At 47.2% G+C, this 71464-nt stretch overlaps 2 protein-coding genes and 1 pseudogene across 4 annotated transcripts; all 3 read right to left on the minus strand.

Moving 5' to 3' along the window:
- Positions 1-1502: 1502 nt before the first annotated feature.
- Positions 1503-2130, minus strand: LOC146346558 (proto-oncogene Mas-like; annotated as a pseudogene).
- Positions 2131-17095: 14965 nt separating this feature from the next.
- LOC146346559 (mas-related G-protein coupled receptor member H-like) lies at positions 17096-37577 on the minus strand. Of its 3 annotated transcripts, XM_084847955.1 has the most exons (4): positions 37469-37577; positions 32951-33057; positions 26748-26829; positions 17096-19796 (listed from the first exon to the last, which is right to left on the minus strand). In XM_084847955.1, the coding sequence occupies exons 2-4, from the start codon at positions 32976-32978 to the stop codon at positions 18815-18817; spliced, it is 1092 nt and encodes a 363-aa protein (XP_084704081.1). In that variant the 5' UTR covers positions 32979-33057; positions 37469-37577; the 3' UTR covers positions 17096-18814. The 3 variants fall into 3 exon arrangements, with proteins under 3 accessions (XP_084704081.1, XP_084704082.1, XP_084704083.1); XM_084847956.1 differs by lacking the exons at positions 32951-33057; positions 37469-37577 and adding an exon at positions 27584-27764; XM_084847957.1 differs by lacking the exons at positions 26748-26829; positions 32951-33057; positions 37469-37577 and adding an exon at positions 25354-25551 and having other exon boundaries at positions 18539-19796.
- A 24137-nt stretch (positions 37578-61714) lies between these two features.
- LOC146346560 (proto-oncogene Mas-like) lies at positions 61715-62908 on the minus strand. Its single transcript, XM_084847958.1, has one exon. It carries the CDS (start codon positions 62708-62710, stop codon positions 61715-61717), a length of 996 nt encoding a protein of 331 aa, XP_084704084.1. The 5' UTR covers positions 62711-62908.
- Positions 62909-71464: the final 8556 nt, after the last annotated feature.

A 71464-nucleotide genomic window follows, 5' to 3' on the forward strand; every position in this document is an offset into this window, starting at 1 on the left:
CTTGACGTACGCCAGAATGGGTGCTCCTACGTGGGCACAGTGTGATATTTTGAGCTGCACGAAGGGCTTTTATGTCAACTTCGGGATTGCAGCTTCTGTCACCCAACATGTTACGATCCAGTGGCTTCGCAGACAGGGCACGTGGTGGGAGACCCCCCTCCTCACCCTGCCCACCAAAGTCTTGTCAGTCTTCCCCGCAGGTCCAGGTGCTGCCCATTGTGAGGAACAACTCTGGCTGTAAGCCAGGCAAGGACCTGATCAACAGGCCTTGGCTGAGGTGCAGGTGGTCCGGCATACCTGGCCAGAAGTAGCCTTATTGAGGCCCTCACTGCTCCCACGGATCCATTGGAAGGCGTGGAATGACATTGCCACTGGCAGGGCATGTTGGAAAGTGATCTGAGAAATGGCTTATGGCCTATGCGAATGGGGTGACAGATGCATGCATCAGGAAAATTCTGTGGACAAGGGGGGAGAGTTACAGGCAGGACAGCATCCTCCTGTCTCACGTAGGGAATAACATATTTCTGTGTGATCTGCAAAGGGGCCTGCGGGAAGTTCTTCTGCGCAGGTGGGGGGAGTTTCACAAGCACTAGGCTTGTGGCTCCTGTGGCGGCTAGGACGGGGAAAAGCAGAAAGAGATTAGGGATGGTGTGCATGCAAAGGCACCTTATGGTGACAGGTGATGCCTGATGCCCCCCGAGTGGGTTGTGCGGCTCGGCGAGGGGATAAGGGTTGCCTGGGAGACCAACCCTCCTCACTCACCCAGGTGTTGTGCGGCACTGGGTTGGGGGTGACAGGGGAAGGTCTACCTCCCCCAGAAGGGGCAGTCTGGAGGGGTGGTGAGCTTGATGCCACCCCTCAGGCTGGGTGTGTTTTCACCCAAGAAGTGCCTGCTAGTCGCTGGCACAGTCAGCTGCCCCTCCTAGGTACCCCTTTGCAGATATCAATAAATGTGGCCCAATTTTCAACCCAGACTTTGTTGTCTGCATCTTCTTTAACCCATCTCCACTCGCAAAGTATATTACACATTTTTTGAAATCTATTGTAAAAAGAATTAAGGACATTAAAGGGCAGATTTTCCATTAAAGCCAGAGTTCCTATTATTAGGATAATGTGAACAGATTGTAAGTAGAGGTCAGCAGTGGCTTATCAGTGATCTGTTAGTTACAGCACACAGTTTAGAGGGAAAGTTTTGGAAAATGCAAGAGCTTGGAAGCCTTTTTCTTTCTTTTTCTTTGATGTACTGGAACAATATAACACCCTCTGAAATGGCCTTGTGTGCAATTTTAAATATTGCATAGAAGTCTCTTTGGAAAGCTCCGTATGCAGTCCCCCCCCCCTTTTCCATTTGGTAATTGACATCAGATTTGGTTCTTGTTTATGAAACTACTTTTTCACACACACACACACATACACACATGCACACGTGTGCACACACAAGAATACTGATGTTGGCCACTTATCTCTTATGTCCAAAAAGGATCTTCAAAAAAGTGTTTCATTTATAATACCCTGATCATCCATACAGTTTTACCCATCCTTGAAAACTCTCTGTGATGGGGAGCATAATAACAGTCAACTGCATACAAGGCATTCATTGGAAAAGCAAAAAGGAGGAAGAACAGAAGTGCAAGCAAGATGGCTGTGACAAGCTTTCCCCGCTGGCGTTGCTTCATTTAACAGCAAATCAGAGCATTCACAATAAGCTGAAACATTTGGGGGGGGGGATATTGAAAGCTCCCAATGATTTCGAGAGTGAAATGAATTCCAGAGAGAAGGAAGGAGTGGATCCATATCAGAGCACACACAATGGCAGATAAATGTGGTGGCCAGTGGCACCGATGCTGCAGTGGGGAGAGGACAGCCACACACCTGTCGATGCTGATGGTGGCTAGTAGAAATTGACCAGTAGAACATGTGAAGAAAAATAGTTCCAGAGATAATAGAAAAGCCAGAGAGAACCTTATTTCTACTATACACAGTTGCTGCAATCCCAAATGCAGCGGTAGTAAGGGTGGAAATGAGGACACCAAAGTCAGCGATGGAGAGGTTCAGGATGTAGGTGGTGAAAGGATTCCTCTTAATGCGTAAGCCAAGAAGCCAAATGACACTTCCATTTCCCATGAGCCCCCAAGGTCAGGTTATGACAACGAAGCTGTTGATAATACTTTTTGATACATTATCCAAATGTGGTTCATCATTTGTGATGTTAATTGGATGGCCAGTGCTCGTACTCCCAGACATGTCTAAATAATCAGATCCACTGGAGTCATTCATAACCTCCCTCCTCCAGCCATCAGAGTTGCTAATCCTGTTTCTCATATGCCTGTTAAGAGAAACAGACAAATATGAATCAATTCCTATTATACTATACATCCAGACAAGTGATAAGAGTACAATGTTGACCGTATGTATATTTTGGTTCCAGTTGCTGGCAGATGATTGTGATAAATATCTGTGATGATAAATATAATTAATTTCTTTACATTTTAAGCAAATGAGCTTGGGAATCCATTTATTCCTGTTTTTCTATTTCAGTTGCATCCTCTGATCCTGTCCAGCTAGGGCAGGGCCCTAGCCTGACAGCTAGTAAATCTGGAATGGTTGTTTTGTGACCATTTGGGGTCTTGATCTTGACATTAAAAAAATAAAGTCGGTGTGGATGCAGACTGCCAATACATGCAGCTGCCACCATAGGTGTCAGTGAAAAGTATTTAAAATGTATTTAAAATCTACCAGAACATGGGGAGAACTGAGAAAGGAGGCCAGGGCAGATGTCAGGGTGTTTCCCCTCTCAGGGTGCTGGGGCCCTGTAATCAGCTCAAGGACAGAAAATGCTGTTGCCGGTCCCGTGGGTTTATTTGAGAGACATTTGTACTTCCACTTCCCCATTTAGTCACCATGCCACAATGCTTAAGGGCTTTGCATTGAATTCAAACCACTTTTCAGTTCCTTCACTGTGGTTAGCTGCATTTTTACTACCACTGTGCACAGTGCTCACATGCAATGAATCACAAGGTTCTGATCCAATTTTAAGACAGGTGTGATACCATCCATAGTAACTGTGTTACAATGCTGCATGTGGAAGACAACTAGGGGTGTTAGAGAATTCTGCCACGGACTCCAGTGAGGCTGGATTCTAAAGATTCTAAAGAATCTGGCCTCCTGGAGTCCGTGGCGGAATGGAGCAATCCCCCCCGCCACCCCGCAAAGCCTCCCCGGGATGGACCCTACCTTGTGTCAGCCATCCGCTGCCCTCGTCTATGGGTGCGAATGGCGGCCCTGGTCTGCGGCCGCCATTTCCCTCTCTACGTTAGCTGTGATAGGCTACGTAAGTATTTACGTAGCCTATCATGGCTAAGAGCAGGGACGTAAATGGCGTAGTGGACGCCATTTGCGTCCCTGCTCTTTTTGTGAATGGCTACGTAAATATTTACATAGCCAATCACGGCAAAAGGCAGGAATGCAAATGTAGCCAATCTTTTTGTGATTGGCTATATAAATATTTATGTAGCCGATCACAGCAAAGGGCAGGGATGCAAATGGTGTCTGCTACGCCATTTGCGTCCCTGCGTTAGCCGTGATAGGCTACGTATATATTTATGTAGCCTATCACGAAAAGAGCAGGGACGCAAATGACGCAGTGGACACCATTTGCATCCCTGCTCATTGCTGTGATAGACTACGTAAATATATACATAACCTATCATGGTAACACAGGGAAGCAAATGGAGGCCGCTATGGCAGCCACCATTTGTGGCCACAGCCCAGCAGTGGATGGAGGTCTGGCTGTGGGCGGCCCAGGCCGGCGGCTCCGTGGACTTGCCGGGGAGCGGAGCTGGCTGGGGAGGATTCCGGGGGGAGGGACAGATTGCCTCCCCCCCTCCCTCCATGGATGCCTCTGAATGGAGCCAGGTAAGGGATTCGTACATCCCTAGGGATGTCAGAGAATTCCACCACGGATCTCGGTGAGGCCGAATGCCAGTGCATTCGGCCCCCCAAACTCCATGGTGGAATGGCCTGCCACCTCCTTGCCCCCCTGCGGATCCCCCCCAGGACGAGACTTACCTGGGGTGGATGTTCCACGTGGCTGCGGTGGCGGCAGCGGTGGCAGCGGTTGCGGTGGCTGGTCTTCCGACCGGCTGCCACCCGCGCCATTTGCAGTCTTGTCTTTTTTTAAAAAGGTTTTTACGTAGTCTATCATGTCTCTGTAAAAAAAAAAAAAGATGAAGAAAAATAAGGAACACAAATGGCGGCGGCCGTAGCAGCCGCCATTTGCGTATGTTTTTTTTTTTTTACCCAGACGTGATAGGCTACGTAATTTTTTACGTAGCCTAAAACATCTGGGTAAAAAAGAAAAAGAAAAAAAAGGCGTAAATATTTACGTAGACTAAGATGAAGGAAAATAAGGAACGCAAATGGCAGCGTTTTTTTTTCTCCCTTACCCAGAGCCCTCCGCGGCTGGAAATCCAGCTGCGGATGGCCCTGGCCTGGGCCTGGCAGGCTGCTCCGCGGAGCCGCCGTGGAGCACAGCCAGCTTTCAAGGATTCTGGGGGGGAGGACAGGATTGCCTCCCCCCCAGCGAGGACTCTGGGGGGAGGGACGGAGCGCCTCCCCCCCAGCGGAACCCGGTGGAGCCAGGTAAGCGGGGATTCGTACATCCCAAAAACATCCTCAGAGGGCTTGCGAACACATCACAGCCCATGAATGGAACTGAGACATTCAAATGAGTCTCCCAGAACAGCATGAATCAAGAGAGGAGTCTGCCCTTCCACATGTTGCAACTGTCTGCTGTTTAAGAAATATGTCATTCCTTTGGCTAAGGCTGCCTCTGATCTCTATATTACATGAAAGAACATGTAGGAAAAGGGGGGAGGGGTCTAGGGATGGACAAATTTGTCGCTTTTACTTTCTCTCAGATTCTGCTTTTTCAGATCATACATTTGGTTTTACCCAAACTTCGAGAATCCAATCTTAAGTTTGGTTCCTCCTGAACTTTGAGAGCTTTCTTTTTAAAGTTCACATGAACATTCATGTGTGCTTCTGTGGCCATCTGGGGAACTCCAGAGGGATGGATTGGGGTCCGGGGTCTGAAGTCCTTCACCCGTTTGGTACAGAGATGTATGAGAATTTAGTAGGGATTAGGGATGTATGAAAATAACTTACCTTTCGGGGATTATGCTGATGGTGCGGGGGGAGGCTTTCCGTCCCTCCCCCCGGAATCCTCGCCGGGGGGGGAGGCGCTCCGTTCCTCCTCCCCCAGAATCCTGGCCAGCCAGCTGTGCTCCGCAGTGATTCTGCGGAGCTGCCGGCCAGCTCCTCCAGCAGCCGGACATCTAGCCGCTGGCTAGCAGGGACGCAAATGGCGGCAGCCGTAGCTGCCGCTGTTTGCGTCCCTGCAGTCAGCCGTGATAGGCTACCTAAATGTTTACATAGCCTATCACGGCTGATTAAAACAAAAACAAAAACACGTGCATACGCAAATATAGGGATGTACGAAAGTCACTTACCTTTTCTCAGGGGTGATTTGCGGTGGGGAGGAAGCGCTTCGCTTCTCCCCCCGAAGTTCAGGTGAGGGGGGGGAGGAGCCCCGCCTCGCCCGGCCGAAATTCAGGCCGGGGGGGGAGGCGCCCCGCCTCGCCCGGCCAAAATTCAGGCCGGGGAGAAGCGCCCCGTCTCCCCGGCCTTGAAAGAAAGAGTGAAAAAAAAAAAACCCATGATAGGCTACGTAATGATTAACATAGCCTATCACGGCTAGATTTCCAAAGTCAGCCGTGATAGGCTACGTTAATCATCACGTAGCCTATCACGGGTGACTTTGGGGAAAAAAAGCGCGTACGCAAATGGCAGCGGCCCATGGGCCACCGCCATTTGAGTATGCGCTTTTTTTTCCCCCAAAGTCACCCGTGATAGGCTACGTGACGATTTACGTAGCCTATCATGGCTGACTTTGGAAATCTAGCCATGATAGACTACGTAAATCGTCACGTAGCCTATCACGGGTGTGTGTGTGTGTTTTTTTTAACTTTTTTATTTTGTAATGGCGGCGGCGGCAGCCGGTCGGGAGACCGGCCGCCGCCCCCACCCCCGACGAAACGCTGCTGAACCGCTGCTGGGACCCGCCACCGAGAGGGACATTCGGCCACGGTAAGTCTCATCCCGGGGGGGGGCGGGGGGCCGGCAGAGAATTTCCCCAACACTTTCGGGGGGCCAAATGCCTCTGTGCTCGGCCTCCCGAAGATTCATGGAGAAATTCTCCGCCATCCCTACACAAATAGCGGCGCCCATGGGTGCCACCATTTGCGTTCCTTATTTTGGCACGTCTTAGTCTACGTAAACATTTATGTAGACTAAGATGGCAAAAATAAGGGGAATGCACGACCACTATGATTAACGTAGCCTATCACGGCTAGATTTGCAAAGTCAGCCGTGATAGGCTACGTAAATCATCACGTAGCCTATCACGGGTGACTTTAAAAAAAAAAAAAGTGCGTACGGATAATGGCGGCCCCCATAGGGAGCCGCCATCCCCGTTCCTTATTTGGTCGCCGTAGTCTACGTAAAGATTTACATAGACTACAGCGACCAAATAAGGAATGCAAATGGCGGCTCCCTATGGGGGCCGCCATTAGCGTACGCACTTTTTTTTTTTTTAAAGTCACCCGTGATAGGCTACGTGATGATTCACGTAGCCTATCATGGCTGACTTTGCAGATCTAGCCATGATAGGCTACGTTAATCGTCAAGTAGCCTATCACGGGGGCGTTTTTTTTTTTTTTTTTAAACTTTGCCAAGCGAGGCAGGAAGCCTCCTCCCCGGCCTGAATTTCGGCCGGGCGAGGCGGGAAGCCTCCCCCCCCGGCCTGAACTTTGTGGGGGGAGCAGCGAAGCGCCTCCCCCCCACCGCAAACAAGCTTCGACGACAGGTAAGTGACATTCGTCCACCCCTAATCACAGGTCGGAATTAAGATTGCTGGGAGAATTATCAACAACCTCCGATATGCAGACGATACCACCCTAATCGCAGAAAGCGAAGAGGATCTAAAGAGCCTCTTGTTGAGGTGAAAGAGGAGAGTGCAAAAGCTGGTTTGAAACTCAACATTAAAAAAACGAAGATCATGGCATCTGGCCCCATCACTTCCTGGCATATAGAAGGGGAAGAAATGGAAGCAGTGACAGATTTTACTTTCTTGGGCTCCAAGATCACCGCAGATGGTGACTGTAGCCATGAAATTAAAAGATGCTTGCTCCTTGGGAGGAAAGCTATGGCAAACCATAGCATAGTCAGAAGCAGAGACATCACCTTGCCGACAAAGGTCCATCTAATCAAAGCTATGGTTTTCCCAGTAGTAATGTATGGCTGTGAGAGCTGGACTATAAGGAAGGCTGAGTGCCAAAGAATTGATGCTTTCGAACTGTGGTGCTGGAGAAGACTCTTACGAGTCCCCTGGACTGCAAGGAGGTCAGATCAGTCTACCCTAAAGGAAATCAACCCTGACTGCTCATTGGAAGGACAGATCCAGAAGCTGAAGCTCAACTATTTTGGCCACCTAATGCAAAGAGAAAACTCTCTGGAAAAGACCCTGATGCTGGGAAAGACTGAAGGCAAAAGGAGAAGGGGATGGCAGAGGATGAGATGGCTAGATAGCATCACCGATGCAATGAATATGAACTTGAGCACACTGCGGGAGAGAGTGGAGGACAGGAAGGCCTGGCGTGCTATGGTCCATGGGGTCACAAAGAGGCGGACACGACTGAACGACTGAACAACAACAACAATAAGAAGGAGTAAAGTTAAACCATGTGTTTTTACCTTTTTTTATTAGAAATATATTGTGCATAAAAGTTTAAAAAAAATGGATCCAAAGATTTCCCCTCTAACTAATTCTTGCTAGTATAAAGCCTAAATTTAACCTGAACTGAAACCATGACTGGTATACCGTTCATTTGAAGTGTCTTACTCAGCTATACATAGAATCATAGAATAGTAGGGTTGGAAGGGGCCTACAAGGCCATCGAGTCCAACCCCCTGCTTAATGCAGGAATCCAAGTCTGAGCATCCCTGACAGGTGGCTGTCCAGCCTTGTCTTGTACGCCTCCAGTGTGGGAGAGCCCACCACCTCCCCAGGTAATTGGTTCCATTGTCGTATTGCTCTTACAGTCAGGAAGTTTTTCCTGATGTTCAGCCGGAATCTGGCTTCCTGTCACTTCAGCCCATTATTTCGTGTCCTGCACTCTGGGATGATCGAGAAGAGATCCTGGCCTTCTTCTCTGTGACAATCTTTCAAATATTTGAAGAGTGCTAACATATCTCCCCTCAGTCTTCTCTTTTCAAGGCTAAACATGCCCAGTCCTTTCAGTCTCTCTTCATAGGGCTTTGTTTCCAGTCCCTTGATCATCTTTGTTGCCCTCCTCTGAACCCTCTCCAGTTTGTCTGCATCCTTCTTAAAGTGTGGTGCCCAAAATTGGACACGGTACTCCAGATGAGGCCTAACCAGTGCTGAGTAGAGGGGAACTAGTACTTCCCGGGATTTGGAAGCGATGCTTCTATTAATGCAGCCCAAAAGAGCATTGGCCTTTTTTGCAGCCACATCACATTGTTGGCTCATATTCAGCTTGTGATCGACAACAATTCCAAGTTCCTTCTCGCTTGTAGTGTGCTTGAGCCACGTATCCCCCATCTTGTAACTGTGCATTTGGTTTCTTTTTCCTAGGTGCAGAACTTGGCATTTATCCCTATTAAATGTCATTCTGTTGTTTTCTGCCCAGCGCTCCAGTCTAACCAGATCACTTTGAATTTTGTTTCTGTCTTCCAAAGTATTAGCTATCCCGCCCAATTTTGTGTCATCTGCAAATTTGATCAGCATTCCCTGCACCTCCTCCTCCAAGTCATTAATAAAAATGTTGAAGAGCACTGGGCCCAGGACTGAGCCCTGTGGTACCCCACTCGTTACCTCTCCCCAGTTTGAGAAGGTCCCATTGATAAGCACTCTTTGAGTCCGATTCTGTAGCCAACTGTGGATCCACCGGATCGTTGTTTCATCTAGCCCACTTGGAGCTAGTTTGTTCATCAGGATATCATGGGGCACTTTGTCGAAAGCTTTGCTGAAGTCGAGGCATCTGATGTCTACAGCATTCCCATGGTCTACAAGGGAGGTGACTTGATCAAAAAATGAGATCAGATTTGTTTGGCAGGACTTGTCCTTGACAAATCCATGTTGGCTTCGAATGATCACGGCATTGTTTTCAAGGTGCTTGCAGATGGATTGCTTTATCATCTGCTCCAGAATTTTCCCAGGGATTGATGTCAGACTGACTGGTCTGTAGTTCCCAGGTTCCTCCTTTTTACCCTTTTTGAAGATAGGGACAACGTTAGCCCTCCTCCAGTCATCTGGCACTTCCCCCGTCCTCCATGATTTCTCAAAGAGAATAGACAGCGGTTCTGAGAGTTCTTCTGCCAGCTCCTTTATTACTCTAGGATGCAGTTCATCTGGCCCTGGAGACTGGAACTTATTCAAAGTAATTAGCTGTTCCTTGACCATATGCCTATCGATCTCAAGCTGCAATCCTGCCCCTTCAGCCTGTACTTCGCCTTTGCCAGGGGGGTCATAGACCCTCTTTTGGAAGAAGACTGAGCCAAAGTAGGAATTCAGCACCTCTGCCTTTTCTTTGTCATCTGTTATCATTTTGCCATCCTTATTTAATAGCTGAACCACCATTTCTTTCCTCTGTCTTTTACTATGCACGTAGCTGAAGAAAGCCTTTTTGTTGTTTTTAGCATCCCTCGCTAACTTCAGCTCATTCTCAGCTTTAGCCTTCCTGATGCCATCCCTGCAATTCTGTGCTATCTGCCTGTACTCTTCCTTTGTTACTTGGCCTTCTTTCCACTTCCTATATGTGTCCTTTTTTGTTTTCAGGTCATCCCTAAGCTTTTTGTGAAGCCACATTGGCTTCTTCTGTTGTCTTCCACCTTTTCTTCTTGTTGGAATTGTTTGTAATTGTGCCTTGAGAATTTCCTTTTTTAAAAGCTCCCACCCATCTTGGACTCCTTTTCCCGTTAGCGTCGCTTGCCATGGGCCATGGGATCATTGTTCTGAGTTTATGAAAATCAGCTTTCCTAAAATCCAGGGTACGCGTTTGACTACACTCAGCTTTTGCTTCTCTTAGAACCAAGAACTCAAGTACAACGTGGTCGCTTTCCCCCAGAGTTCCTGTAACTGCTACTTTATCCACTAAGTCATCTCTGTTCGTTAGGATCAAGTCAAGGATAGCCGATCCTCTAGTTCCTTTCTCTACTTTCTGTAGGAGGAAGTTATCCGCCACACAAGTCAGGAATTTCCTGGAGGGGCCATGTTTTGCAGAATTTGTCTCCCAACAAGTATTGGGGAAATTGAAGTCCCCCATTACTACTACATCATGCTTCCTTGAAACATTGGCTATTTGCTTTTCAAAAGTTTCATCCTCATCTTCTCCTTGGTTGGGTGGCCAGTAGTAGACTCCGACCACTAGGTTCCTTTTATTCTTTGCTCCATTTATTTCAACCCAGATGCTCTCGATGGGGCTACCAATCTCCTCCTCCTGTCTTTCTGTGCAGAGATATGTATTTTTCACATACAGTGCAACCCCACCTCCCTTTCTGTTCCTCCTGTTCTTTTTGAACAAGTTATATCCTTCAATTGCTGTATTCCAGTCATGAGAGTCATCCCACCAAGTCTCAATTATACCTATCAGGTCATAAGTTCCCTCCTGTATTAAGAGTTCAAGTTCGTTCTGTTTGTTTCCCATACTCTGGGCATTAGTATATAGACATCGAAGGCCATGTGCTTCATAGTCTGGCTTTCTTCCTACATGTGTCTGAAGATTATTATTGGGCGCTATCAGAGCTGTTCTCTCCATTGCAGTGCATGCGCCTATGTCCATTGTTACCCCCAACATTACATCTCCCTTCCCCGTAGGATTCAGTTTAACGCCCTCCTGATGAAGTTCTTCATGCTGTGGCCAAACACATTCTTCCCAGCCTTTGTGAGGTGCAACCCATCCCTTGCCAACAGCCCATCTTCCAGAAAGTATAGCCCGTGGTCCCAGAATCCAAATCTCTCTTGTCGGCACCACCTTCGTAGCCAGTCATTCACCCGGAGTATTTTTCGTTCCCTTTCTATCCCTCTTCTAACTACTGGAAGGATGGATGAGAAAACTATCTGGGCCCCAAAGTTCTGGAGTTTCCTTCCCAAAGCTTCAAAGTCTGACGTGATCTCTTCGTAGCTCCGCTTGGCGGTATCATTTGTTCCCACATGGATGAGAAGAAAGGGATACCTGTCAGTGGGCTTTATGAGTGCAGGCAACCTTTCAGTCATGTCTCTAATCTGTCCTCCCGGGAGACAACATACCTGTCAAGTCCATGGGTCTTCGCGACATACTTGGGTCTCGATCCCACACAGCAAGGAGTCTCCCACTACTACCACTCTTCTCTTCTTCTTCTTGTAGGCCTGGCTTTCATCGCCTCTGTTTGACTGACCTTCAGCCTCTTGCTCACTCTCATGCAGGTTCCCCTGTGATTCTTCCTCTGCAGGCTGTCCTCCAGTCCCATCCGCAAGTACTTGGAATCGGTTCCACAGCTCCACTGCTTCCACTGGTGCAGAGTGGCATCTAGTTCTTCTTCTCCTAACTGTCACCCTTTTCCAAGGAGTATCCTCTACTCCATTTTTCTTCACCTCAGCACATCCCACTGCCTCATCTTGCTGTTGCTCTTCAAGCTTCTGGTCTTCCCTTTGCTGCTGTAGTTCCCCCATTCTGTCCAAGAACTCTTCGTGATCTCTTATTCCCCGGAGGGTCGACAGTCGCTGTTCCAGTCCACTTACATTTTCTTCCAGCAGCGTGATCAACTTGCACTTGTTGCAGGTGTAGGCCATGTTGTTCTCAGGCAAGAAAACAAACATTGCACACACCTTGCAGGTCACCACCACTGGAGAGTCTTGTCCTTCCATAGCTTCTTTTCCCTTTTTGTGTCTAGCTTTGTGATTATTCTAGACTAGCCTGTGCCTGCTCCTCTACTCAGTAGAGGTTAAAAGCAGAGTTCCACTGGTGTGAAAGTGTGTGTTAGAAGACAAATAAATGGAAAAAAGTTAGTTAAAAAAATAAAAAAATAAAAAAAATGTTAGGGGCCTCCCCCTTGACCTCCCCTGCCGAACTCCCCTGGCCAACTCCTATTTGCTCCCCCTGTTTGCTCGCTCTGTTCGCTCGCTCTCTGGGAGCTTGCCTGCTTCTGTAGTCCCTGGACCAACTGGAGCAGCTTGCTCTGCTCTGCTCTGCTCAGCTGGGAGGCAGGAAACAGACTGAAGCTTCCTGCCCAGTCAGCTGCTGGGAGTACTCAGGCCAAACCCCTCCAATTCAGTTGGAGCTCTCAGAAGCACCTGGTGAGCTCACAGCCAATCAGAAGGATAAAGGGCAGCCCCCTGGGCTTCCTGCAGCCCACTTACCTCTTAGCCTCTGTCTCCTTTGTCTCCTTTGTCTCTTCAACCACTGCAACTCCCCTGGCCAACTCCTGTTTGCTCCCCCTGTTTGCTCGCTCTGTTCGCTCGCTCTCTGGTTAACAGGCAGCTAAAAGTTGCCTTTCTACTGGAACTATAGTTTGACAACACGCCATGAAGTACCATTCATAAGAAACTTCAATAGCCTGTTACAGCAAAACCACCAAAGAGTCCTGTGTGTCACCTTTGAAACTAACAAATGCTCTTGTGGCAGAAGCCAGAGGCCACTTCATCCGATGCATGAATTGGGTTACCCTCAATTTGCAGGTGTGGATTTGTTCCTGTTCAAGCAAACTTCTTGAAATTTGAAATTCAGCCAGAATTTGTCAAGGGCTTTGCAGCAAAAGAACAAGGGGGTGAAACTGCTTCTCTTTTTTGTCTTTCAGGAGGATGGGAGTAAATGTTGGGGTTTGGGGGACCAACAGTAAACAGCACCCTTGCAACCCACCATTAGTTTTGACAACATCCACCATTAGTTTTCACTTGAATGGCCCAGGACAATGCCACATACTGATTTAGTGTCCTTTTGTGTGGACACTTAGAAGGAAAATAGTGGCCATCAGTTGGGGGTCACCAGTTCCTCTCCTCTCCAGAATGCCGGTTGGAACAACGGAACAATACCAGTTCAGGGACATTGTGAAGAAAGTTTCACCATCAAATTTGACCCTTACTGCAGTCACCAAAATACCCCTCTGACTTTTGTAGCCATCTCAGTCCAATCATAGATAACCCGCCCCCTCTCTCAGTATACACAATGGTAGGGGCAGATGCATGTGTGGAAAAAGAGCTTTTGTTTCCATACAAGAAAGCTTCTTTGTCTCCTCCAATGCACCCCTCTAATTATATATTGCCCAGAAAAGACTGATGGAATCACACCCATAGTTTTCTGAGGAAATGGAAGATTCATTTTACTCTGTCTTACAGAGCAACTGAAGCTTGGCAGTTTTATGAACGCATAAATGAACTGTATAGAAGATGCACATGGGGAAGTGAGAATCTGTCTTGTTCAGCCACTAGAAGTAGGGATGTATGAAATCCCCCTTACCTGGCTCTGCCAGGTTCCGCTGGGGGGGGAGGTGCTCCGTCCCTCCCCCTGGAATCCTGGCCAGCCGGCTCCGCTTAGCGGGGATTCCACAGAGCTGCCAGCCGGCTTCGCCAGCAGCCGGACATCCAGCCGCTGGCTAGCAGGGATGCAAATGGTGGCAGCCATAGCTGCCGCGTTTGCATCCCTGTATTCAGCCGTGATAGGCTACGTTAAGACTTACGTAGCCTATCACGTCTGGGTTAAAAAAAAAAACCCGCGTACGCAAATGGCGGCAGCTACAGCTGCCGCCATTTGTGTTCCCTATTTTTGGCCATCTTAGTCTACATAAATATTTACATAGACCAAGATGGCGAAATTAAGGGGGAATGCAAATAGCATCCACTACGCTATTTGCGTTCTCCCTTAGTGTCGCCATCTTAGTCTACGTAAATATTTACATAGACTAAGACAACCAAAAATAGGGAATGCAAATGGCGGCGGCCATAGCCGCCGCCATTTGCGTATGCGTTTTGTTTTTTAACCCAGACATGATAGGCTACGTAAGTCTTTACATGGCCTATCGCGAATGGGGGGGGGGAGACTGCAAATGGCAGCGGCAGCAGCTGGTCGGAAGACCAGTCGCCACCGCCACCTCCACCGAAGCTGCCGCCATCCGGAACATCCGCCCCAGGTAAGTCTGGTCCCAGGGGGGTTCTGCGGGAGGCGGGGGGGGTGGCAGGCCGTTCTGCCACGGAGTTCGGGGGGGTGAATGCACTGGCATTCAGCCTCACTGAGATCCGTGGTGGAATTCTCTGACATCCCTAACTAGAAGTAGTCAAAAGGAACAAAGGAGCAGGGCTGGCACTAGGGTTATGGGTCCCCTGGGCAAGGTGCTCTCTGTTGGTTCCCCCACAAGGGCAGCAGTGCTGGGGCTCTCAGTTAAGCTTACCAAATGGCAGCAGACAATGGCAGAGGCTCTTTACTCATACTTCATTGAGGAGAGCGAGAAACAGCCAATAGTAGGTCTGATCTAGCATGGCTCTTCTTATGTTCTTATGTTCAGATTAACAGCCTCATGTAGAAAAGCTCTCAATTCCAGACAACAAATGTGATGTCTCACCAAACTTAGAATATATGCATGAGATCCCACCTTTGTCTTTGTTTAATTGCTTTCTCAGCCTCATATGACAAGAAGAAAATGTTCTTCTATTGGTTGTGAATACTCATCAGTGGAATTCAACTAAAAGGAGGAGAATCCCGCCCTGTAAGGCTTAATGTCCCTGATATGCTTGGAAAAGCAGATTTGCAATCGATAAAGGGATACCTTTTGCTCAGTTAGCTTATTAGGTGAAATGACAATGCATCTGAATCCCATGAATCTGTCTTTGCTCAATATGTTGTCATTCAATTAACAAAAACACCTTTTGGTGTAATAGTTTGTGTTAAGAGCTCTCTGTGTTCACTCAAGCTCCAAAATGCTGGGGAATTTTATTATTTCTTTTTATATATTACACAAATGTATATATTGCTTTCCAGTGAACTATTGAAATAACCATCGTCATCATCAACAACAACAAGAATAATACTGCAGAATGCAACAATAAACAAACAATAAAATCATCACAGGTCCAAAGCTTGGTGTGGGTCACTGTTAATTGCAGCTACCCCCTTAACTGACATAGTATTTGGCAATATGGTATGGCAGGTTCAGTAATAGAAAACTGGCAGACATTCTGGCACCTGCCAAGATGCCTGATGGCACCCACCTAGACCTCCTTTCAGTCCCCCCTTGCATGCTTCCCTCACACACCTTCCCCAGCCCCTAACTATGACCCCCTCTCACCTACCTCACCTTGGCCCTGCTGAAGCCCTAAGGAGGAAGGAGGAAGTCAGCATGTCAGGAGAAATCAAAGGGGGCAAGAAGAGAGAGAATCCAGGCAGTGGAAGGGCAGAATCAGTGCCTGGCCTCAGTAGTGGACTGGATGAGGGCCAAACTGAAGCTCAGTGCAGACAAGACAGAGGTACGGTTAGTGGTGGTTCGTGTATGAAACCATCACTAACATTCAGGGGTGATCAACTTGTTCTGGAAGGGGTTGCTCTCTCCTTTGCTTGGAGATTCAGCCAGAATGCTAAAGACCTATGCCTAAAATGGGTTCAGTACCTTGGAAAGCTCCTTTCGAGTTCTAGCTGGTTCTGCCTGAAACCCAGAGTGGATTCTCAGCCCCACTGACATCAGAGCCACCAGCCTCCACTGCTGGAGGCATTGACAAAGTAACTAAGGGGTCACTTTACTTCAATTCTATTTCCCGTCGGACATCTGGAGATCTGGACATCTCTCTTGCCTTGACAAAAGGGACGCTTTATCTTTTGTGTCGTTTTGGAGCTAAATCTGCTGGCGGTGATTTCTCCTCCCAATCTCTGTGCCCCAACATTTTCTCATAGAGAACATCACCAAGACCTCTGTAGATAACTGTCTACTGCTTATTTCTTAGGCATCTTTTCTCAGACCAGTTATCTTCTTCTCTGAAAGTGGTACGATGAACCTCCTGCCATGTCGTGGCTGCTCCTCACTTATCAAAAGTTCACTTGTCAATGGCTGCCAGGGTTACACACAGGCAGTCTCTCCTTGCTTCAGGAAAAGAAGCCATTTTGACCCACGGACACCTTTCCTGGTTTTCCAGAGGTTCCACGGGGTCAGGCTTTCCTTCAGGACTGTCATCCATTAATTCCATTATTGATGGTAATCTAGGACTTGGCCATGGCAGTCATCACATGCAACAGCAACCCTGAAGTGTTAACCGATGCTGAGAAGACTACACGACAACAGTGCAGTCTAGTTCAGTTATACCCCACTTGCAGGGGTATTGCAGGGGAGGGCATGCTGATACGGAGTGGCTTCTGGCACCCTGCAAGGTAGTCTACTGTTAATATTGCAGGGCAGAGGTGAGGCTGTGGCTGCTTTGGATTCTCAGTCAAAAATCCCCTATACCTCTGCTTGAAACACAGGTCAATCTATTCCAGTAGCCCACTCAGACCTCCCCAGATGCCAAATCTAGTGGTCAGATGTGTTGCATTTTGAAATGTTCATTTTTTAAAAATGCACATGGAGTCAGATTCAACTTGGAGCAGTTACAGTCATAGAATCATAGGGTTGGAAGGGGCCTGCAGGACCATCGAGTCCAACCCCCAACTCAGTGCAGGAAGCCTGCCTGATTCCCAGGCAGTCTCCCATCCAAGTACTAACCAGGGCTGACCCTGCTTAGCTTCTGAGATCAGACGAGATCAGGCACATCCAGCACTTTGCTCGATGTCATAGAATCATAGGGTTGGAAGGGCCTACAAGACCATCAAGTCCAACCCCCTGCTCAGTGCAGAAAGCCCGATTCCCAGCCGGTCTCCCATCCAAGTACTAACCAGAGCTGACCCTGCCTAGCTTCCGAGATCAGACGAGATCAGGAGCATCCAGCCCTTTTTGAATACTAACTTTTTTTTTTCACCTCCACTCCTCAACCACAGTATCAAATAACTCACGCAAACTAGGGATTCAGTGCAGCGCTGGATACTCTTACAGACAGTTGGGTACATGGTATAATAAGATGGTATGTAATACATGGTGTATATAACACACACACACAAATAAAAATAGCATTCATACACCCCCAGCTCAGCTAGCCCCCAAAGGATGAAGCATCTGAATTCCCAGTGAGGGCACGAGAAAAGTAGATGGTAATTTTTGCAGTGGTGCGGGGAGATCACAGGAACCACTAATCGCACCTTGGGAGAGCAGGTCATAATCTTGGCTCCATAATCTTAGCATGCATGCTAAGTGGACACTTGTGGGGGAAAAATAAAATGAAACGTTGCTTGTGATGGGCTAAATAAATGAACCAAGTTCACATACATTTACTAAGTTCTGTGAGTCACCCACCATGTATTGTCAGTTACTGAGTACTACTGCATGCCCAAACATATTGCGTATTGATTGTGATATCTCAGTTGTACTTAGTGGCCAAGGCTGCAATGCTATGCACACATCCTTGGGAATAAGTTGCAGTGATCCCAGGGGGACTTAATCCTGAGTAAACATGCATAGGATTCTGCAGTAAATGAAGTAATGATATACATAAAGCCATCATGGAAATATGGGCTATCAACCACACCTAGTAGCTGGTTTATCACAGTGCAGTGATAAACAGTGCAGTGTTCTGTTCCCAATTTAATACTTCAAGAAATAATTCTAATTTTGAAATAAAGGTTAACAAAAAGAAATAAAGACCTTGAGAGAGAATGGAACTACAATCATGAATGCTGCATTCAATTCCAAACTGGAGGAAACAGTTAACCCCTCTCCCCCCCCTTTTTTTTTCAGTACCTACAACTGAGACTGAGTCTTTTTTTTTTCCTTGATCTTTTGGAATCTGTAAGAAGTTTAACTGCATCTGAAAAAAAAATCACCAAAGAAAAAAAAATAAGGCATTCTCAAGGATTTATAAGATTGGCTTGGCCTTCTAGTCTTCTGCTTACACCTATCAGCGGGAGGGGAAGAAAGCATCCTAGTTAAACTTATCCAGAAAACAAGAGCTAAAAAGTCTATGCAGAAAAAACAAATTCTATATAGAAAGAAAGAAAAAAAGTAAGAAGTGGTGTAGATTTGGTGGCATTGGACAGACACCACTACATTGTAGAAAATATATGGGTTTGGCATAAATGTGGGTTTCAACATATTTGATGTCTTGTTAAGTATATCAAACAAATCTGGAAATGTATTGTAAAAATAGTGTAGGAAATTACACAGGTAGGTTTGCCACTGAAATGAGAGATCCTATATTACAATAAAGTGAACAGATTGTGTGAAAAGTGCAGCAGTGTCTTATACATAATCTGTTAATTACAGCATGGAATTTGCTTGCAAAGTTTTGGGAAAAAGCAAGAGTGAATGACTGTTGAAAAAGTTCAGTGAAAACAATAATGATAAAGAGTATGCATTTTAAAAAGTTTACTAGAAAAGACTCAATATATATATAACTAGATAGATGGATATATTGGAACAATATAAACTTTTATGAAATGGTCTAACAAGAAGCTTTAAGATTGCCTCTTTCCACTTTTGAAAACACCCCCCCTTTTTTTTCATTTTGTAATTTAGATCATTTCGGGAAGGTGTTTATGAAATTACTTTTTTTCTTTTACAAAACAAAATCCTAAAAAAAAATAATAATGAAAAAAGAGGAGTACTGATGTTGGCCTCAATTCTCTGGATTTCATCATACCTGGATTTCTCTTGTGATGTTCTGCCCTGCCACACAGTCTTGCTCATCGTTGAAAACTCTCTGGAGCGCAACCTTCATGGACACCCTGGCCTGACCCTTCCTCTGTCTCCTCCCAACTAAGAAATAAATTAGTGGGTTGATGCTACTGTTCAGAGAGGCGCAGGCAAAACCAATTACCATTAGCCTGGGAATAGGGAAATAATAAATATTCATTATATGAAACACATTTAGTGGAAAAGCAAAGACGAGGAAGAAGAGGAGTGCAAGCAAAATGGCTGTGATGAGTTTTCCCCACTGGCGTTGTTTTGGTTTACAGCAGACATGGATGAATAAGGTCAGAGTGGAGATGACCATGACTGGTGTAAAAAGGAGAACATTCACAATAAGCTGGTACTGTAGTGGTGACCCTCCAAAGCTTCCAGTCTTGAGGAGAATAAAATGAATTCCAGAGAGCAGGAAACAGAGGATCCATATTAGAGTACACACAATGGTGGATAAGCGTGGTGGCCGGTGGCATCGATGCCACAGTGGGAAGAGGACAGCCACACACCTGTCAGTGCTGATGGCTGCTAGTAGACACTGACCAGCAGAATATGTGAAGAAGAATAGTTCAAAAAATATTAAAAAAAACAGAGAGAGAACGTAAATTCTACTATACAAACTTACTATAGATACAAATGTAGCTGTGGTAATAAGAGAGATGAGGACACCGAAGTCAGCTATGGAGAGGTTCAGGACGTAGGTGGTGAAAGGATTCCACTTAATGCGGAAGCCAAGAAGCCAAATGACACTTCCATTTCCCACAAGCCCCAAAAGGCAGGTTATGACAATGAAGCTGTTGATTATGTTTTGTGGTAGACTATCAAAGAGTTGATAATTTGGATTTCCAGCGACGTTACTTCCATTCGTGTTTTCTGAATCATTCATAAGCAGTACTGGGCCAGCAGAGACACGAAATATATCTATATACTCAGGGCTGTTAAGAGAAAGAGACAAGGGGGAATCAAATGAGATAGCTACAGTGTATACACATAATATTAATGTCTTTATGTTAATATTACTTTGATATCCATCATGTATCAAACCTAGCGATGTATGAGAAATTTGTTTGTTTATTTTTTATGTCAGCTCACACTGGAGAAAATCCAAAATAACTTAATGGAAAAAAGATACAAAGTACAGAATTTGATATATAATATGTGTGTGGGGTGTGTGTGTGTGTGTGTGTTTGTTGGTGTGTATATACTTTTATTCCATGAAATAGTCTGGCACATTTAGGCCCAGAACCATATATTTAGGCCTTCTTCAGGGGATAAACCACCAGAAGAAAGGGAAGCAAAAGAAGAAGTGGCACACTGTAGACAAAAATAATTGTTGCCAAAAAAACCCCATGATTTCTTTTAAAAGAACAAGGAACATCAAGGACATGAGGAGTGATTTTAGGAGGTATATACAGACAGGCTCCCCTTCATGGATCACTGCCTTGTTGTGGCGAAGGGGCTTGCGTAACTCAGTGAAGCCATAAGCTATGCCGTGCAGGGCCACCCAAGATGGACAGGTCATGGTGGAGAGTTCTGACAAAACGTGGTCCACTGGAGAAGGAAATGGCAACCCACTCCAGTATTCCTGCCAAGAAAACCCCATGGAAAGTATCACAAGGCTAAAAGAGATGAGGCTAGAAGATGAGATCCTCAGGTCGGAAGATGTCCAATATACTCCTGGGGAAGAGCAGAGGGAATTTCCAGGTAGCACCAGAAAGAGTGAAACACAACAAAAAAACAGACAGGCTGCAATATCTTACTAAGAGGTCAGGCTCCCACAGGGCACTACTCCGATGGGCACAGTGCCTACTGTAAATGGACTTGCAAGATGACAGAATATGAAGATCAGGCTGGCCAACCTCAAAATATATGCCCTGAGACAATTCACTACTTGTGCTACAAAACGTGTGATTTATGCCATACAATGTGGGGAAACCATCCACGGCTCTCAAATTATGGATAGGAGAGCATCTATGCAATATTACAAATAAGCAGCTTGGTACTCCTCTGGTAGGACATTTTGTAGAGCAAAAGAACTCCATAAAAGATATGGTTTATGCTAAAAAAATGAGAGACCTTGAATTTAATCAGGTATTAGATGGATACAGCTGAATTATTTCATGATAATTATGGAGAGAATGAGGGTTATGTATGCTGCCTTGGATTCCTTGAGGAGGAAAAAAGGTGGGATATAAATGTAATAAATAAATAAACAAACAAACAAACTGCAAATCAAGATACATCACCAGTCACAGGGATTCATCTTGGAGGCTACAATATGTTACCAATATCTCAGAGACATTTGTCAGAGATCTCTGCAAGCAATTTTTAGAACATTGAAGTATGCACAGAATGAACTTGAACTCTTAATACAGGAGGGAAATTATGACTTGATAGGTGTAACTGAAACTTGGTGGGATGACTCCCATGAGTGGAATACAGCATTTGAAGGATAGAATTTGTTCAAAAAGAACAGGAGGAACAGAAAGGGAGGTGGGGTTGCATTATATGTTAAAAATATACATCTCTGAACAGAAATACAGGAAGATGAGCTTGGTAGCCCCATCGAGAGCATCTGGGTTAAAATAAATGGAGCAAAGAATAAAAGGAACCTGGTGGTTGGACTTGTAGGGATGTACAGATTCCCCACCGTCTGTTCTGGTGGGGAATCCCCCCCCCCCTGGAATCCTCTGGAGCGGCTCTGCTCTGCGAGGATTCAGTGGAGCTGCCCGTCTTGAGGGCCGCTTACCTTCTGAACCCATCCCATTCTCCTCTGCGCAGATAGCCCCCCCTTTTTTAACAAATGGCTATTGGCAGGATGTGCCCATAGACTTATATGCAAGATTCATGGCTCTAGTTTGAGTATAAGTCTATGGGCACATCTTGCCATTCACCTTTAAAAAAAAAAAGATGGCAATCAGCACAGAGATGAATGGGACGGGTCCAGGAGCAAGCAGCCGAAGCCATTCCATGCAGAATCCTCCTGGAGTGGAGGTAAGTGGGGCCAAACCATCACGGATTCCGGAGAATCCGCAGTGGATTTCTATAACATCCCTAGGATGGAGTCTACTACCGGCCACCCAATCAAGAAGAAGACAAGCTGAAACTTTTGAAAAGCAAATAGCCAATGTTTCAAGGCAGCGTGATGTAGTACTAATGGGTGACTTCAATTTCCCTCATAACTGGGGATAGCTAATACACTGGAAAGACAGAAACAGAATTCAAAGTGATTTTGATAGGCTGGAGTGCTAGGCAGAAAACAACACAATGACATTTAATAGAGAGAAATGGCAAGTTCTGCAGCTAGGAAAAAGAAAACAAATGCACAGTTACAAGATGGGCAACACTTGGCTCAACAACACTACAAGCGAGAAGGATCTTGGAATTGTTGTCGATAACAAGCTGAATATGAGCCAACAATGTGATGTGGCTGCAAAAAAGGCAAATGCTATTTTGGGCTGCATTAATAGAAGCATCGCTTCCAAATCCCGGGAAGTACTAGCTTCCCTCCACTCAGCACTGGTTAGGTCTCACCTGGTGTACTGTGTCCAGTTCTGGGCGCCACACTTTAAGAAGGATGCAGACAAACTTTAGAAGGTTCATAGGAGGGCAACGAAGATGATCAGGGGACTGGAAACAAAGCCCTAAGGGGAGAGACTGAAAGAACTGGGCATGTTTAGCCTTGATAAGAGAAGAATGAGGGGCGATATGATAGTGTTCTTCAAGTACTTGAAAGGTTGTCACAGAGAGGAAGGCCAGGATCTCTTCTCGATCATCCCAGAGTGCAGGACACAAAATAATGGGCTGAAGTGACAGGAAGCCAGATTCCGGCTGAACATCAGGAAAGACTTCCTGACTGTTAGAGCAATACGACAATGGAGCCAATTACCCAGGGAGGTGGTGGGCTCTCCCACACTGGAGATATTCAAGATGAGGCTGGACAGCCACCTGTCAGGGATGCTTTGACTTGGATTCCTGCACTGAGCAGGGTGTTGGACTTGATGGTTTTATAGGCCCCTTCCAACCCTACTATCCTAATATTCTATGATTATCAGAGTATGGATAAATAATATTTTTAACCTCAATGTCATGTTTAGAAATGTGTATTCATGTGTCTGATTGTCCCTTTCTTCTCTTGGTTTGGCCCCTGAATAAGGCTTAAATATATGGTTCTGGGCCAAAACACATTGGGTTCCTTTATTTTATATATATATATACACACACACACACAAATATATATATATATATTTATATATATATATGAATATATGTGTGTGTGTGTGTGTGCATACGCACACACGTGTGTATACCCATACACATTCAACATCTAAAGCCCTCTCCTGGATGCCTCCTTTGAGGGAGGCTCTGAAGGCAGCAACAAGGGGTGTCTTGGTGGTGGCCCCCCAATTTTGGAATACTCTCTCCAACAAGGCCCAACATTGTTATATTTTCAGCAGGAGGTTAAGACCTTTCTCTTCTCTCAGGCATTTGGCAGCACATGATGAGTTTTTAATCAGGTCCAGGATTTGTCTTATGGCTGATTGTTTAAAATATTTTTTGTTATATGTTGTCTCTGTGCATGCTGTCTGTCTATATGTGTTTCTGTAAATAGTATTACACTTTGTATAATGTATTTTTAATGGTTTCCAATCTTTGTAAACTGCTCAGAGAGCTTTGGCTATGGGGTGGCATTAAAATGTAATAAACAATAAATGATATATATCTGACGTCTTGAGACTTGTCTCTTTTTCCCATTCAGTTTATTTTTCACCTGGTTCACACCTCCCAGTACTGACCAATGTGCACAACTGATGTGTTAATTTGGTGAAAATGTGGAATTTTAAGAAGCTCAATGAGCTCAAGTTTTGTTGATTCACCCATCCCTAATCTTTGGGGTCCACTTCTTGTCCATTTTGAGAGCAGAAGTGAAAAGAAATACTGCCCCCCCCCACACACGCATGCACATACACCCAAATGGTGAGATAAGACATTGGGCGGCGGGGGGGGGGGGAGCTTAGGATTTATCTTAAGAATTAATGTTATAAGGTGACCACGGGGTGTTGTCAGCAGCCTTCGCAGCTAGTACAGTTCCTGGAAATGCCCATGGGAGGATGCCATTAAATAGCCAATAAAATCATAACCAACTAAAAACAGCAGCAGCCAATTCATAAAGCATGCATCAAATCCTCAGAATTAGTGAAAAGGCTAGGTGACACAAAAAAGGGGTTTGAGGTTTGCTTAAAGGTCACCAATGAGCAGAGGGACATATGTCCCAGTAGAGGGAATCCAAAGATATGGGGCCACAGCTGCTAACACACAACAAATGTATGCAGAGAAGAAGCACATGTTTTGCATTTGTAAGGTAACAGGTTCAGTCCTTGGTATTTTGGCATCTCTAGTTACATGGTTTTAGCTAGCAGAATCTAGGAAAGTCGCCCCTCCACATGTGATGCTGGAGAATTGTTGCAGTCAGTGTAACAGAGCAGTGGTAGGAAACCTAATTCCCTCCAAATGTTTTGGACTACAGCTCCCATAATCCCTGACCATAAACCATGCTGCCTGGGGCTGATCGCAGTCCAAAACATTTGGAGAGTACTACATTGCCTAACTGCGCAACAGAGGCTTAGATGGACCTATAAGCTGGAGGTTCAATATCAGGCACCCGCATATATTCAAATAGGTCCCTGATGGGGTGTTGGGCTAGTGCCATGAAACACCAGAGCCATTTATTCCCACCAAGCTCGGCTTCCTATATGGCACAGCTTCAGAATGATCTGGGGAAAGCTTCAGATGGATCAGGTCAATGCTTGGGATGGCGGAGAAATGTGTTTCGGTTCATTTTTTATAAGAACCTATCAAAATTCTCAAATTTCTTCTTATTCAGGATGGAACAAACTTGAGATCTGAAAAAATCAAATCTGGGAGAAACTGAAACTAACAGATTTGTCCATCTAGCTCCAGGGCTTTTAGTGCTTAGCTCTTAAAAATCAGGGTTTCTGACAGGCTCCTCACAGCAGCCAGGTACATCATGTCCCCACTGTGCCAGGAATAGATGAACTTGTTAAATTTGGCCAGTGCACCACTATTCAGTCGGATGGTGAGAATTTTCAGTTTTTGATAAGAATTTACCAAAAATTCACAAATGTCTTCACATTCAGGATGGAAATAACTTGAGGAATAAAACATCTGAATGTGGGAGAAAACCAAACTGCCAGATTCATCCATTCTTAATGCTTGCTAAAGAGGCCGATTGTCTTTTCCAGGAAAAATCATAATCTTCTGAATCAAACGACATCTCTGTAAAGTCCCAACATTTTAAAGCAAAGGCTCACACCCCAAAAATCAATTTGAAAGGAGTTATAGGGGAACAGGTTGACATGAGAGAGAGGAGTATTTATGCAGAGGAGCATTAATAACTATTTGTTCTTCATTGCAAAACACTTCATTTGCTTCACTTTGGTTAGTGAATAGGGATGTACGAAAATCACTTACCTGTTTGTGGATTATGTTTATGGGGGGGGAGGTGTTCCGTCCCTCCCCCCGGAATCCTGGATGGGGGGGGAGGCGCTCCGTTCCTCCCCTCCGGAATCCTCCATGGCTGGCTGTGCTCCACGGCAGCTCTGCGGAGCAGCCAGCCAGGCCCAGCCAGGACAGAGCCGTCTGCAGCCGGATTTCCGGCCGTGGAGGGCTCTGGGAAAACAAAACAAAACCGCGTATGCAAACCACAAAACCACCGCCATTTGCGTACGCCTTTTTTTTTTTTTTACCCAGACGTTTTAGGCTACGTAAAAACTTACATAGCCTATCACGTGTGTGTAAAACAAAAAACAAAAAACTGCAAATGGCGGCGGTGGCAGCTGGTCAGAAGACCAGCCGTGGCCGCCGCCGGAGCCGCCACTGCCCGGAAGATCCGCCCCAGGTAAGTCTCATCCCGGGGGGATCTGCTGGGGGGGCAGGCCGTTCTGCCACAGATTTCGGGGGGGCCGAATGCACTGGCATTCGGCCTCCCCGAGATCCGTGGTGGAATTCTCTGCCATCCCTATTAGTGAACTTACAAACTTTGTTCAAATCACATGTGTGTAACCAACCACAATGTGAATAGATGTAACCTACTAACTTTGTATGTGCCAATGCAGTCAGATCTCAAGAGGGTTCAATTCTTTGTCCCTCCCCCTGAGCCCAATAGTCCTGATAGGCTGATCTCCAATCAATGCCTCAAGGCATTAATCAAATTCCCTAATTTCCCTTACCACCTTTAGTAGGACTATACTTTACTAGGCCTATAGTTACCTGGTTAACAACAGTGCAACTAGGGGAGCAATCCTATGGCCCCTGGGTGAGCATCCCAGGGACCATGGAATTGTTTGGAGTCCACCTTCCAGAGTCAGAGACAGCACTCTGCCCTTGGAAGGGGGAATCCCCTGCCTCCACACAGCTGGCATGGAATAACCACACTGGCTGCCCTCTGAGATCAGAAAAGCAACCTTGCAGGAGGAGGAAAGGGGGCGTTCTGGTGGGCGTGGAGGGGAGGAGACTAGAGGGGGCAGGATGTGAGTTATTTTGAGCCTCTCCCAGCCTCCTTCCCTCCCTCTCCAAAGCATTCTCACTAGATGGGCTAAAAAGCCCATCTAACGAAATCTGCAGGGTAAGAGGATGGGGAGGCAAATGATTGGATGCTTCTGATCACCAAAGGCACAATTGATAGGACTGCACCTAAATTAAGTTACATCCACCCACTGTGGGTACCACTCCACTAGTACAGCAAGGCAGAGTGGCATATGAAATAAATGTCATATAATTTAATGAAATAAAAGTTAATATTATGAAATTATTGGATATCTTGCTTATACCACTAATGAAATAATTTAACAACATAACATACTTACATAATGCCTACTACATTAATGTATTTTTCACCAGAAGATGTATAGGACATATTGCTTTCCATGTCAAAAAATGGTATGATATCTAAACAAAAGAGAGATACAATTTCAGCCAATTTCACTTAGCAGCCAAGATGCCAACCTTTTTACAGTTTTATCATCTTGTAATCATGGAGATAAGGGATTTTAGTAATTTATATCTAAACGAATGCCAGTGTTTCAAGGAAGCTTGATGTAGTAGTAATGGGGGACATCAATTTCCCCAATATTTGTTGGGAGACTGCAAAACATGCCTCCTCCAAGAGATTCCTGTGTTGCTGATAGCTTCCTTCTACAAAAAGTGGAGGAAGGAACTAGAAGATCAGCTATCCTTGACTTAATCCTAACCAAAATAAATGACTTAGTGGATAAAGTAGCAGTTACTAGGGATATCAGATAATTCCACCACAGATCTTGGTGAGGCCGAATGTCAGTGCATTCGGCCCCCCAAAATCCATGGTGGAACAGCCTGCCACCCGCCCACCCCACACAGATCCCTCCTGGGATGAGACTTACCTGGGGCAGATGTTCCAGACGGCGGCAGCTCCAGTGGCAGCGGCAGCGGCTGGTCTTCCGACCGGCTGCCACCGCCGCCATTTGCAGTCTGGTCACTTCTGTGGGTTCTTTCTTTTTTAAATAGATGTGGCAGGCCATGTAAAGACTTACATAGCCTATCACGTCTGGGTTTTTTTAAAAAATGCATACACAAATGGCGGCGGCTACAGCCGCTGCCATTTGCGTTCCTTATTTTTGGCCATCTTAGTCTATGTAAATATTAGGGACGTACGAAAGTCACTTACCTGTACCGAAATTAGATTCACGGTGGGGGGGAGGCGCTCCATCCCTTCCCCAAAATTCTGGCCATGGGGGGAGACGTCCCGTTCCTCCCCCCCGAAATTCTGGCCGGGGGGGAGGCGCCCCGTCCCTCCCGCAGCGAATCCTGGCCGGCTGGGTCTGCAAATTTGTGTCCCTGCATTCAGCCGTGATAGGCTACGTAAATGTTTACGTAGCCTATCACGGCTGAGGTAAAACATGGCTGAGTTAAAAAACAAAACAAAACTGCGCATACGCAAATGGCAGCGCCCATGGGCGCCGCCATTTGCATTCCTTATTTTGGCACGTCTAGTCTATGTAAACATTTATGTAGACTACAGTGAAAATAAGGGGAACACAAATAGTGTAGCCATTTGCGTATGCACGGTTTTTTTTTTAACTCAGCTGTGATAGGCTACGTAAACATTTACCTAGCCTATCACGGTCCTTTTTTTAAAAATCTAGCCGTGATAGGCTACGTAAATCTTTACATAGCCTATCACGTTTTTGTTTTGTTTTTTTAAACTTGGAAATGGCGGTGGCGGCAGCCGGTCGGAAGACCAGCTACCGCAGCCGCCACCGCCGCACTGCCGCCGCCGCCAGGGAGATTCGCCAAAGGTAAGTCCCGTCCCGGGGGCGGGGGGGGGCAGACTGCTTTGCCGCTGATTTCGGGGGGCCAAATCCGCTGGCATTCGGCCTCCCCGAGATTCGTGGCGAAATTCTCTGACATCCCTAGTAAATAATTTATGTTGACTAAGACGGTGAAAATAAAGGAGAACACAAATAGCGCCCACTAGGCTATTTGCGTTCCCCCTTATTTTCGCCGTCTTAGTCCACGTAAATATTTACATAGACTAAGACAGCCAAAAAGAAGGAATGCAAATGGCAGCGGCCGTAGCCACCACCATTTGCGTACGCATTTTTTTTTTTTTTACACCCAGATGTGATAGGCTATGTAAGTCTTTACGGAGCCTATCATGGCTGAATACAGGGATGCAAACGGCGGTGGCTATGGCAGCCGCCATTTGGGTCCCTGCTAGCCAGCAGCTGGATGTCCAGCTGCTAGCAGAGCCAGCTGGCCGCTCTGCGGAATCCCCGTGGAGCGGAGCTGGTTGTCGAGGATTCATGGGGGGAGGGACGGAGTGCCTCCCCCCCCCTTCGGGAAAGATTCCATGAAACCGTAAGTGACTTTCGTACATCCCTAGCAGTTACGGGAACTCTGGGGGAAACTGACCATGTTATACTCGAACTTTTGGTTCTAAAAGAAGCAAACACCAAGTGTAGCCAAACCCATACCCTGGATTTTAGGGAAGCCAATTTTAATAAATTCAGAACAATGATCAGTAAGGTCCCATGGCAAGTGATGCTAACGAGAAAAGGAGTCCAAGATGGGTGGGAGCTTTTAAAAAGGAAATTCTCAAGGCACAATTACAAACAATTCCAACAAGAAGAAAAGGTGGAAGACAACAGAAGAAGCCAATGTAGCTTCACAAAAAGCTCAGAGATGACCTGAAAACAAAAAAGGACACATATAGGAGGTGGAAGGAAGGCCAAGCTACAAAGGAAGAGTATAGGCAGGTAGCACAGAATTGCAGGGATGGCATCAGGAAGGCTAAAGCTGAGAATGAGCTGAAGTTAGCGAGGGATGCTAAAAACAACAAAAAGGCTTTCTTCAGCTACTTGCATAGTAAAAGGCAGAGGAAAGAAATGGTGGTTCAGCTATTAAATAAGGATGGCAAAACGATAACAGATGACAAGGAAAAGGCAGAGGTGCTCAATTCCTACTTTGGCTCAGTCTTCTCCCAAAAGAGGGTCTATGAGCCCCCTGGCAAAGGCGAAGTACAGGCTGAAGGGGCAGGATTGCAGCTTGAGATCGATAGGCATATGGTCAAGGAACACCTAATTACTTTGAATAAGTTCAAATCTCCAGGGCCAGATGAACTGCATCCTAGAGTAATAAAGGAGCTGGCAGAAGAACTCTCAGAACCGCTGTCTATTCTCTTTGAGAAATCATGGAGGACGGGGGAAGTGCCAGATGACTGGAGGAGGGCTAATGTTGTCCCTATCTTCAAAAAGGGTAAAAAGGAGGAACCTGGGAACTACAGACCAGTCAGTCTGACATCAATCCCTGGGAAAATTCTGGAGCAGATGATAAAGCAATCCATCTGCAAGCACCTTGAAAACAATCCTGTGATTACTCGAAGCCAACATGGATTTGTCAAAAACAAGTCCTGCCAGACAAATCTGTTCTCATCTTTTGATCAAGTAACCTCCCTTGTGGACCGTGGGAATGCTGTAGACATCATATACCTCGACTTCAGCAAAGCTTTCGATAAAGTGCCCCATGATATCCTGATTCACAAACTAGCTCAAAGTGGGCTAAATGAAACAACAATCCGGTGGATCCACAGTTGGCTACAGAATCGGACTCAAAGAGTGCTTGTCAATGGGATCTTCTCAAACCGGGGAGAAGTAACAAGCAGGGTACTGCAGGGCTCAGTCCTGGGCCCAGTGCTCTTCAACATTTTTATGAATGACTTGGAGGAGGAGGTGGAGGGAATGCTGATCAGATTTGCAGATGACACAAAATTGGGCAGGATAGCTAATACCCTGGAAGACAGAAACAGAATTCTAAATGATCTTGGTAGGCTGGAGCACTGGGCAGAAAACAACAGAATGACATTTAACAGGGATAAATGCCAAGTTCTGCACCTAGGAAAAAAGAAAACAAATGCACAGTTACAAGATGGGTAATACTTGGCTCAATAATACTACAGGTGAGAAGAATCTTGGAATTGTTGTCGATTACAAGCTGAATATGAGCGAACAATGTGATGTGGCTGCAAAAAAGGCAAATGCTATCTTGGGCTGCATTAACAGAAGTATAGCTTGCCAATCCTGGGTAGTACTAGTTCCCCTCTACTCAGCACTGGTTAGGCCTCATCTGGAGTACTGTGTCCAGTTCTGGGCACCACACTTTAAGAAGGATGCAGACAAACTGGAGAGCGTTCAGAGGAGGGCAACGGCAACGAAGATGATGAGGGGACTGTAAACAAAGCCCTATGAAGAGAGACTGAAAGAACTGGGCATGTTTAGCTTTGAGAAGAGAAGACCGAGGGGAGATATGATAGCGCTGTTCGAGTACTTGAAAGGTTGTCACAGAGAGGAAGGCCAGGATCTGTTGTCAATCATCCCAGAGTGCAGGACACAGAAGAATGGGCTCAAATGACAGGAAGCCAGATTCCGGCTGAACATCAGGAAAAACTTCCTGATTGTTAGAGCAACATGACAATGGCACCAATTCCCTAGGGAGGTGGTGGGCTCTCCCACACTGGAGGCATTCAAGATGAGGCTGGAGAGCCACCTGTCAGGGATGCTTTGACTTGGATTCCTGCACTGAGCAAGGGGTTGGACTCGATGGTCTTATAGGCCCCTTCCAACCCTACTATTCCATGGTTCTATGAATATCAACATGCAAACAGTGAAAGTCATCTAGTCCTGGAATTTCTACACTGAATGAAGCTCATTTAGGCCATACACATAGACGGCATCATCATATAAATAGGGATGGATGGACTCACTTCCATCCAAAATCATCACTCGCTTGCTGAGCCACCTCCCCCACCTGTCCCCGTAGCATCCTGAGCTGCAATTATGCACAAAATGGCAGGGAAGAGGGGAAAACAGAGGAAGAGGTGCTCCCTTTTCAATGAAGAAGCTAAAATCCACAATTACCCAGTACAGCATCTGAAGCCTTCCTATGTGATCACCCCACCAGCACAATTTTGCCCGTTCCCAGCATACTGTCAGGGAGTTATAGTTCCCACCCCGTTTTTCCTTCTCTGGTCACTTTTCCATGAAGAAGCAAAGTGGCTGGGGGAGGGGTGATACACAGTTGCATTTTTGCAAAAATTCATTCTTGCACAATGCTGCTATAGTGCTAAAGCACTATAGTGAACAGCAGCGGCTCTGCCAGCAATATTTGGGACGGTGAAATGCACAACTCCAAAAGCGCTTTAGCAATTTTGAGAGAATAAAGGGTTTCTGCCAGTAATGGCTATGGGGGGAAATGTGCAATTGAGGGTTTTGTCCCAATCCTGCAAACCCCCAAGGGTGTATTTGTGCCAACCCCTTTTTATTGCACCTGGGATTTTCTGCTCCTCTGGGGTAATTGTGCAGGGTTTTGATGGTGCCTCAGGTGCCTCCCAACTAGGAAATGCTGTGTGTCAAGTTTGGCCCCGATCCTGCAAACCTCCAAGGTTTTATAGCCACCACCCCCTTTTTTGTGCACATGGGATTTGTGTTCCTATGGGGTAATTGTGCAGGTCTTTATGTACTGCATGCCTCTCAACTAGAAGAGGCTGTGTGGGAAGCTTCCCCCCCCCCCCGATCCTGCAAACCTCCAAGGTTTTATAGCTGACACACACTTTGTGGTGCACCTTTCTGCACCTTTGGGATATCTGAACCTTTGGGAGTTAAAGCGCCCACCCCCTTTTCCTCTTTATGTGTACTTTTCAAGCAGTGAAGTAACTCAAGATCAGAGAAGCAGCAAAGTTGCACAAGCATCAGAGAAGCAATAAAGTTACACATGCATCAGAGAAGAGGTGAAGTTACGCTAGCAAAGATGACATGATTGGCTGCTGTTTCCGTAAAAGCAGTGTCACGTAGAATGTGGAACAGCCATCATTTTGCACATAATAGCAGTTCTCTGTCAGGACGGGCAGCCCTGCAAGGCTCACCAGCCACTCGCCCAGCCATCCATCAGCTCACTCAGTGCAGCCAGTGGGGGTGGAGGAGGAGGCAGCTCAGCGAACAAAGTCCGGAGGGGCAAGCAGGGTAGTTCTGTTGGACTCCACCCCCTTCCCAGATGCCCATGCAACCCCTACATATAAATAAACCAATAACCTGTAGGAGAGGTCTGCACAGCTTTTCACAGCTTTAAGTTGCTTTATTTGCAATTTGTTTTATTTATTCCTTCCCCTCGATGTCATCCAAACCACATCTGCACATAGTTAAAAAAAAAACTGACAAAGTCAAACAATGTGAGAGACACATCCAAAAATATTCTAGAGGAACAGGAAGTGGGTTGAACCAGCCTTCTTCAAGATACGCTCAGATATAGCACAGAGTGCAAAAAAAAGCAATCTGACTGTGTTTGAATGGACCCCACTTTCATTTTATGTTACCATCCAGAAAACTCAATTTCTATAACAAATTAAATGCACCAGCAACAACTGAGATCAATCTCTTGGCTTAAGGTCTGTTATGACAAATTGGAATTCCTGACTGTTTCCCTATCAGAATCAGCCCAGAAGCAATTAAATTATGCCACAGAGTTCCCATGTTGATCATACCTATGTAGGAATGAATCTGTTCAGCCATTCTTTGTCTTGTCCTTAGTTGTAAATAGGTTGCTTTTTGTTTGGAGACTTTTCTGTCCAGGAGGTTCAAAATGTCAGGCCTAGAAACCAAAAATTAAGGGTGGGGGAAAGAAATGTAGTTATTATGGGGAGTAGAACTTAACAAAACTCTAATGCTCTTCTTATTGGCTAAGTGGCAGGTATGAAGAGTAAAAAGTGCTCTGCAGAGGATGCAAACTCCAAAGACAGAGAAGGCTGAGCAGAAACGGAAAGACTGGAAGCTGCACTGCCAATGGACTTGGACGAGCTGCTGAAGTCACTTTATTGCTAGGTCTTGCTTTAAGGAGGGAAACAGACTAGACTAGGATCAAATATATGTCTCTTTGTGAGCAGAAATGGGGAATAAAGAGATGGACGCAAGTGCTTGGATTGAAATTGGGCCAGATTTATTGAAATATCTGCAAAGGGGAAAACCTAGGACAGGCACAGTACTGTGCTAGCTGCTAGCTAACACTATAATGGGCAAAAACATACACAGCCTGAGGGGTGATGTGACAGCATCGCCGCCCCCAGGACTACCCCTTATGGAGGAGGTAGACTGTCCCCTGTCACCCCCTCCCAGGCAGCAAAGCTCCTGGGTGAGTGAGGTGAGTCAGTCTCACAGGCAACCCTTATCCCCCCGCCGAAAACACGTTCAGGAGGCCTCAGGCATCACCTGTCACCAGAACAGTGCCTCTGAATGCTAACCAACCCTAATCTCATTCCTCTTTGCCCGTCCTAGCCGCCACTGAAATGTGACCTACACTAAACAAGAATTAGACCAAATTTACCAAAAGGACTCACCCAACCCCATTAACAGTGTGAAGTAGGGGCCAATCGGACTGTGAGCCAAAAATTCCTACATGGCCCCCAAAAGGGCAACCAGTTGGAACCCACACTGCTTAAGGGAGGCAGGAGGGAGAGGCAGTTGGGAGGGGTGTGGAGAGTAAAAAGGCCTCTCCGACCTTCCTCTCTCCTAGGGATGTATGAAACACTTACCTGGTTTCGTCCAGGGACATCTGCGGTGGAGGGGAGACACTCCGTCCCTCCCCCCAAAATTTTTGACGGTGGGTAGGCGCTCCGTTCCTCCCCCCCTAGGAATCCTTGATGGCTGGCTCCGCTCTGCCGCCAGGCCGCGGAGCTTCCGGCCAGGCCAACCCGCAGCAGGGCCTCCAGCCACTGCCGGGCTGCTGCGGATGCAAATGGCGTCCTGAGTAGGGGATGCCATTTGCGTTCCTATGGTAGCCCATGATAGGCTATGCAAATATTTACGTAGCCTATCACGGCTAAAGCGGGGACGCAAATGGCCATCACCGCTGGAGCCACCACCAGAGCTGAAAGCTGCAGCGGGAGCCACAGCCAGGTAGGCTCCATTCTGGGGGGGCTTTCGCGGGGTGGTGGGGCGGGTTGCTCCGTTCCACCATGGATTCCGTGGGCCCGAATTCACTGGAATTCGGCCCCTCTGGGATCCATGGCTGAATTGTCTAACATCCCTACTCCCTCCAGTGGCACCACTGGTGATCTGACAATGGAGGCCTACCACGTCCTCTCACCCCCCTCATAACGCCCCCTCCGCAATGGCCAGGCAAGCTGGATGTGGGTATAGGGCATTTCCCCACATTATTTTCAAATCCAAATTGCTCTTATGGTTAACTGTTAAAACTACTAAAACCTTTTAAAAATACCCCCACATACAATTATCTCCCCCTCCGCATAACAGCTCAATGGCTGCCCATCAGAATGTTTAGTAATCTCTAAATTGCTCACTGGTCCCTTCATTTTCACCCCACACCGAATTGCCTTATGCCACTATCCTGTACAGTCATTTGACTGGGTCAGTAAGTAAGTGACAGTGCTTAATGGTCTGTTTAAGTTACCGCCCTATGGTTACTGAGGCCATACTGAAGAGTTGCCCACCAGGCCTTTGGAGATGTCAGAGTGCTCTGGTGTCAGAGCATGCTGACTGGGATTTTCCTAGGGATGGCGGAGAATTTCTCCCCGAAACTTCGGGGGGCCGAGCGCCAACATGTTCAGCCCCCCGAACAAGTTTCGGGGAGAAATTCTCTGCACCCCCCTGCCCCCCGCACCCCCCGGGGACGGGAATTACCTTTGCCGAATGTCCCTCCCGGCGGCGGGTCCGGCCGGCGGTTCGGCAGGTGTTCGTCCGGGGCAGGAGCGGCAGCCGGTCTTTCGACCGGCTGCCGCCGCCGCCATTGCAATAAAAAAAAAAAACACCCCCGTGATAGGCTACGTGACGATTCACGTAGCCTATCACGGCTAGATCTGCAAAGTCAGCCGTGATAGGCTACGTAAATCGTCACGTAGCCTATCACGGGTGACTTAAAAAAAAAAAAAAGCGCGTATGGCTAATGGTGGCCCCCATAGGGAGCCGCCATTCCCGTTCCTTATTTGGTCGCTGTAGTCTACGTAAATCTTTATGTAGACTACAGCGACCAAATAAGGAACGCGAATGGCGGCTCCCTATGGGGGCCGCCATTCGCGTACGCGCTTTTTTTTTTTTTTAAGTCACCCGTGATAGGCTACGTGACGATTTACGTAGCCTGTCACGGCTGACTTTGCAGATCTAGCCGTGATAGGCTACGTTAATCGTCACGTAGCCTATCACGGGGGCGTTTTTTTTTTAAAAAAAAAACTTTTGAGTTCGCAGCCGGGCGAGGCGAGGCGCCTCCTTCCCGGCCTGAATTTCGGCCGGGCGAGGCAGGAAGCCTCCCCCCCGGCCTGAACTTCGCGGGGGGAGCAGCGAAGCACCTCCCCCCCCACCGCGAACAAGCTTCGAGGACAGGTAAGTGACTTTCGTCCTAGATTTTCCTGTCAGTGGAGGCAGGTAGAAAATAAGGACATGCACTTGATAGCTGTGGTGAGGACTACGGGGTGGGGGCAGTTAGTTGGTTTGCTTGCCTCCACTCCTCCTCACGGTGCGGGCTACAGCCCGTGCCATCACAACACGAATGCAATACCTTGGGGGAGAAAATACAGCACACTCCAGTCATCTATGCCTTTCAGAGGCTTACATTTGATGATTCAAATTCAATTCAATCTAGATCATATGATTTTAATCTCTGCTATTTCTTCCTTTTATTGGTTTTATGGTGACTTATATAGCAATTGTTAAATCTGAAGTGATGAAAACCAGCCTGAAATAACATCTGATGGAATGTCTACCCAAAAGATGCTCTATGGTGCTAATCCTCAAAGAGGACCATCATGTAGACACATAGGGACTATGTTTTCCCCGTTTCCTTAGAATCCCCAAGGAGCATCTGGCAGAAAAAAATCCAGCCATCTCCCCTTCAAGGGGTAACTGCTAGGCTTGATTGCCATTTCTTCAACATCCCCAACCTACTGCAACTCACCTCTTTGCCTAGTACCTTTGTCACTGTCCGTCACCTCCCCCCCCCCCCACACACACACTTTTCATTCTGAGACTCAGCTAGGGATGGACAACTCTGCCTATTTGGGTTTCTCTCAGTTTCTAATTTCTCTAATTTTAAATTTGGTTCATCCCAATTTTGAGAATTTTTGCAGTCTTAAATTCAGTTTATGCTGAACTTTGAATTTTTTAAAGAAAGTTTTCATGGAAATTTGTAGGCATTTTTGTGTACATTTCTCCTTATCAAAGCACTTTTGTACATACACATTTTTTGCTGGTATTTTCCCTTATATAATGCATTTTTGAACTTTTTTTCCAATAACATATGCATTTTAGTGTCTGCATTCCACTAACATGCACATTAATGTAGGCACTGTTTGATCGGAGAACCTCTTTGCAAATCTGGAGAAAGGTGAATTTCAAAGCATAACTGCCTTTTGGTATACATATTGTTTTGATGCTGAAAAAGTGGGCAAATCCACATGAAAATGCAAACCAAATGAATTGCTACCCCATCCCTAGAACCACCTCATAAACATCAGTGGGGTTGAGCTAACTTTGCCTTTTGCCTGGGGAATCTCTACAGCCCTCCTTCTGGAAAGATGCATGCCCTGGCATGCAAACAGACACTTCACCTTCTGTGTCAGATATGCGAGCTACATTAGGATTCCTAAATGTAAAGGACCAGTTAGACGCCCCATTCTGGTAGTTTGAGGTACAGCTCCCTTTTCTCTATTCTCTTTATATTGATTATGGCTTGACATTTGGGGCAGGCTACTACTTTATACTTTCAGAAGCTGCTGTACTCATGAACCTAGCCTACTATCCATGCTCCAAAATGTTAAGGAGGTTCGCTGAAACCATCTTCGCTTGCCCATTATAGTCGCATAGCTCTGAGATCAGACCAGCCTCAAAGCCAGGGCAGGAAAAGGTTGCAGCAGCTGCTATTCTGTTTTTAAGTCTCCCTACCCTAAGTGGAAAATAGCCTTAATGGTGTTCCTTTCCCCCTGCTGAAATACATGACAGAATCCCAGTCACAATGATACAAGCTCAAACGGCACTGCTGACAGCCCCAGATGTACCTGTCGGTTGGTGGAAATGCCAGGTGTGGTCCAGCAGCCTCTTTTCAGATCAAAGGGACTCCAGACACGTTGATGTCCTTCATCAATTTAGTTGGCCTATTTTTGATGTGCCTGAGCTTGATGTGCCTCTTGTCATGAAGCAGAACTTGTTATGCTGGAACTGCCCACATTCATAGTGGGGTGGGGAAGTGGAAGTTGCTTAATATTTCCATTTGAACCCAGAGAGACAAACCATTACTGTAAATGCCAAACAGAGGATGCTACGGAAGAAGGGGGAGGCATGTGGGAGGCAGGGGGCCTTCTGAGAAGCTGCCAGATTTAAAATCAACCGACTTCCTGTTGGAAGAATGACAACAGAAGAATAGCGCTGGAGGGAGGTGTTTTGGTGAGGAGATGCGTATGCATGCAGGGGTTAACTAGACTTTGCACTCTAAGCCTTCAGGGATAAACTGAAACTTAATCCAGACAAGATGAAGGTCCTGTGGGTTGGGAAACCAACTACTTCGGATTAGGGGTGTATGAAACCTACTTACCCATCTGCTGAAGGGGTCTGCGGGCAGGGAGGCGATCCATCCTTCCCCCCGGATAGGCTCTTTGCCTATCACGGCAAAGAGCAGGGACGCAAATGGCGTCTGAAATGCTGGACTCCATTTGCATCTGCAGCCTGGCAGTGGATGGCTGGGGAACGAAGACGAAGGACCCAGACCAGCCGCTGCCAGGTAGGGATGTCAGAGAATTCTGCCACGGATCTCGGGGATGCGCTGGCATTCGGCCCCCCCGAAATCTGTGGTGGAACAGCCTGCCCCCCCCCCCGCAGATCCCCCTGGGATGAGACTTACCTGGGGCGGATCTTCCGGGTGGTGGTGGCTCCGGTGGCGGCTCCAGCAGCGGTTCGGCGGCTGCGGCGGCCGGTCTTCCGACTGGCTGCCGCCGACACCATTTCCCGTGTTAAAAAAAAAAAAAGACATGATAGGCTACGTAAAGATTTATGTAGCCTATCATGGCTAGATTAAAAAAAAAAGTGATAGGCTACGTAAATCTTTACATAGCCTATCACGTCTGACATTAAAAAAAAAAACACGCGTGTACGCAAATGGCGGCAGCTATGGCCGCCGTCATTTGCGTTCTTTATTTTGGCCCGTCTTAGTCTACGTAAATATTTACGTAGACTAAGACAGTGAAAATAAGGGGAATGCAAATAGCGCCCGCTACGCTATTTGCATTCCCCTTATTTTCGCCGTCTTAGTCTACGTAAATATTTACATAGACTAAGACGGGCCAAAATAAGGAACGCAAATGGCGGCGGCCATAGCCGCCGCCATTTGCGTACGTTTGTGTGGTTGTTTTTTTTAAAGTCAGATGTGATAGGCTATGTAAAGATTTACGTAGCCTATCATGGCTGACTACAGGGACGCAAATGGCAGCGGCTACGACCACCGCCATTTGCGTCACTGCTAGCCAGTGGCCAGATGTCTGGCTGCTGGCGGAGCCGGGCAGCGGCTCTGCAGAATTCCTGCGGAGCACAGCTGGCTGGCCAGAATTCTGGGGGGAGGGACGGAGCGCCTCCCCCCCCAGCGGAACCCGGCGGAGCCAGGTAAGGCCAATTTTGTACATCCCTACCGCCAGGTAGCATCCATCCCAACCGGCCTTCATGGGGTGGGGGGGGCAGTCCATTCCACTGTGGACTCAGTGGGGCTGGATTCTAAAGAATCTGGCCTCATTGGAGTCCGTGGCAGATTTCTCTGCCATCCCTACTTTGAATGGAGGTTTACAATTGGTCTTAGCTGGGGATGCACTCCCCCTGAAAGACCAAGTGCTTAGTCTGGGAGTCCTCCTGGACTCTGAGCTAACTGGGGAAACCGAGGTGGCTGTGGTGTCCAGGAGTGCTTTTTGCCAGCTTAGGCTGGTATGCCAACTGTGGCCCAATCTGGACACGATGGACCTAGCCTCAGTTATCCACACACTAGTCACATCCAAGCTGGGCTAGTGTAATGTGCTATACATGGGGCTGCCTTTGAAGACAGTTCAGAAACTCCACCTTGTGAAGAATGCAGCCGATAGGGATGTTGGAGAATTCCGCCACGGATTCCAGGGAGGACGAATTCCAGTGCATTCGGCCCCCCAGAATCCATGGCAGAATGAAGCAACCCTCCCTGCCACACCCTGAAATGGGCCCGGAATGGAGCCTACATGTTTGTGGCCATCCGGTGCTCTGCGAATGGCTGCCGTGTCTGTGGCCGCCATTCGCCTTCCCACGAATTATTGTGATAGGCTACGTAAGTATTTACATAGCCTATCACGGCTAATGCAGGGACGCCATTTGCGTCCCTGCGGAGGCCATGATAGGCTACATAAATATATATGTAGCCTATCATAAATATATACGTAGCCTATATACGTAGGCAGGAATGCAAATGGCGGCCGCTACGCCATTTGCGCCCATGTCTTTTGCTGTGATATACTACATAAATACTTATGTAGACTATCACGGCAAAAGACAGGAACACAAATGGCGGCTATGGTGGCTGCCATTTGTGTCCCTGCACAGCCCAGCAACGGCCGGATGTCTGGCTGCGGGTGGCCCCAGCCAGCAGCTCTGCGGAGTCGCCACGGAGCGGAGCCAGCCGGGGAGGATTTCGGGGGAGGGACAGAGCACTTCCCCCCCCACACGGATGTCCCTGGACGAAAGCAGGTAAGTGTTTCATACATCCCTAGCGGCCGGTCGAGTATTTGTGAAAAAGATGGAAAAAGATGCCATTGGAGGTCTGCCATTGCAGACTTTTAAGGAGGCCTTGAAAACATATTATTTTACTTTGACCTTCTTGTGATATGACTGCTATTGTTGCTGGTACTGCAGTTAAGATTGTTGCTGGTTTTATTTTTGGCTTCTATTGTTATTTTTATTGTTTTTATCACTTTTGATATTTTAACTGCTTTTATGTATTTTATTGCTGTAAGCTGCCTTGGGAGGGCTTCTGCCCTGAAAGGCGGCCAAAAAATATTTTAAATCAATCAATAAAAATAAATAAAGAATTCCCAGAATGAACCGCTCCATCAGTGGCTAAGGTGGAGATAGTAGGCATTGCCTAGTAACAAATGAATAATTGCCCCCTCGCCACCCTTTTGTATTGGTATGTTCCTTTCTTTGCCGAGAAGAAGGCCACACCTTCTCTTTCTTCCCTGCATGATGGAGCTAGGAGAACCTCCACCATGCTTTCTCTCTGTGTAACAAGTGGAAGCCATGATTGTGATAAGCTACGTTCTTTAATTAAACTTCCAGTTAAAAGTATGTCTTCTTCAGACTCAGTCTCGTGTTCCTCTGTCTGACTGGGCTACCACTCCCTTCCCTGCCTATGCCATATTCTCGGCACCCTTTTACAGATGCGGACTACTAATTCCAACATTTCCACATTTTTGATGTGCCTGAGCTTGATGTGCCTCTTGTCACAAAGCAGAACTTATTATGCTGGAACTGCCCACATTCATAGTGAGATGGGAGACCATTCCTGGTCCATCCAACTGCCTGGTTTCTCTTCTTTGAACAGGTGTGTCTGTGACTCACCTGACCAAGAGAGAAAACAGCTGCAATAAGGACAGAGCCCACTCAGCAACAGATGTATGAATCTGTTCTGGGCTTCAAGTATTAATTTATATGGGTGGTGGTCCCTGAAACACCCTTCAAGCCAAACAGCACATTTTGGTACCACAAAATTTATATTTGTTGCTCAAAACAGTATTAGAGAATAACAAAGCTTTGAAATGATAAAACAAGCAAAATACATTACTACATGCAATGCAATTAGGATGATTAGAAGCTTAGTAGAAATCATGGCTAGCATATTCTTAGTAAAATTAAAGTTCTGTTCCTCTCAACCAACAAAGCAGTCATCAATGAGATCTTATAGTTACCTATCTGGCAAGCATCACTGGCAGCGCTTAGGCAATTGTGTTCGGTAGGCTTCTCATTCTCCCAGGATCTCTCTGGGCAATCAGGTCAAATCTTTGCTTCTTATAATCTTTTTGTTGATGACCTCATCCAAATTTTTGGACCTGGTCATCCCACTACTCCTAGTTCTACCACTAACCCTAATAGGGCTCTAGTTCTTTTATCTTAAACACACATCTGTGCATCTTGACTTTTTAGGCGTAGTCATAGCTCCTACTTGTAACCCACAAAATCTCTGCATTAGATAGGAGAAGTGGGCAGGTTCAATCTTTTCTGACAGTGAGATTCCCATCCATATTTGCAATAGCAAAGAAAAGAACAACAGAGATCAAATTTAAATGTATATTGAAATAAAATAAATAATTCTCCTTCATACACAGGATCAGTGCTGTACCCCACTGCTCTTGCCCTGGCCTCCTTGGGACCCTACTTGACCCCGCTGACCAAGCTGGAGTAGACCTTCAAACACTCTGGAAATCCCTGTGAGATAACACACCAAGGCCGATAATATGGGAAATACTGCTTCTGCCATCCTTGCCATAGAATAGCTGAATTAATGTACGCTTTCCTGTGCACAGCCACTAGGGATGGTGTGGGACAATGAAGAGGGGGTGGAACCCAACAGACCCCCCCCTCCAGCCTCCCAGCCCCCGCTCTCTGAGCCATGAGGGGCTGACACTGGAGCTTGGTGAGCAGCTGGGAGTGCTGCCAAGGAGGACTTCTCCTGCCTCTGCTGACTCTCAAGGGAGCCCTTGACAACTGGTGAAGGCAGAAAGAGCCTCAGCAGCACCCCAACACTCCTCCTGAGGAGGCCATGGACAGAGTGCTGGGGGGCGGTCATGCCGGAACCCATCCTGCCTCCACTGGCTGTCAAGGAAGCCCTTGACTGCCGAGGTGGGCAGGAAGGGCCTTTATTGGCACCCCAGCACTCAGGAACCCTTAGTAATAGTTGTGCTGGGCACTTTGAACATAAAACTGGTTGCATCCATCATGACATAGATACAGTGCAGTTGGTTGATCTGTGTAGTGTACCATCTCAGCCTGCTTTGTGAGATGACTTCAAGTTACTGTGGGCTGGAGTTGGGGACAAGCTTTTTGGAGAAATGTGGCCCACCATGTGTTTGTTCGACCCCTGCCCTAAATGGGTAGTAGCAGCACGCAGAGAGCAATGGGCTGGCTGGGTCCCAGGAGGGATTAATGCCTCTGTGTGAGAGAGGGTGGTCTCAGTCATCTTGCAAAATGGGGTGATAGAGCTGCACTTATCTTCCTTTCTTGGGCAAGGTGGGTAAGGAAGCCGTGGTAACGGTACATTCAAGGAGCCTTGAATGAGACCATTTACCTGGACTAGGGATGGGAGAACTCACCAGGCTCTGGGTTGTGTGCTGCTCACCAGTTGGCTGCCGGCTGGCTGCCCATCTTCGCTGTGCCTCCCCAAACAGGGTGGTCTGGCATGCAACATGTACCTGCCCACGGCCTTCCTGGGCCACCATCTTGTGGGAAAACGGCAGCTCATCCTTGTTCATAAATGTCCATCTGTGCAAATTGTGGCTGTAAAGGGGCCGTTTATGCCAGATTAGAGGTGTAATCAGCATGTGCTGAGCCAGGCCGGGGGTGGGGGGTGGGATTCACGGACTGGAACATTATTTCCCTGGAGATGCGTAATTGGAGATGGACACTTGGAGATGCATATGAGAGCTGCTGCCCTACCACCTTCCCTGGTGATACCATACTAGCAACCAGGAGCAGCAGAGGGCAGAGAGCTGCAGTGTGTTTAGGGTGGGGAGTGCTACTGCAGCTGGCTTTCTTGTGGCTTCCCCCACTGGTCTGACATCAGCCTGACAACTGCTGTCCAGCCACTCCTTCTTCCCCAGGTGCAAAAGGGAGGGGCTGCCAGAGGCAGCACCTCTGCACGCACCTCTGCATCATGCTAAGGGCGACGCTAAGGGTGCATTTACCTTCACCCATGAAGACACACACTTGGACACACACATGCAAGACCCGCTGTACTGCCTTTCCAGGGGATACCATACCACCAACTAGCAGTGGCACAGGGCAGCAGCTGGGAAGAATGGAGTAGCAAATGTGGACATTCACCTACTCCTCATTAGCTTTGGGCTGAGGCCCAAGGGTCTCTATTTTATACCCTTTTTAATATACTTTTATATTTTAACATGTGCCTGGGGAATTCATTGGATAATCTGGGAGGGGAAGGGGTGCCCCTCTAGCTGTGGTCATGGGAGGGGGATGTATTGTCACGTTCCTTTGGCCCCTGCCTTCCTCACGCACACACACAGGTAGAGAGGCTTCAGTCTCATGCCTTTAATTCACTATCAACAGGTTCATCACAGATGCAAATCCCTGAAGACTCTCAGGCTATAAAGGAATAACAACAGAAGATCCAAATGGGAGCTACGATGTTGCCAGCAGTTTGAACAAGGGCTTGCTGGCTAGAATAACTTAGAGAGGGAAACCCCTCCCTTCCAGTGATGCTTCCCTATGTCGATCCTCACGCATGGCCAACTGGGTTAACCGTCTGAGCTCCGCAGTCTAGCATCCCTCAGGTCACACCCTGAGCTCTCCTCCTTCTCCTCCTCTTCCTCCTGGGTTCTCACTGGGGATGGAGAAGGGGGACTCCAGGCCCAGTCATCTGGGTGTTAGCATCCTGAGAAGCATGCCTATCCATATCTGGACTTGCTCGGGAAGATGCCTCCCCCGGTTCTGGCTGTTCCCCTTCTGAATCGGAAGTGCTAACTATCTCCATAGTCTCAGAATCAATCCTGACAGGTATGGTGTTGGGGGATTAATGGTCTGGTTGAGAAGAGGGGCTAGACACCTTACAGCTATCACCTCTTCTGGTTCTTCCTCCAACCAGATGGTTCCTGTCTGCCTTATCAGCTTGTCCTTAGGTCTCATGCAGCTGCTGCTGAACTCCAAGTCTGTCCAAAACAAAATCTCCCTCATCCATGATTTGATTGTGGAGGAGAGGACCAACTTGGTATGTATTACTGAGACCTGGGGGGGAGAACTGGGGGGGGGTTACTCTCTCCCAGCTGAGCCCTCCTGTGTAGTCGGTGCAACACCAACACCAACTTGAGGGTTGGGTGGGGGTTTGCTGTAGTCTATAGGAATATGATCTCCCTCTCTCTTGTACATCAACTGCAGATCTTGAGTGTCTGCACCTTGTGTTGGGTATCTGGGACAGATTCTGCTGGTGTACCACCCACCCCCCTACCCAGCAGCCTCCCTGCCTGAGCTGACACAGGTGGCCTTGGATTTGGTGTTGAGGACATCTAGGATGATGGTTCTGGGGGATCGTAACTTCCATATCAAGGCTGCTGTATCCGAGGTGTCTCAGGACTTCATGGACACCATGACAACCACGCGGCTGTCTCGACATGGCATCAGCCCAACACATTTAAAGGACACACGCTTGATCTGGTTTTCTCAACTGGGCAGGATGGTGATCTGAAAGTGGGGGAATTAGTATCTATCCCCGTGTCATGGTCAGATCACTTCCTATTGAGGTTTAGACTCTAGGCAGCCTTTCCCCTCTGCTTTTGGGGTGGGTAGGGATGGCAGAGAATTCCGCCGCAGATCACGGTGAGGCCGAATGCCAGGGCATTCGGCCCCCCGAACTCTGTGGTGGAACGGCCTGCCCCCCCACGGAACCCCCTCGGGACGAGACTCACCTGGGGTGGATCTTCCATTTCCAATCTTGTAAAAGAAAAAAGAAAGAAAGAAAGAAAAAGAAAGACATGATAGGCTACATAAAGATTTACATAGCCTATCATGACTAGGTTTTTTAAAAAAACAAAACGACATGATAGGCTACGTAAATCTTTACGTAGTCTATCATGGCTGGGTGGGTAAAAAACAAAACAAAACCGCATACGCAAATGGCAGCGGCTACGGCCACCGCCATTTGCATTCCTTATTTTTGCCCTTTTAATCTACGTAAATATTTACGTAGATTATGACGGCGAAAATGAAGGGGAATGCAAATAGTGTAGCGAAATCAAACTGTGCTGCTGTGCTGCCTTGTGGTGATGGTGGCCAGCCCTGATATGGTCCAGCAGTCTCTTTTTGGGTCAAAGTGACTCCAGATAATGAGCTTCCCTTCATGAAACTCATCTGCCTGTTTGACTGATCCTGATCTGCCTCTCATCAGGAAGCAGAATTTCTTAAGTTGTGACTACTGACATTCAACAGATATGTAACAGATCTTGCAAGTCCTCAAATATTGTTGATATTTCTCAATCCATTCCTCAAATAATGTTGGTATTTCTTAATCCATAAACTACAGTGGAGCACATCAGCCCTATTTTCTCCTAATTAGATAGGAGGTTCATAACAACTTTGAGTGATGATTGAGCTCTGGCAGACTAGCCCCGGAATCCAGCCCCCCTGCTACTATGCAGAGAGAGCTATTCTTCCAAAACTTCATCCAGATGCTGCTCCTGCCTCCCCTTTTCATTGCAGGGGAGAGATGAAAAGCTGCTAGGGCAACATTGGCTCTGACCGGGCAGCAGTTTCGAGTTCGGGGGATAATTCCAGTGGAGAGGGTAAAACGGGTGCCTATGAGATGAGTAAACAATCCCTGTTCCATTCGGCTAGCTGGCTTCTCTTACTTGACGAGGTGTGTGTGGCTCAGTTGGACAAGACAGAAAACTGCAGCTATATGGATAGACCCCACTTAGCCACAGATGTATGGATTCCAGCTGAGCGTTCTGGGCTGCAAGAAGTAATTCAAGGGTTGTGGTCCCTAAAGCACCCTCAAGCCGAATTACACAAAGTGGTACCACAAAACATATATTATTGCTGAAACAGCATTAGAGAATAAGAAAACATTGCAGTGATAACACAAGCAAGACTCATTAGTACAAACAATACAACCAGATGCTTGGAAGCATATGAGAAGCTCGCATGTTCTTATTGACATTACATTTCTATTCCTCTCAACCAACAAAACAATCATTATAGAGATCTTATCTTTACGTAACTGGCAGGCATGCTTGGCAGAGCTGAAGTAATCACGTTTGATGGGCTTCATGTTTTCCCCGGAACTCTGCTCAACCAGGTCAAAATCCCACCTTTTATAACATCCCACCTAACACTACCTTCAGTTCCTTATCTTAGCATACATCTGCTTTTAACCTCTACTGAGTAGAGGAGCAGGCACAGGCTAGTCTAGAACAATCACAAAGCTAGACACAAAAAGGGAAAAGAGGCAATGGAAGGACAAGACTCTCCAGTGGTGGTGACCTGCAAGGTGTGTGCAATGTTTGTTTTCTTGCCTGAGAACAACATGGCCTACACCTGCAACAAGTGCAAGTTGATCACGCTGCTGGAGGAAAAAGTAAGTGGACTGGAGCGGCGACTGTCGACCCTCCGGGGAATAAGAGAACACGTAGAGTTCTTGGACAGAATGGGGGAACTACAGCAGCAAAGGGCAGACCAGAAGCTTGAAGAGCAACTGCAAGATGAGGCAGTGGGAAATGCTGAGGTGAAGAAAAATGGAGTAGAGGATACTCCTTGGAAAAGGGTGACAGTTAGGAGAAGAAGAACTAGACGCCACTCTGCACCAGTGGAAGCAGTGGAGCTGTGGAACCGATTCCAGGTACTTGCGGATGAGACTGGAGGACAGCCTGCAGAGGAAGAATCACAGGGGAACCTACATGAGAGTGAGCAAGAGGCTAAAGGTCAGTCAAACCGAGGCGATGAAAGCCAGGCCTACAAGAAGAAGAAGAGAAGAGTGGTAGTAGTGGGAGACTCCTTGCTGTGTGGGATCGAGACCCAAGTATGTCGCGAAGACCCATGGACTTGCCGCCAGGTATGTTGTCTCCCTGGAGGACGAATTAGAGACATGACTGAAAGGTTGCCTGCACTCATAAAGCCCACTGACAGGTATCCCTTTCTTCTCATCCATGTGGGAACAAATGATACCGCCAAGCGGAGCTACAAAGAAATCACGTCAGACTTTGAAGCTTTGGGAAGGAAACTCCAGAACTTTGGGGCCCAGATAGTTTTCTCATCCATCCTTCCAGTAATTAGAAGAGGGATAGAAAGGGAACGAAAAATACTCCGGGTGAATGACTGGCTACAAAGGTAGTGCCGACAAGAGAGATTTGGATTCTGGGACCATGAGCTATACTTCCTGGAAGCTTGGCTGTTGGCAAGGGACGGGTTGCACCTCACAAAGGCTGGGAAGAATGTGTTTGGCCACAGCATGAAGAACTTCATCAGGAGGGCTTTAAACTGAATACTACGGGGAAGGGAGATGTGATGTTGGGGGTAACAATGGACGTAGGCGCATGCACTACAACTGAGAGAACAGCTCTGATAGCGCCCAATAATAGTCTTCAGACACATGTAGGAAGAAAGCCAGACTATGAAGCACATGGTCTTCGATGTCTATATACTAATGCCCAGAGTATGGGAAACAAACAGAATGAACTTGAACTCTTAGCACAAGAGGGTAATTATGACTTGAAAGGTATAACTGAGACTTGGTGGAATGACTCTCATGACTGGAATACAGCAATTGAAAGATATAACTTGTTCAAAAAGAACAGGAGGAACAGAAAGGGAGGTGGGGTTGCCCTGTATGTGAAAAATACATCTCTCTGCACAGGAGGATGAGCTTGGTAGCCCCATCGAGAGCATCTGGATCAAAATAAATGGAGCAAAGAATAAAAGGAACCTAGTGGTTGGAGTCTACTACCGGCCACCCAACCAAGGAGAAGATGAGGATGAAACTTTTGAAAAGCAAATAGCCAATGTTTTAAGGAAGCATGATGTAATAGTAATGGGGGACTTAAATTTCCCCGATATTTGTTAGCAGACAAATTCTGCAAAACATGGCCCCTCCAGGAAATTCCTGACTCCTGTGGTGGATAACTTCCTCCTACAGAAAGTAGAGGAAGGAACTAGAGGATTGGCTATCCTAACCAACAGAGATGATTTCATGGATAAAGTAGCAGTTACAGGAAATCTGGGGAAAGCGACCATGTTGTACTTGAATTCTTGGTTCTAAGGGAAGCAAAAGCCGAGTGTAGTCAAACGCATACCCTGGATTTTAGGAAAGCTGATTTTAATAAACTCAGAACAATGATCAGTAAGGTCCCATGGCAAGCGACGCTAATGAGAAAAGGAGTCCAAGATGGGTGGGAGCTTTTAAAAAAGGAAATTCTCAAGGCACAATCACAAACAATTCCAACAAGAAGAAAAGGTGGAAGACAACAGAAGAAGCCAATGTGACTTCAAAAAAGCTTAGCAATAACCTGAAAACAAAAAGGACACATATAGGAAGTGGAAAGAAGGCCAAGTAACAAAGAAAGAGTACAAGTAGGTAGCGCAGAATTGCAGGGATGGCGTCAGGAAGGCTAAAGCTGAGAACGAGCTGAGGTTAGCAAGGGATGATAAAAACAACAAAAAGGCTTTCTTCAGCTACGTGCATAGTAAAAGGCAGAGGAAAGAAATGGTGGTTCAGCTATTAAATAAGGATGGCAAAACGATAACAGATGACAAGGAAAAGGCAGAGGTGCTCAATTCCTACTTTGGCTCAGTCTTCTCGCAAAAGAGGGTCTATGAGCCCCCTGGCAAAGGCGAAGTACAGGCTGAAGGGGCAGGATTGCAGCTTGAGATCGATAGGCATATGGTCAAGGAACAGCTGATTACTTTGAATAAGTTCAAATCTCCAGGGCCAGATGAACTGCATCCTAGAGTAATAAAGGAACTGGCAGAAGAACTCTCAGAACCGCTGTCTATTCTCTTTGAGAAATCATGGAGGACGGGGGAAGTGCCAGATGACTGGAGGAGGGCTAATGTTTTCCCTATCTTCAAAAAGGGTAAAAAGGAGGAACCTGGGAACTACAGACCAGTCAGTCTGACATCAATCCCTGGGAAAATTCTGGAGCAGATCACAAAGCAATCCATCTGCAAGCACCTTGAAAACAATGCCGTGATTACTCGAAGCCAACGTGGATTTGTCAAAAACAAGTCCTGCCAGACAAATCTGATCTCATTTTTTGATCAAGTCACCTCCCTTGTAGACTGTGGGAGTGCTGTAGACATCATATACCTCGACTTCAGCAAAGCTTTCGACAAAGTGCACCATGATATCCTGATGAGCAAACTAGCTCAAAGTGGGCTAAATGAAACAACAATCCAGTGGATTCACAGTTGGCTACAGAATCGGACTCAAAGAGTGCTTATCATTGGGACCTTCTAAAACTGGGGAGAGGTAACGAGTGGGGTACCGCAGGGCTCAGTCCTGGGCCCAGTGCTCTTCAACATTTTTATGAATGACTTGGAGGAGGAGGTGGAGGGAATGCTGATCAAATTTGCAGATGACACAAAATTGGGTGGGATAGCTAATACTTTGGAAGACAGAAACAAAATTCAAAGTGATCTGGATAGACTGGAGTGCTGGGCAGAAAACAACAGAATGATATTTTCATAGGGATAAATGCCAAGTTCAGCACCTCAGAAAAAGAAACCAAATGCACAGTTACAAGATGGGGGATACGTGGCTCAACCACACTACAAGCGAGAAGGAACTTGGAATTGTTGTCGATCACAAGCTGAATATGAGCCAACAATGTGATGTGGCTGCAAAAAAGGCCAATGCTTTTTTGGGCTGCATTCATAGAAGCATAGCTTCCAGATCTCGGGAAGTACTAGTTCCCTTCTACTCAGCACTGGTTAGGCCTCTTCTGGAGTACTGTGTCCAGTTCTGGGCACCACACTTTAAGAAGGATGCAGACAAACTGGAGAGGGTTCAGAGGAGGGCAACAAAGATGATCAGGGGACTGGAAACAAAGCCCTATGAAGAGAGACTGAAAGAACTGGGCATGTTTAGCCTTGAGAAGAGGAAGGAGCCTGGGGACGGAGGACCAGCCAGCAGCTGCACCAGGTGATCCTGAGCCTGAGCCTGCTTCTGCCCCGCCCACAGGTACTTAAGGCGGGGCTGCCAGAGGCTGCTCGGGAAGGAGCACTTAGCGTCGCACTTGGAGTCGCATAGGACCTGAAGATCTACCCACCTGCCTCTCCAGAGACATCAGCAGCCACAATACCAGCAGCAAATAGCAGCAGCAGCAGAGGGCAGCAGCTTTAAAGACAAGGGGAAGGGGCAAACGTGGACTATCTGCTCCTTCTTAGCTGCTGTTCTCTTTTATCTCTTTTATATTCTTTTAAACTGTTGTGTATTTTATATCTTAATATTTTAATATGTGCCTGGGAGGACTATTGGGCAACTCAGGGGGTGGGGGAGGTGCCACCATAACTGTGGTCACGGGCAGGGGGAGGTATGGCGTTGGGGGATTAACAGGCCAGCTGAGGAGAAGAGGGGCTAGACACCTTACAGCTGTCCCCTCTTCTGGTTCTTCCCCCAACCTGATGGTTCCTGGCAGCCTTACCAGTCTGCCCTCGGGTCTGGTGGTGCTGCTGCTGAATGCCAGGTCAGCCCAAAATAAGACCTCCCTTATCCATGATTTGATTGTGGATGAGGGGGCTGACATGGCATGTATTACTGAGACCTGGGTGGGGGAACTGGGAGGGGTCAGTCTCTCCCAGCTGTGCCCTCCTGGGTACTCGGTGCAGCACCAACACCGACTTGAGGGTCTGGGAGGGGGGGTTGCCGTGGTCTATAGGAATTCAATCTCCCTCTCCAGGCTTCCTGCTCATTCGAGTGCAGATCTTGAGTGTTTGTACCTTGTGTTGGGTACCCGGGACAGATTAGGGATTCTGTTGGTGTACCGCCCACCCCGCTGCCCATCAGACTCCCTGCCTGAGCTGACGGAGGTGGTCTCGGACTTGGTGTTGAGGACCCCCAGGATGATGGTCCCAGGTGATCTCAACTTCCATGCCGAGGCCGCTGTATCCGGGGCGGCTCAGGACTTCATGGCTGCCATGACAACCATGGGGCTGTCCCAACATGTCATCGGCCCAATGCATATAAAAGGACACATGCTTGATCTGGTTTTCTCGACTGGGCAGGTGGATGGTGATCTGAAAGTGGAGGAATTAACATCTGTCCCTTTGTCATGGTCAGATCACTTCCTGCTGAGGTTTAGACTTCTGGCAGCCTTTCCCCTCTGCAATGGTGGGGGACCTATTAAAATGGTCCGCCCCCGGAGATTAATGGATTCCGATGGATTCCAGAGGGCTCTGGGGGATTTTCCTACTGGTATGGCTGGTGCTCCTGTCGAAGCCCAGGTCGCTCTGTGGAATGCAGAGATGACTCGTGCGGTTGACATGATCACACCCAAGCGCCCTCTCCCTCTGAGCAGAGCCCGGCCAGCTCTTTGGTATACACCTGTGCTGAGGGCAATGAAGCAAGAGGGGAGATGGCTAGAACGCAGGTGGAGGAAAACCCGTGCTGAGTCTGACCAAACACAGGTAAGAGCCCACTATCGAGCCTACTCTGTGGCGATGAGGGTGGCAAAGAGGCAGTTCTTTTCCACCAGCATTGCATCTTCTCAGTGTCATCCAGCGGAGCTTTCCGAGTGGTTCACGGCCTGTTACATTCTGGGCCAGGGAGAGAGACGGTGGAACCCTCGGTAGCACACTGTGATGAGTTTGCGCGGCACTTTGAGGATAAAGTCGCTCAGATTCGTCATGAATTGGACACCATCATTAATGCAGTTCCATTGGTAGAGGCGTTCAGAGCACCGTCTGGTCCAGTTTTATTGGATGAGTTTCAGTTACTGAGGCCTGAGGATGCGGACAAGGTGCTTGGCCAAGTCCGATCGACCACTTGTGTGCTTGACCCTTGCCCTTCATGGCTTATTAAATCAAACAAGGAGGGGTTGTCCGGCTGGGTCCAGGAGGTTGTAAATTCCTCCTTGAGAGAGGAAGTGGTGCCTGCTGCTTTAAAAGAGGCAGTAATTAGACCACTCCTGAAAAAGCCTAACCTGGACCCAGAGGATGTTAACAATTATAGGCCAGTGGCCAACATTCCCTTCCTGGGCAAGGTGCTTGAGCGGGTGGTTGTAGGACAGCTCCAGGCACTCTTGAATGAAACGGATTATCTAGATCCATTTCAATCGGGCTTCAGGCCTGGTTTTGGAACGGAAACTGCCTTGGTCGCCCTGTGGGATGACCTCTGCCGGGAGAGGGACAGGGGGAGTGCGACCCTGTTGATTCTCCTGGACCTCTCAGCGGCTTTCGATACCATCGACCATGGTATCCTTCTGGATAGGTTGTCTGGGTTGGGAGTTGGAGGCACTGCACTACAGTGGTTCTGCTCCTACTTGGATGGCCGATTCCAGAAGGTGGTGCTGGGAGATTATTGCTCTGTGCCATGGCAATTGTGCCATGGGGTTCCACAGGGCTCTATTTTATCCCCCATGCTGTTTAACATCTACATGAAACTGCTGGGGGAGGTTATCCAGAGGTGTGGGCTGAGGTGCCATCAATATGCGGATGACACCCAGATCTACCTCGCTTTCTTATCAAACCCAGGTGAGGCAGTGGCTGTTCTGAACCAGTGCCTGGGCACGGTAATGGACTGGATGAGGGCTAATAAACTGAAACTCAATCCAGACAAGATGGAGGTACTGTTAGTGGGTGGTTCATCTGCCCGGCTAGGTGATATTCAACCTGTTCTGGAGGGGGTTGCACTCCCCCTAAAGGATCAGGTTCGTAGTTTGGGGGTGCTCTTGGATCCAGAACTGTCACTTCAGGCACAGGTGAACTCAGTGGCACGGAGCACTTTTTATCAGCTTAGGCTGGTATACCAACTACGCCCTTATCTGGACAGAGATAGCCTAAGTACAGTTATCCATGCTCTGATAACTTCTCGTCTGGATTACTGCAATGGGTTATACATGGGGCTGCCTTTGAAAACGGTCCGGAAACTTCAGCTGGTCCAAAATAGGGCAGCAAGATTGTTAACAGGGACTGGCCTGCGAGCTCATATTACGCCAGTACTTTTGCAGCTGCACTGGCTGCCAGTCCATTTCCGGGCCCGATTCAAAGTGCTGGTGTTAACATTCAAAGCCCTTAACGGCTTGGGGCCAGGTTACCTGAAGGATCACCTCCTCCCATATGTGCCTGCCCGGACCTTAAGATCATCATCAGCGGCCCTTCTCCGTGAGCCCCTGCCAAAGGAAGTGAGGCGGGTGGCTACTAGGAGGAGGGCTTTTTCTGTTGTGGCACCCCTGCTCTGGAATGAGCTCCCTAGTGAGGTTCGCCTGGTGCCTACATTGTACTCCTTTCGGCACCAGGTGAAGACCTTTTTATTTTCCCAGGCATTTTAGCTTTCTAAATTTTTATCTTTGCTGTTTTAAATCTGTATTTTAAACTCCTGTACTGCTGCTAGGTTTTATTGTGGTTGTATTGTTATATTGTGGTTTTAATGTTCTATATATTTTAAATTGTTTTATTGTGTGTTGTTTGGTTTTAATTTTTGTGAACCGCCCAGAGAGCTTCGGCTATTGGGCAGTATAGAAATGAAATAAATAAATAAAAAAAAGAAGAAGAGAAGACTGAGGGGAGATATGAAAGCACTCTTCAAGTACTTGAAAGATTGTCATAGAGAAGAAGGCCAGGATCTCTTTTTGATCATCCCAGAGCGCAGGACACGGAATAATGGGCTCAAGTTACAGGAAGCCAGATTCCGGCTGAACATCAGGAAAAACGTCTTGACTGTTAGAGCAATATGACACTAGAACCAATTACCTAGGGAGGTGGTGGGCTCTCCCACACTGGAGGTGTTCAAGACGAGGCTAGACAGCCATCTGTCAGGGATGCTCTCTGGCTTGGATTACTGCACTGAGCAGGGGGTTGAACTCGATGGCCTTGTAGGCCCCTTCCAACCCTACTATTCTATGATTCTATGATCTGTGCAGGTGACTCAAGACAGGCGCTTCAGACCTAGTCATTGCTCCTGCACAGAGCTCTGGCATCTAACCCACGGAAGGCGTCTTCCTAACACAGCCAGGCTACAGCTAACTGGACAGGCATCCCTGTGAAGGCCCCTTTCTTCTTAATCAAGAAGCTTCTTGCTTCTAATGATTAACCAACCCCAGCTTGTTTGCCCCAGTTCCAAAACTCGTTTCTTCACTTAAACCTAGCTTATGGCAGTGACCGCTGTATACGGAACAGGTAGCACACAGACATTATAATATAACACTCATATAAAGTACTTTGAATTTTTATCAACAGAACATGGTACAGTCATATACTTTGCGACAGTTAGCTCTCCCACTGAAATCAATGGGACTTACAAATGCTTGCGTTTGGCTTGCTCGTTCCAGGGGGAATCGGGTGCAAAGGCAGTGGCGGCACAACTGCAGCATCATGCCTTATACTGTTGCACCAGTGCATCAACAGAGTGCCAGTGTGGTGTAGTGGCGAGAGTGCTGGACTGGGAGCTGGGAGATCTGGGTTCTAGTCCCCACTTGGCCACGGAAGGTCCCTGGGTGACTTTGGGCCAGTCACAGGCTCTCAGCCCAAACTACTTCACAGGGTAGTTGTTGTCAGATGGAGAGGAGGAGAATGTAAGCCGCCTTGGGTTCCTTGCAAGAGGGAAAAAGGTGGGATATAAATGCAACAGATAAACAAATAAAATAAATGCTATTGTAGGCATACCCTTCTCAAAAAGTAATGAAATTCAAGGAAGAAAGAAAAAAAGCCCTTTTGGTTGAATCCTTTGTGTTAAAGGATTCCCATGTTAACTCAAGCTCCTAAATGCTGGAAAATTATGGCTGAGACCCACACCCTTAACAGATGTGTGATTTAGGCAATAAGCATATGGTGCTGCTGAAACCTAAGCTGCAGTCAGTCCCTTCTTCACTTTGGAGCTGGATGGCTGTCAGTGGCAGAAAGGTGGACCTAAGTCCCAGATTTCTCTGTTCGCTGGAATAGACAGGGGTATCTAGTCAAACTCCCTGCCACACTCCCTCCCTGTAATGTAGATTGGTAGCTTCAGTTGCATGATAGCTTCAGTTTCATAGACTCCATCGGTCTATTCCAGAGAATGGACAAATCTATGAAGATTACATTTAATAGTGTTTTCCACCAGGTTACTTGGAGCTAACGGACCAGTACATTCTTTCATCCCATCCCTCTGGACCTTGTCTTTCCCCCAGAGAATCTGAAAGTGATCACTCTTTCCCTGTCACTTCTAGCTGCAAGGAAAGAGTGATCTATATAAGGATCACTGGTGTGGGTGTGTGCACATCTGTCTGTATACAGTATGCACATGTGTGCATATGTGTAGGCAGCCCCTGACTCCTGTGCCACCATCACATCTGTCCCGTGGATAGGGGTGGACGAAAGTCTCTTACCTGTCGTCGAAGGATGTTCGCGGTGGGGGGGAGGTGCTTCGCTGCTCCCCCCGCGAAGTTCAGGCTGGGGGGGGAGGCTTCCCGCCTCGCCCCGGCCGAAATTCAGGCCGGGGAGGAGGCTTCCCGCCTCGCACGGCCGCGAACGCAAAAGTTTTGGGGAAAAAAAAACGCCCCCTGATAGGCTATGTGACGATTAACGTAGCCTATCACAGCTAGATCTGCAAAGTCAGCCATGATAGGCTACATCAATCGTCATGTAGCCTATCACGGGTGACTTTTTTTTTTAAAAAAAAAGCGCGTACGCTAATGGCGGCCCCCATAGGGAGCCGCCATTCGCGTTCCTTACTTAGTCGCTGTAGTCTACGTAAATGTTTACGTAGACTACGGCGAAAATAAGGGCAACGCAAATAGCGTTGAACACCCGCCGAACCACTGGCCGGACCCGCCACCGGGAGGGACATTCGGTGAAGGTAAGTCCCATCCCGGGGGGGGCAGGGGGAGTTCAGAGGATTTCTCCCCGAAACTTGTTCGGGGGGCCGAACACGTTGGCGCTCGGCCCCCTGAAGTTTCGGGGAGAAATTCTCCGCCATCCCTACCCATGGAGATGAAATGTTTGTGCACCCTGGCCTAGAATGACATCTCCTAGCAGCTCAGTGCCAGCTCCCCTATCAGTGCACTCAGGTCCTCTTGTTCCCCTCTAGAAAATGTGAGTTAGGGGCAGTGTTTTCCCTTCATCTTCTGTACTGAAGGCAGAGAAAAGGATTTGTGCAGCTTCTGCTAGGGATGTATGAAACGACTTACCTGTTTCGTTTAGTGACATCCACGGTGGGGGGGAGGCGCTCCGTCCCTCCCCCCAAAATCCTTGCCAGCTGGCTCTGCTATGAGGCAACTCCATGGAGCTGCTGGCCGGGGCCGCCCACAGCAACATCCGGCCGCTGCTGGGCTGTGCAGGGATGCAAATGGCGGCGGCCATAGCCGACGCCATATGCATCCCTTTTTTCACCGTGATAGGCTACGTAAATATTTACGTAGCCTATCACAGCCTCCGCAGGGACGCAAATGGTGTCCCTGCATTAGCCGTGATAGGCTACGTAAGTATTTATGTAGCCTATCATGGCGAAAAATCGTGAAGCAGCCGCCATTCGCAAGGCAGCACGAACATCACCAGGTAGGTGCTACGTTTCTCACGCCTTACGTGGGGTGGTGGGGCGGGGGGGGCTTCGTTCCGCCATGGATTTCGGGGGGCCCGAAATGCAGATGCAGAGCCCCAAGCATATACACATGCTGGACAAATGCTCATGGCAGATAAATTTCAGGAAGCTCTTATCTATCAATGTAGAAATCTTGCTCGCCAATCGCCATGCCCATGAGTTAGTGAGGCATTTCCTGTAGATGAATTCTGATAAAGAAGCAGATAGAGCATACCCTATGTCATGAAAATTGACTTTTTCTTAGAAGTGCCCATTTGGTGCAGTCGGGGGGGGGGAGCAGACATTCCCCTTATTTCTCTCAGGACCATTGCTCATGGGGAGGTGGGCTAACCCTTCTGCTCATATGCCATGGTCCCAAAGAAAAGACCCCCACACACACTTCAACTTGCTGAAGCTACTATTCGACCCAGGAAGGAAGTTTCCTCTTGTGCTAATAGCAGCTTCTGCCCTGTGTTTTCATGAGGGGGAAGTGTATTTTTTTAATCAGACCAAAAGAGTGGCAGGGGCAAGAGATCAGCACCCATCCCCAGGTACCACTTTCCCAGATTCGATCATGTCCAGTTGCTCTTGTTTGTTTCTTTTAAAGATACCTGAATTGCATTCATGAATTGTATATATGATCAGATTGATTGTGTCCTTTGCAGCCAAAGATGGAGAAGCTCTATACAGTCAGTAAAAACAAGACCTGGAGCTGACTGTGGCTCAGATCATGAGCTTCTTGTTGAAAAATTTTGGCACATCTTAGTCTATGTAAACGTTTACGTAGACTAAGACAGCGAAAATAAGGGGAATGCAAATAGCATATGCGCATTTTTGTTTTTTTTAAGTCAGCCGTGATAGGCTACGTAAACATTTATGTAGCCTATTACGGTGTTTTTTAAAAATCTAGCTATGATAGGCTATGTAAATCTTTACGTAGCCTATCTAGGGGTGGACGAAAGTGACTTACCTGTCCTCGAAGCTTGTTCGCGGTGGGGGAGAGGCGCTTCGCTGCTCCCCCCGCGAAGTCCAGGCCAGGTTGGGGAGGCTTCCCGCCTCGCCCCGGCTGAAATTCAGGCCGGGGGGTTGGCTTCCCGCCTCGCCCGGCTGAAATTCAGGCTGGGAAGGAGGCTTCCCGCCTTGCCCGGCTGCGAACTGGAAAGTTTTTTTTTTTTTAAAAAAAACACCCCCGTGATAGGCTACGTGACGATTAACGTAGCCTATCACGGCTAGATCTGCAAAGTCAGCCATGATAGGCTACGTCAATCGTCACGTAGCCTATCACAGGTGACTTTAAAAAAAAAGCAAATCTTTACGTAGACTACAGCAACCAAATAAGGAACGCGAATGGCGGCTCCGTATGGGGGCCGCCATTATCCGTACGTGCTTTTTTTTTTTTTTAAGTCACCCGTGATAGGCTACGTGACGATTGACGTAGCCTATCACGGCTGACTTTGCAGATCTAGCCGTGATAGGCTACGTTAATCATCACGTAGCCTATCACGGGGGTGTTTTTTTTTTCTTTTATTGCAATGGCGGCGGCGGCAGCCGGTCGAAAGATTGGCTGCCACCTCCGGCCAGGATGAACACCCCCCGAACCGCCAGCCGGACCCGCCGCCGGGAGGGACATTTGGCAAAGGTAAGTCCCGTCCCGGGGGGGGGGGCAGGGGGTGCGGAGAATTCCTCCCCAAAACTTGTTCGGGGGGCCGAACACATTGGCGCTCGGCCCCCCGAAGTTTCGGGGAGAAATTCTCCGCCATCCCTAAGCCTATCACATTTTTGTGTTTGTTTGTTTTTTTTAACTGGAAATGGCGGCGGCGGCAGCTTGTCGGAAGACCGGCCGCCACAGCCGCTGCCGCCTTACTGCCGCCGGAGCCACCGCTGGAGCCGCCGCCGCCAGGAAGATCTGCCCAAGGTAAGTCCCGTCCCGGGGGAGGGCGGGGGGGCAGACTGTTCCGCCACCGATTTCGGGGGGCCGAATGCGCTGGCATTTGGCCTCCCCGAGATCCGTGGCGGAATTCTCTGACATCCCTAAAAAGGATTAAAGCCTTGAAAAGAATCCTTTGGTCTGTGTCTTGAGTTGGCTATTGGAGTAGACTGTAAGAGGCAGCTAGGGTGCTCCTGACAATGATGATTCTTCTGTTCAGAAAGCGCAGGCAGCCTGGGAGGCTGCAGAGCAAAGGGAAGAGGCATAATTTGGGATAGGCGAACTCCCCTGCGTCCTGCTTACAGGCTGCTAGCAGACTCCCGCTGGCTGCCCAACCCAGGCGGGTGTGAGGGCTGAACCACCAGATGGTCTGCAAGTGCCCAACAAGTGCTTGCAAGTTTTTTTCCTTGCGAGCCACCATTTTGCGCAAGAAACACAGATATAAATATTATGGAAATTGCAATTTACACAAAATTGCAGCTGCAAATAGGCCATTTCTGACTAATTTGGAGCAAATGGTGATTCCCCGTTGTCACCCACCAACCCTTCCTTCTCTCCTTCCCAGGAGAGGGTGAGGGGTTGACAGGCTGCAGGGACGGGAATCCCTGTCACCGCCTGCCAGCCCCTCATGCTTGAGGACAAAGTGTTGGTTGGTGGCACAGGACCCCTGCCCTCACCACTTGTCAACTTGTCACTCTCTCCTTGCAAGGGGACTCCTGCCACTGCCACCCACCAACCCCCTGTGTGCTCTCCTTCTCCTTCCCAATGCATCAGCAAGGAGGCACAAGGGTTTGGAGGTGGCGGAGATCCTCAAGCTGGACCTACTCACACTGGTTGAGTTGGGCCAGAGAGCGGATGAGTGAGCCAGAATCCGGGGCTGCCGTGCCAGGGAAAACTTGCTGAGCATTACCCACAAACCAGATGCCTCTGACATCCCTATGTGTAATAGGGGGAAAAATCCAAACCACAGGCACAGCAGCCTTGACCACCTCACAGTGCTTAGGTAAGGTCAAAAAGACCACAAAAGTAAATTTGAGAATGAAGCAGGACAATGGAAGCCTTTGTCAGGGCTGGAGGAAAACTTTCAAGGAATTGGGGGTAGATGGTGCTGCAATACTAGCTCCACCTCCTCCATGGAGCTGAACGCAACGCTGCCCCTCTCACACCTGCATTGTGGAAGATGCAAAATAGGGCCTCGGCTGATGACACCACGGATGCTGTTGCCACTCGCAGTGCTGGTGCAAAGAAGAAATAAGCAATAAACCCATAGGTAAAAACCAAGGCAAACCCCCCAAAACCCATAGGAAAAAATAAGAAGCCGTCCTACCCCCCTGGGCAATGGTGAGCCCTACCTATGAGAAACTGTTGGAAAAAGTATCCTTCCTCTGGAGAAGAATTCAGCTAAATGGTCAATATTTCTGCCCACAAATAGGGTGGGCAATTTTGAGAGGCTCTACTGGGAATACACAGGATACAAGAGTATGCCTAAACATGGCCATAATCCCTCTGTTCGAGAAGTGAAGTATGCACCTTACTTTGCATAAATTCAGTGGTAAACCTGCAGCCATTCAATAGGCTTGTTAAGTATGTTAGACTGAAACATCTGAAGGATTCTGCATCATCACACCTACATCTAGAAAGCATGGAGGTTTCCACTCTTGGGAAGGCCTTATAACTAGATATGTCAGAGAATTCCATGATGGATCTCGGTGAGGCCGAATGCCAGTGCTTTTGGGCCCCCAAAATCCATCGCAGAATGGCCTGCCACCCCCCACCCCCCACAGATCCCCCCCAGGATGAGACTTACCTGGGGCTGATGTGTCAAGGGCTCCTTGGAGGGCTCTCAGTCTAATCCAGTAGCCAAGTCCAGACACAGACAAAGGGATTCTTTTCAAAGCTTTATTCTTCTTTTACAACTTAACAGCTCTACAGGTAGCAACTAGATCTGAGCAGCAGCATCCCTATGCCCTAAATTAGAACAGTTGGTCCCCGTTTGAAAGACAATTACTGGCAGACCCCTGAATATAAGGACTAGGGAGATTCCCTCCCTTTTTCCCTTGGCTCCTCTGGGCGCAACCGTTCTTTGAGCGCCAACCGGGCACTACGCCTCCTTTCCATGCCCTCCATTTGGCGCCGCTCTCTGAGTCTGCGCCACGCATCCACTAAGTCTGCTATCTCTGCTCTGTCACTCCCTGGACTGCTTTCAAGTCTAGGAATGCTGGTGGGAGGAATCTCCGCCAGCTGTAGGCCCTGGGAAAGCGGAGCACGCTCCTCTTCCAGGAGCGACTGCTCTTCCTCAGAATCAGAACTACTCTGGGATTCTATGGGCTCAGTGTCCACCCTGACATGATGTTCCGGACGGCGGCGGCTCCAGCAGTGGCTTCGGCGGTGGTGGCGGCAGGTGGCTTTCCAACCAGCTGCTGCCGCCACCATTTGCAGTCTGTGGGTTTTTTTTATCATAGATGTGATAAGCTACGTAAAGACTTATGTAGCCTATCACGTCCAGGTTAAAAAAAACAAACGCGTAAGCAAATGTCGGCAGCTATGGCCGCCGCCATTTGCATTCCTTATTTTTTGCCATCCTGGTCTACGTTAATATTTATGTAGACTAAGATGAAGAAAAGAAAGGGGAACGCAAATAGCACCCACCCAAATAGACCAATTACACCTTTAATTTTGCATAAATGGTGTTATTTACAGCTGTCATTTTGTGCAAAATGGCCATTGACGTAAAATGCTTCCCTGTGGTTTCCTGGAAGATGATGGCTCAAGGGTAAGCAGGGATCTCCACGCTTGCCCAACTTGGTGTGTGTGTGGACTGGCATCTCAGGGGCTGAGTGAGAGGATGTCTGCTGATTCCACCCCCTTCCCAGACTTCTGGGACATCCCTAATTATAAATGGCTTTGAACCCTGAGTTCCAGTTGCTCCCTACTCTCTTCCTCCTCCTTGAAGACCCTCTGGAATACGACCTTCATGCTCTCCCTAGCCTGAGCCCTCTTGTTCCTCCCCACAAGGAAATAAATCAGTGGGTTAACGCTGCTGTTTAGGGAGGCACATAAGAACCCAATACCTAACATGAGATTATTTATAAAGAAGGGAAACTGCATAGAAGAAGATGAAATAATAAGGTAAATGGCAATCTGTGGAAAAGCCAAGAGCAGGAAGAAGAGGAGTGTGAGCAAGATGGCTGTTAAGAGCTTCTCCCGCCTTTGTTGTTGGGATCTACAGCAGATTTTGATGAACAGGGTCAGACTGGAGGCAGTCATGAGTGGGAGGCAAAAAAGGGAAAGTATAATAATGTGGTACTTTAGGATCTCATGTCTCTTCCTATGCTCAGTACAGACAATCATTCCAATTCCAATTCCACAGAGGAGGAAAGAGAGGACCCATATGAGGGCACAGAGAGCGATGGACAAGTGTGGCGGGCGACGGCACCGATGCCAAATGGGGAAGAGGACAGATACACACCTGTCTATGCTGATGGCTGTCAGAAGAAGCTGACCAGTGCCATAGGTGAAAACAAAGAGCTCATGAAGGATATCATGGGCAGTATAATGTATAAATTTATAGTTTAACATCCTTGCAAATAGGACTATAAGGACTCCAAAGTCAGCAACAGCCAAATTCAGGATATAGGTGGTGAAAGAGTTCCTCTTAATGGAGAAGCCAAGAAGACAGATGACATTTCCATTTGCCAAAAGCCCCAAAGTGCAGATAACAACCATTAAGAAATTGACAGAAAGTACTACATGTCGATGTAGTGAAAAATAAGAATCTGGCCAGAGGTTATGGATGTCGTTGTATTCAGGATAATTGTGTGTATTATTTTCCAGGCTAACATCGAATGATCTTTGGAACTGAGATGTCAGATTGAAATTGGTCCTCATATTTAAAGTGTGCTTTGTGGGCTCTTGTTTCTGCTTCTGGTATGGCTCTTCTTCTGCTCCCCTTAGTATTTCCCATGAATCTAGTACTCTTAGCTAAGAGCCATTCCTGATATAGTTAGTGAAGATCAAAGGTGTGTTATTGTTGCTTCAGGTTTTCCAACATAGATTGGTGGAGCTGTGTGAAATTTCACATAAAGGCTTTGTTCTATATGCTTACATTTAAATTATTTTTTGCGCCTGTCTCATGGATTCCTCCTCAAGAAGAAGAAGATTTCTGTGGAACAACAAAGTCAGTGTGTCTCCAAAATTACTTTCTCAGACCCATTTGAAGCAGCACAGGTTGTGGTATATCCCAATAACTGCATACTGGATCAATATCAGTCAGCTCTTTTCCATTCTCCAGATGTGTTTGCTCTGTCACACAATGCAGTCAAAGGCAATGGATTCCATCAGTTCTATTCTGTTACCAAGCTGCAGTTCTGCTAGGTTATGGATTCTGCTCCAGTAGTCTCCTGTTAAGAAAGCATAATTTCAGAATATTGGAACTGGATTAATTCCTTTGAGAGCTACAACTCTTATAATTTAAGGAGTAATTAATAATTGACTTTCCCAAAGTAAAGTATGTGTGTGGTTTTATTGTCATTCCAGAAGTACTGACCAGCGCTCCAGCATGCAATGTATGCCTGTATATATCAGGTGAATTCCCAAACCATAAGATTATATATGAACACAATTCAGCAATTCAGAAAACAGTTCAGCTCACACCAATTCAGAGGCTGCCTGATATAACTTCGGTCTACATCTGAAAATTAATTCAGAAATCCAAATATGTGTGTCTCACATTGACTATCACTAGGGATGGTGGAGAATGGACCACTCACCTGTGCCACCCCGCGAAGTTCACGCCGGCCGGATCCTACCTGCCGCCAGCAGGGTCCAAGTCTGTCCACTGCCACCCAGTGCTGGTCTGCAGACGCAAATGGCGTCCGGAGTAGCGGATGCCATTTGTGTCCGTGCTCTTTGCCGTGATAAGCTACGTAAAGATTTATGGAGGGGAGGATTCCAGGGGAAGGAACAGATCACCTCCCCCTCCCGCGGATCCCACAGCAGACCCATGTGAGTGGGGTTCATACACCCCTAACTATCACTGGTAATCAAGAAAAGGCTATACCATTTTTTTTCCTGATTGTTAGACGTGGATGAAATTTGCTGGCATATTACCATAGAAAATAGTAGTAGGTAGGGATGTCAGAGAATACCTCCACAGATCTCAGTGAAGCCGAATGCCAGTGCATTACATAGCCTATCACGGCCAAAAACATGAACGCAAATGGCGGCAATGGAGTTGCTGTGGAGCAGAGCTGGCTGGTTGGGATTTCTGGGGGAGGTGCAGAGCTCCTCCCCCCCACCGCAAATCACCCCTGCGAAAAGGTGACTTTCGTACATCCCTAGTAGTAGGAGCTTTTGAGCTAGGTGCCTTTAATCTTTAATCATTATTGTTTTAAAGGAACTGCTGATAAAATTTTCATTTCTTCGCTGAATTGAATGAGATTTGCAGGGACAGTTTCTGGGGGGATCAAAATTCCAATGTTTCAGAAGAGTAGGTGCAGAGAGTTTTGTGCAATGTCAGCAATTAAAGTTTGGGGGATCCATAAAGAAGGATGTGGTTATCTCCCTATGTTTTTGTGGGCAATTGACTTGAAAATGACATAGATCAGAGATGTGGCCCTAGCTAAGACATCTACAAAATTTCAGAAGAATATGGGAAGCATTTTTGAACTTTGAATTCATTTATTACAGTCACAGAACAGCAAAATCTGTATAAAACATATAAAACACAGTTAAAACTAGCACAGTTACAAAATGCCATTCCTGAGGTTCCTTCTTTCTAGGAGTGTCAGAGACATCCACTGCAGATTCAGATGAGGCCAGATTCTTGGGAATCTGGCCTCAGGAATCCACAGAGAATCGGGACCGCTTACCTCCGCTCCAGGAGGACTGGAGGTGGAACGGCACTTGGCTGCTTCCTGCCAGCCAGAGCCGTTCGCCTCCTCCCTGTCCCTGCCGATCTCCATGTCTTTTCTTTTTTTAAAAAAAAGGCAAATAGACTTATATGCAAAATAGAGCCGTTAATATTGCATATAAGCCTAGGGACACATAGACTTATATGCAAGATTCATGACTATTTGCGTCTATTTGCTTTGATCCCCTCCGCTCCTTCTCATGCCACAAGCCACAGCCGTGGCCATCACAACACTGTGGCATTTCTTGGGATAAAGACTACAGCATTTGCAAGTTGGCTATATTTTTAGGGGACATTTTTTCTCTTGCTAAATTAATTGGATCTAGATAATTTGAGTTCATCTCTGCTCTATGTTCATGTTATTGGTTTAGGGCAAAATACGGAGTATACTTCTTCAATCAGAAATACTGTACACCGCCCTGGATTTAAAGTTGATGAAGAGTGGCTGTAACAGAATCCCTCCCTTGTCTACCCAGAAGGTTCTCAACAACCACAATCCCCAAAGGACAGGAGCATGTAGACACTGTATTTTTTCTCCAGACTCCTTGAATCCAAAAGGAGCATCTGATGGGGGAAATGCACCCATCTTCCCTTGTATCTCACCTTCAAGGACTAATGGCATGCTTTTCTCAATGTCCCATGCTGACTCACTCCCTAAAGGTAAGGGGCTTGGGCTTACTTTGTCTTTTGCCTGAGGAACATCTGCAGACCTCCCTTTTGGGCATACAGATTCCATGCCTTGGCATACAGACTACAGATGGACATCACCAAATATGTAAGTTCTGAGTTCTGAGATTCCTATGACATCCCTAGCCAACATTCATAGGGGGCTGGGAAAGAGGAAATTGCTTAATATTTTCCTCTGAACTGATGCAGACAAACACTACTGTAAATGCAACACAGAGAAGGCTACAGCAGAACTAGTTGTTGTATCTGGTAAACAGGGGTGTGATGGGAGACGATGCCTGATCCATCCAACTGGCTGGTTTCTCTTCTTTGAACAGGTGTGTCGTCTGTGACTCACCTGACCAAGAGAGATAACAGCAGCAATAAGGACAGAGCCCACTTAGCAACAGATGTATGTATCTGTTCTGGGCTTCAAGTGTCAATTTTTACGGGTTGTGGTCCCTGAAACACCCTTCAAGCCAAACAGTATTAGAGAATAACAAATCTTTGAAATGATAGAACAAGCAAAACACATTACTATATGCAATGCAATTAGGATTATTAGAAGCTTAGTAGAAATCATGACTTGCATATTCTTAGTAAAATTAAAGTTTTACTCCTCACAACCAGCATCATTAAGATCTAACAGTTACCTATCCATCAAGCATGGTTGGCAGAGCTTAGGCAATCGTGTTCGGCAGGCTTGTCATTCTCCCAGGATCTCTCTGGGCAATCGGCTCAAATCTTTGCTTCTTATAAGCCTTTTGTTGATGACCTCATCGTAATTCTCAGAACTGGTCATACCACTGCTTCTGGTTTTACCACTAACCCTAATAGGGCTTTAGTTGTTTTGTCTGAAATACACATCTGTGAATCTTGACTTTTGGGGCTCACAGCTCATGACTTCAGGATGGCCCTTAATGCTGCCAGGTTTACTACTGCCTTTAGAAACACCCTGGTGAAGGTTTATCTGACCAATGGATAACAAACTTCTTACTTCCAAGAATTAACCAACCCACTTCTGGCAAGCTTCTTCTTCTTTCTTTCTTTTTTGGCCTCATTTTTTGGCCTCATTTCCAAGGATACTTTCTAATACTCACAGTTATCTCACACCACAAACAGAACTAATCACATCTATTAGTAATCGCTTACAGTTGGCATCCACAGTTCTTTATGAATAGCACAGTTATGAAATACAATGAATTCTGATCAACAAGACACGTTACATTCATAGTCTGGAGCAGGGGTGGCTGCTGAAAAACTCCCAAAGCTCCACCACCAACTAAGAGTCAGTGGTTGAGGCCTACATCTACCACCGAATTCTGGATTGCAGAGCCAATGACTTGTGATGAAAGATCCATACTTGTGGATCACATACTTTTCTTGACTCCAAACCCCCCCCCCATTATTGTATTGCTTAGAGGCATAATTTTAAAGTGTTTATTCATTTGAATATGCCTTTTGCTTCCTTCCCCAATTCTCCCTCCTCTTAAATAAATTACATCCTACTTCTTGTTCTTTTAGAGCACAATAAGGTGCTTACTAGGCTGTCTCCCTACACTCTTTCAAGGCAGAGTGTAGTCCAGTCCTCGTGGGCTGGAGGCACTGTTTGGTTTGTTGGGACCAGCATTTTCATAGAATCATAGAATCATAGAATAGTAGGGTTGGAAGGGGCCTACAAGGCCATCGAGTCCAACCCCCTGCTCAATGCAGGAATCCAAGTCAGAGCATCCCTGACAAATGGCTGTCCAGCCTCGCCTTAAAGGCCTCCAGTGTGGGAGAGCCCACCACCTCCCCAGGTAATTGGTTCCATTGCCGTATTGCTCTGACACTCAGGAAGTTTTTCCTGATGTTCAGCCGGAATCTGGCTTCCTGTAACTTGAGCCCATTATTCCGTGTCCTGCACTCTGGGATGATCAAGAAGAGATCCTGGCCTTCTTCTCTGTGACAACCTTTCAAGTACTTGAAGAGTGCTATCATATCTCCCCTCAGTCTTCTCTTCTCAAGGCTAAACATGCCCATTTCTTTCAGTCTCTCTTCATAGGGCTTTGTTTCCAGTCCCCTGATCATCTTTGTTGCCCTCCTTTGAACCCTCTCCAGCTTGTCTGCATCCTTCTTAAAGTGTGGTGCCCAGAACTGGACACAGTACTCCAGATGAGGCCTAACCAGTGCTGAGTAGAGGGGAACTAGTACTTCCCGGGATTTGGAAGCGATGCTTCTATTAATGCAGCCCAAAATAGCATTTGCCTTTTTTGCAGCCACATCACATTGTTGGCTCATATTCAGCTTGTGATCGACGACAATTCCAAGATCCTTCTCGCTTGTAGTGTGGTTGAGCCACGTATCCCCCATCTTGTAACTGTGCATTTGGTTTCTTTTTCCTAGGTGCAGAACTTGGCATTTGTCCCTATTAAATGCCATTCTGTTGTTTTCTGCCCAGCACTCCAGTCTATCCAGATCACTTTGAATTTTGTTTCTGTCTTCCAAAGTATTAGCTATCCCTCCCAATTTTGTGTCATCTGCAAATTTGATCAGCATTCCCTGCACCTCCTCCTCCAAGTCCTTAATAAAAATGTTGAAGAGCACTGGGCCCAGGACTGAGCCCTGCGGTACCCCACTCGTTACCTCTCCCCAGCTTGAGAAGGTCCCATTGATAAGCACTCTTTGAGTCCGATTCTGTAGCCAACTGTGGATCCACATGATCATTGTTTCATCTAGCCCACTTCGAGCAAGTTTGCTCATCAGGATATCATGGGGCACTTTGTCGAAAGCTTTGCTGAAGTCGAGGTATATGATGTCTACCGCATTCCCATGGTCTACAAGGGAGGTGACTTGATCAAAAAATGAGATCAGATTTGTCTGGCAGGACTTGTTTTTGACAAATCCATGTTGGCTTCGAGTAATCACGGCATTGTTGTCAAGGTGCTTCCAGATGGATTGCTTTATGATCTGCTCCAGAATTTTCCCAGGGATTGATGTCAGACTGACTGGTCTGTAGTTCCCAGGTTCCTCCTTTTTACCCTTTTTGAAGATAGGGACAACGTTAGCCCTCCTCCAGTCATCTGGCACTTCCCCGGTCCTCCATGATTTCTCAAAGAGAATAGACAGCGGTTCTGAGAGTTCTTCTGCCAGTTCCTTTATTACTCTAGGATGCAGTTCATCTGGCCCTGGAGATTTGAACTCATTCAAAGTAATGAGGTGTTCCTTGACCATATGCCTGTCGATCTCAAGCTGCAATCCTGCCCCTTCAGCCTGTACTTCGCCTTTGCCAGGGGGGTCATAGACCCTCTTTTGCGAGAAGACTGAGCCAAAGTAGGAATTGAGCATCTCTGCCTTTTCTTTGTCATCTGTTATCATTTTGCCATCCTTATTTAATAGCTGAACAACCATTTCTTTCCTCTGCCTTTTACTATGCACGTAGCTGAAGAAAGCCTTTTTGTTGTTTTTAGCATCCCTCGCTAACCTCACCTCATTCTCCGCTTTAGCCTTCCTGACGCCATCCCTGCAATTCTGTGCTACCTGCCTGTACTCTTCCTTTGTTACTTGGCCTTCTTTCCACTTCCTATATGTGTCCTTTTTTGTTTTCAGGTCATCCCTAAGCTTTTTGTGAAGCCACATTGGCTTCTTCTGTTGTCTTCCACCTTTTCTTCTTGTTGGAATTGTTTGTGATTGTGCCTTGAGAATTTCCTTTTTTAAAAGTTCCCACCCATCTTGGACTCCTTTTCTCGCTAGCATTGTTTGCCATGGGACCTTACTGATCATTGTTCTGAGTTTATTAAAATCAGCTTTCCTAAAATCCAGGGTACGCGTTTGAGTACACTCGGCTTTTGCTTCCCTTAGAACCAAGAACTCAAGTACAACATGGTCGCTTTCCCCCAGAGTTCCTGTAACTGCTACTTTATCCACTAAGTCATCTCTGTTGGTTAGGATCAAGTCAAGGATAGCCGATCCTCTAGTTCCTTCCTCTACTTTCTGTAGGAGGAAGTTATCCGCCACACAAGTCAGGAATTTCCTGGAGGGGCCATGTTTTGCAGAATTTGTCTCCCAACAAATATCGGGGAAATTGAAGTCCCCTGATATTTTGAAGTTGATTATTATCAAGTTATTGAAGTTTCCCTCTCACCCATCCCACTAGTGCATGAACCCAGGTCCCACGGTTCCCACCACCATGTAGGGCTGCTGGTACAGAAAGTGAGGCTGCAATATAGATCCATCAAGGCTTTGAGACAGTGACCTGCACAGCTCAGTTCAAGGAGAGGGGGCAGACATAATGTGTGCATGAAGAAGAGCAGTTTGCTTTGTTGGGGCGCTTTGATATAAGAGTGCCTTGAGCATGGTGTCCTCCAGTGGGCTCTCCCAGCAGTGCTACCCTGGTGGGCCCCTAAGATAAGCTTTCCAGGCAGTGGCAAGCCGCAGCACTGGGTACCTGCACTTTCTAAAACAGGGAGAAAAAGACAAAAGCGTTGTTATCAGAAGAACATGCCTGGCATATGAAGCTGCAAAATAAATGGTGCATAGTCAAGAGATGGCGTGGTTTTGGAAAAGAGGTTAGCTTCTGGTGAACAAAGAGCCCTGGGGGGAAATTATGAGAAATCAAGGAAACTTCAGGCTGAAATTTTCTCATACCCATAAATAAACAGTGACTGGAAGACAATAGTGGCATAATATCCCATGCTGGAATGGCAGGTGTTGGGGAGACTTGCTAAGGAAGTGTTGCACCTCTCAAGACTGGAAGAGAAATAGAATATCTCACCAAGCTTAGTTGAGATCTGACTAACACTTCCTAGAAAGAAGAGGGCTATTTTTCTGCTGACCAGCATGTAGGGTTGGCGGAGAATTTCTCCCCGAAACTTCGGGGGGCCAAGTGCCAACGTGTTCGGCCCCCCGAACAAGTTTCGGGGAGAAATTCTCTGCACCCCCCCACCCCCTGCACCCCCCCCCCGGGACGGGACTTACCTTTCCCGAATGTCCCTCCCGGCGGCGGGTCCCGGCGGCGGTTCGTCGGGTCTTCGTCAGGGGCGGGGGCGGCAGCCGATCTTTCGACCGGCCGCCGCCGCCGCCATTCCAATAAAACTAAAAAAAAAAAAACGCCCCCGTGATGGGCTACATGATGATTAACGTAGCCTATCATGGCTAGATTTGCAAAGTCAGCCGTGATAGGCTACGTAAATCGTCACGTAGCCTATCACGGGTGACTTAAAAAAAAAAAAAAGCGCGTACGGCTAATGGCGGCCCCCATAGGGAGCCGCCATCCACGTTCCTTATTTGGTTGCTGTAGTCTATGTAAAGATTACGTAGACTACGGCGAAACTAAGGGCAACGCTATGACGGCTGACTTTGCAGATCTAGCCGTGATAGGCTACGTTAATCGTCACGTAGCCTATCACGGGTGCGTTTTTTTTTAAAAAAAACAACTTCTGAGTTCGCGGCCGGGTGAGGTGGGAAGCCTCCCCCCCGGCCTGAATTTCGGCCAGGCGAGGTGGGAAGCCTCCCCCCCCCGGCCTGGACTTCGCGGGGGGAGCAGCAAAGCGCCTCCCCCCCACTGCAAACAAGCTTCTAGGAAAGGTAAGTGACTTTCGTCCACCCCTAATAGAAAAGGAATTGCTTTTGAAAAGAAATTCAATGATGAAGAAATTTCCGAGAAATTATCACAAGCTGGGTTTGAGCTTCTGGTGCTTACCTCGCTTATGAGGTGCTGAGGGGTATGTATGACATTGTTACTTTTTTGGCACCAAGTTAAGACCTTTCTCTTCTCCCAGGCATTCAGCAGCATATGATAAGTTTTAATCAATCCTGGAATGGCTTATGGTTATGGTTGTTTGCTTTTGAGATTGTTTGTTTGAAGCAGTCTTCTCGGCTTTCCACACTTCAATTAAAACCCAGGGAACGCTATCGTGAGGTAATTCCTCCCATGGAGCCTTTTCAGATCAGGAAGCACAGGCAGCCTGAAAGGGTAGCAGTGATTTGGTAAGCTCAAAAACACCACAAAAAAAATTATAAAACACCCTGAGAATGAGGCAGAACAGTGGAAGCCTCTTTCATGGTGAATGAAAACTTAAAGGAAA

Source organism: Heloderma suspectum, chromosome 4, assembly GCF_057233095.1.
Source record: "Heloderma suspectum isolate Gila_16-S chromosome 4, 16-S_ref, whole genome shotgun sequence".
Classification (NCBI taxonomy): Eukaryota; Metazoa; Chordata; class Lepidosauria; order Squamata; family Helodermatidae; genus Heloderma; species Heloderma suspectum.

Excerpts from the sequence above, each read along its gene's own strand:
- LOC146346559 (XM_084847955.1), bottom strand. The coding sequence starts at position 32,978 with ATGGCTGAACAGATTCATTCCTACATAG. Across the intron at positions 26,830-32,950 it reads ACAGATTCATTCCTACATAG|ATATCATACCATTTTTTGAC; the intron begins GTATGATCAACA and ends TCTTTTGTTTAG. Across the intron at positions 19,797-26,747 it reads ATTAATGTAGTAGGCATTAT|CCCTGAGTATATAGATATAT; the intron begins GTAAGTATGTTA and ends TTCTCTTAACAG.
- LOC146346560 (XM_084847958.1), bottom strand. The coding sequence starts at position 62,710 with ATGAGGACCAATTTCAATCTGACATCTCAGTTCCAAAGATCATTCGAT.